The 72,089-nt window shown below is 36.9% G+C and overlaps 4 protein-coding genes, 1 long non-coding RNA gene and 1 pseudogene across 5 annotated transcripts; all 6 read left to right on the plus strand.

Annotated features, from left to right (window-relative positions):
• The first annotated feature begins 11,667 nt into the window (after nt 1–11,667).
• LOC121405986 (histamine H2 receptor-like) lies at nt 11,668–14,714 on the plus strand. The gene has a single exon (XM_041596982.1). The coding sequence runs from the start codon at nt 12,127–12,129 to the stop codon at nt 13,414–13,416; it is 1,290 nt and encodes a 429-aa protein (XP_041452916.1). The 5' UTR covers nt 11,668–12,126; the 3' UTR covers nt 13,417–14,714.
• A 137-nt stretch (nt 14,715–14,851) lies between these two features.
• Nucleotides 14,852–17,013, plus strand: LOC121406134 (muscarinic acetylcholine receptor M3-like). Its single transcript, XM_041597154.1, has one exon. The coding sequence runs from the start codon at nt 15,493–15,495 to the stop codon at nt 16,801–16,803; it is 1,311 nt and encodes a 436-aa protein (XP_041453088.1). The 5' UTR covers nt 14,852–15,492; the 3' UTR covers nt 16,804–17,013.
• A 4,299-nt stretch (nt 17,014–21,312) lies between these two features.
• On the plus strand, nt 21,313–23,247 carry LOC121406039 (muscarinic acetylcholine receptor M5-like). The gene has a single exon (XM_041597045.1). The coding sequence runs from the start codon at nt 21,893–21,895 to the stop codon at nt 23,195–23,197; it is 1,305 nt and encodes a 434-aa protein (XP_041452979.1). The 5' UTR covers nt 21,313–21,892; the 3' UTR covers nt 23,198–23,247.
• Nucleotides 23,248–26,581: 3,334 nt separating this feature from the next.
• LOC121405683 lies at nt 26,582–39,516 on the plus strand (annotated as a pseudogene).
• Nucleotides 39,517–43,538: 4,022 nt separating this feature from the next.
• LOC121406178 lies at nt 43,539–44,683 on the plus strand. Its single transcript, XR_005968761.1, has 2 exons — nt 43,539–43,620; nt 44,343–44,683. It is a non-coding gene; the product is annotated as an uncharacterized LOC121406178 (long non-coding RNA).
• Nucleotides 44,684–65,906: 21,223 nt separating this feature from the next.
• On the plus strand, nt 65,907–70,831 carry LOC121406015 (muscarinic acetylcholine receptor M3-like). Its single transcript, XM_041597015.1, has 2 exons — nt 65,907–66,165; nt 68,090–70,831. Exon 2 carries the CDS (start codon nt 68,603–68,605, stop codon nt 69,914–69,916), a length of 1,314 nt encoding a protein of 437 aa, XP_041452949.1. The 5' UTR covers nt 65,907–66,165; nt 68,090–68,602; the 3' UTR covers nt 69,917–70,831.
• Nucleotides 70,832–72,089: the final 1,258 nt, after the last annotated feature.

A 72,089-nucleotide genomic window follows, 5' to 3' on the forward strand; every position in this document is an offset into this window, starting at 1 on the left:
CAAAATTTCCCATGAAGTAACTACGAACTGGTCTATTCGCTATATCGCGAAATGATTCTTCATCTCATTTCATGAAGGAAAGCACGATCCCGCGAATGCAATACTTGTTTTAAAGACCAGCGACTTTAAAGAATCATGAACACTGTGCTTTGATCGTAGTTATGGACGAATGAGTTGACGATTCAACATCACCATCATCGCAATCTGTGATAAACACCTGTTTTGCCAACGTTGGACTTCAACCTTTTAAGCTCTTGTAGAGTAGTCGTGTTTGTACTCCGTCTTAGTAAAGATATCATTTACCATCAATATTATTGGTCGGTGTATGGTACGTGCAAATCATCCACGCATTTATCCTATCATTGCCGGAATGATTATTCCGTAACCAAGTTACATTTTGATGATTTGAGCTTCATGGGATTGACCATCATATATAGATTACAGGGCTAAATTGCATTCCGCATTACCCAATGCACAGTTGGAGTAGCTAATCTTCTGCCAGAATAACAATGTCTGCAATGTTTTTAGCATTGAAAATATTGTCAGATCTATTTCCATTCATCAGAATATATTGGGATCATCATTTCTTATCATTTTTTTCTTGAGGTAAGTCATTTATACTTAAGGGTATAACAGTTAGCGGTCGGGAGGTCAGAATAAAATTTCATGAAATATATATATATATTTATATATATATGTGTAAAGCTTTACATGTCCAACAGCTTTTTGGCAACTCTTTTTATCTTAATATTGTAAAGAAATGTTCTCTTCATCCATTTCTTCACTATATTTATATATATATATATATATACATACAGTGCGTATCAAAAAACGGGACAGTTTTGAGTCTAAAACAAATGTATATTTTGATGTTAATAAATGATCTGAGATAATATCTTTGAAATGCCATTTAAACAAATAAATTTTGTTCATGCTTGAGCGAACATACGTTTTTGCCTGGAGTTCAAAAGAGGCTTGCGCCATAATAGCGAAAATTAAACATTTGATGATCAGACTTTTGGCTAAACAGCAGACTTCCTCTTCATCTTTTCATTATCTTTGCCATAATTTTTAAATTTATGCTGTCAAATCTCGTTTACAAGCTTATTAGTTTACCTATTTTTTTTTCATTTAAACTTCTTTTACCTTTGAATTTTCCTTCATAAAGAACAACAACACTTTTTGTCAACCCGAGTAAGAAGATTTGCATTATTAATCGGCATAATTTGTAATTATTCAAATCCCGTTATTATGTAAAACATTATGTAAAGGATAATACTTCAGAGCACCCATTGACACCAAAATATAGAGATCATAATTTGAAACAAAAAATTTTATAGACTTTTCAAATCTGTCCCGTTTTTTATACGCACTGTATGTAAATATATATACATGTAATTTATATATATATATATAAATATATATTATATATATATATATATATATTATATACATGTATATATATGTTCATACATTCATACCATGGTTAGTTCCGTCCACTACTGTCGGTTTCACGCTTTCGGCGATCTTCGGGCAGACTGATGGTTTGACGGCTTGGTTGAGTCTGCATGCTGCGATGGGTCGTCACACCTGGCCGGTGTCTGTGGGTATCACAGGCCTAATTCATTCCCCATAGACTCATGTGTTAAATTGGCACTTTAAAAAAATCATAAAAAATAAGGATGAAATTCGGGGGTCGAATGTTTACTATTAGTGGATAGTATGTATATCTGGCAATCCGTATCTGATCAGAAAAGGGTCCCTCGACCGGCTCATTTTAAAAATAAATTGGCGTGTTTGAAGACATCTTCGGGGGGAGCAGATTCATCACCTCGAACAGCAAAATAGCCCTAATCCTTCCGCCAGTCAAAATATAGTCCAAAATTGGTGATATTTCTTCCCAATTTGGGAAAAGGAAGTTCAGTAATTACCAAAAATAGAATCAGTGTTAGATGGACAATCATAATATGCATACACTTTGTCAATCAGCCATATCAAAATAAAAAAAAATAGCGATGGGTTGGCTCGAATGAATATCTATGGCCTGCCACTAGCATGACTAGTGATTAGGCCCGTGTAACCTGTATTGTTTGGCACATGAAGGTTTCTTTTTAATTTACCTTCCTGGCTTTTCTTTAACATCTGTACACTCACTTTATCACAAAGAAATGCATGAAATATACAGATGTGTTATGTAATGACCAATTTTAATGTTACTCCTAATGTCTAGTGCCCTATGGATTTACACACATCCTACATGCCTATACGTAGCTCAACAATGGATGCAATGTAGGGCCTAAATCCTATAATGCAAATTGTAGATATGAATAGTGTGCATATCTGGATTCAAGATCTGCCCACAATATAAATACCAGATTCACATGAGTTAAATTAGATAACAATAAAAAGAAATGAGAATCAACATACAAGCATACTGTACATTCACATCTTCCTATGACAAGGGCCCAAGCCAGGGTGTAAGAGAGGGAGACAGGGAGAGAGGGAGGGGGGTTAGATGGCTTGTATTCTAAATGGATGGGGGCTAGTCTGGCTAGAAGTCAGTTAAAGTTGAACAAGATAGCAGTAGCACTCATTCTCTGCCCCCACCCCCACCATATTAACCATGCTTTTCTCTACCCCCCCCCCCCTCTTGAATCCACCACTCTTCAGCCAAATTCTAAAGTTTTCTCTTCTAATTCATTTCCCCATGAACCAATTTCACAAGTGCAATTGATGCAAGGCCTATCTAATGTGTACTATATCTTGTGATGGGTGCTATACACGATTTACAGCAGCGCTCGTCGGTATACGAAAACACACGACAACATGCAACCCAGAGACAAACACACGCACAGCCTAGCCTAGGTACACAAACACAGAGTTACTAATCACAATTTGTTACCTGTTATACCCCCTATGTAGCCTTGTATATAGCCATGAAGTTCAGTTTTTGGACCTCTTGATGATTGAAACATGTATACTAGTGAAAGCAATCTGCTACTGAAGAGTTAGGGCAGGTATTTCATCCACTAGGGAATTCCCTATGTAATAGGCTATGGTCATGGTTACAGGTATCACAGGCCTAATTCATTCCCCATAGACTCATGTGTTAAATTGGCACTTTAAAAAAATCATAAAAAATAAGGATGAAATTCGGGGGTCGAATGTTTACTACCAGTGGATAGGATATATATCTGGCAATCCATATCTGATCAGAAAAGGGTCCCTCGACCGGCTCATTTTAAAAATAAATTGGCGTGTTTGAAGACATCTTCGGGGGGAGCAGATTCATCACCTCAAACAGCAAAATAGCCCTAATCCTTCCGCCAGTCAAAATATAGTCCAAAATTGGTGATATTTCTTCCCAATTTGGGAAAAGGAAGTTCAGTAATTACCAAAAATAGAATCAGTGTTAGATGGACAATCATATGCATACACTTTGTCAATCAGCCATATCAAAAAAAAAAATAGCAATGGGTTGGCTCGAATGACTATCTATGGCCTGCCACTAGCGATTAGGCCGTGTAACCTGTGGCGGCAGTTTGATATTATTTCTGATTTTTGTTGAGGCACTTTTTTTCTATTGGTGATAATGACCTTTTTCTCTTCTAGCAGAGATTGCATATATATATATATAGATACTACGTTATATTTCTGTAGCATTTGAATCGTAATATGTATTTACATTCCCAGCACATCTCTATTTGATTTATGTTATGGGAGCGGCATGTGGGGCACATGCCTCCGGGTATTGAATTTCACTTTTGCGCCCCTGGCCCACTCGCCGCTCCCAAGTTTCTTCCCATGTTTGTAAAATTGTATTTTATTTGTATTTTATTTTATTTGTTCAAATTGGTAAAACAAAAAAATAACTTAATAAGTAAATAACAATAATAATAGTTATTTATCATCTACATAATCATGTTTAGTGTCATTCTGTTTTAAATCTATGAACCTACATTAGGAGATTTTCGCGATTACTACTAAAATACGCGCATGGCTAGAAAGGGGTCTGTGTGTTATTGTTCCTCTAATTTTGTAAACATGGTATCGTAAACAACTTGCATGAATACATGGAAATTATATGTCTGACATGTCTGAGAAATAGGCAATCGCATTCACCACCCCCCTCCAAAAAAAATCACAACTCTCCTCTCTGCTAAAATAATCATATCTTCAAACATCTCTTCATCAACACTCTTTGAATAATTATAACGTAGGCGTATAGTCATCTCTCACGGCGACATTTGCTTTGACATAGGTAGTCCAATTTCTACTCGGTTTATATTAAGGCGCAATTTCTATTTGTAACAACATGGTATGTACACTGCTCTAAGTATGGCTATTATCTGCCTGAGATTATGAATTAGAAACAGGTATAGACTCATCTGTCTCTTTCCCTTCAATAAATGTAGATTTTATTTTCATTTATTTATTTTATTTATTTCCCTTTTCTTCTATATTTTGCTCCATCGTGTATTCTCGTCCTTTATTAATATTTTTCGTTATATCCTCATTCCCTTTTTTATTTGTTCTCTTCTATTTTTTAGATTGACGTGTGTTTTCTTCATATTTTCTTCTTTGTCATCATAATCTTCTTCTAGTACTATTTTTCCTTCGCATTGTTTCTGTAATTTTGCCAATTATTATTATTAGTATATAGTAAAAGCCTTGATATCATTATTAGTATTATTATTGTAGTTATTATCATTCTTAATATTTCATTATTCTACCAATAATTTTGTTGTTCTACCTAGGGACTCTGCTAACCATCTAGTATTGTTACATGTTTTAATTTTCATCCTTTCTCTCATAATTATGATTTCATTTGTTCAAAACCATCTTTATAAACTTTCTATTCCACAATTCATTATGAAAAGATAATGTCTTATTTTAAAATCGACATTGAGTGCCCCTCAATATCATACCATTGTTATCATTTCCTACATTTAGATTAACACAATGGTCGTAAATACCAAAATGTGTTTAACGAGACATAACATAAACCAGCTACACGTTTTATCATTAAGCATTTCCTAAAGGGGTGGTCTCAGATATGATTAATAATTTATAATTGTTTTACGTTTTATAACATTAATACAACATTATACGTAGCATTTTCTTAAGACGTGTTTCAAAAAATTAATTTATAAACATGACTAATTTTTTAAAGGATTTTATTTGAATATCTGTCAAAACGTAAATAAAAGTTGAAAACTATTTTCTTTACAACGGCTAATAGTTTATTTTACACAAAAATATGCCTTGATAGTACCAAGACCATCTATTTCCTCATTTTATAGTAATGCAAATTTGTAAAGTTCCAAAAACCAGTATTCATATTCAATTTACCTGTCAAGTGGTACCAGTATTTTGGAAAAAAAAATCTGTATTAATAAATGCTTTGTTTGATGTAAAGATTGCTTTGAATTAAAAAATATCCTAATGAGTCATGGGATATAAAAACAAAAATGAGTGTGGTTAACTTTATCTTAAACTGTTCACAATTTGTAATTTATAGGAATAAGATATCTTGGAAAAGACAAACATATGACCGATGATCTTTATTTTATTTAAAAAACAAATCGAGTTTATTTCTAAAAACTGTTATCAGAAGAGACTTGATTTAAAACAGGTCTCAAGGGTTCCTTTAATCTTTTAGTTCATGTTTAGTGTTCACTTATATATATTTTTGTATGTGACTTTTGTATAGAACGATTGTAAATGAATAAAGTCCCAGTTATGAGGATTAAAGAAGAACAGTACAATAATATTTTCATAACTTATACGTCACATTTTAATGGTTTTATTTCAAATTGGGCATTCGATAAATAGGAGAATGTTTGACAAATATATAGTACTGAGAACCCTTTTTTTAAAAGACCCATTTAAAAAACTAGCATTTGGCATCCGTCATAATGTCATTAATTTGTAAATTCATATTCATTTTATCGGTACACGCCTTTAGGCACATAATTATAACAGGATTGTCCACATAATTTATTTTTTTATTAGAAACATTTTTTTTCAGCAAATGCATTTTGATGTCTAAATCTCGGTAGCATCATAATTTCTCGAGTCTTTTCATAAACCGCCTTACTCAATACCTCTCTCTTTGTCTCTTGTTCATGCCCTGTTTTCTATATTTAGGTGCATATTCTAAGAGGCAAGCGGAAAAAAAGAGTTAAATATCAATTTCAAGGTAACAATTGATTGCCCTCTCTTCATTACCGCTGCAAGAAAAGATAATACTGAAGGATTTGAGTATCGACTAAATTCTTTGGGATTGTACAGAATAGGGTTGATGGCGGAAGGACGGTCGACAGTGAATATCTATTCAATTGTGATATTTTTCTTTGAATTTTTCTCTTGAGCTGGAAATTTTAGAATTGATCAGAGTTAGGTCACGTGATTAAGTAGCTTGAAAATTAATCTAACTTATGTGCGTGTATATAGCATGGTGTTTTTGTTTGCCAATGACTTTGTGCTTATATGTTTGTGAGGGTTTTGTGTGTGTGTGTGTGAGGGTGTGTTTCCAGTAATTACATGCGCGAATATCATTTTTCAAACATTTTTATAACTGATTTCATTGTTTCTCCTTTAAGTTATATATGATTTATGCTGGTATTAAGTTAGTGAAAAATGTCCAAATATGAAATGTAAAATATTATGCGTTTTGAAATGTTAATTTGAAATGTTATTATTTTTTGTTCATGGAATCAGAATAAAACAATATGAAAAAAAAAAAAAAAAAATCATGCACAATGTTAAAGGTATGTGCATAGCGTATTTGACGTGATGATGAAGTTGATGACTTATGGGCGATTCCATACGTGTCGTACGGGACATTTTGACAACAATTTCTAGTTTCCTAGCTGAATGCTTGAGCGATAAAATATTCTTTTTGTCAATGATGTAAGCTTTTGTGCGCAGTCATGTGATAAACTACTAACCAAAAAAAATGATTATGGTAAATTATTGGTGAAAATATTGTGTGTCGTAGGGGACGCAGAAATGTCCCTTACGACACGCAACAGTTTAAGCTCTAATCTATGGACAACATATTTTTGTTGGTTGTCAGTTTTTGCATGTCTACCTATCGGTACTTCAATATTACCACAATGCATATTTAAGTTCTTTGTTCGTTTGGACAGAAGGTTGAATAATATTGTGAAAATGACTGATTTTCTAGCATGGAATCGCCCTTATCTGAGTGTGAGGGTTTGTGTATGGGTGTGTTTTTCGTGGGGAGTGTGTGTATGAGTTTCCCTTTCCCTCTTGCCCCCCCCCCCCTTCTATCCCATCTTTGTTGCCCCCTCTTTCCTCGTGTCCTTTTCATTTTTTTATAAATAATTTGTTTATTGTAATAATAATTGCAATAATAATCTCTATTAAGTCTATGAACAACATATTTTTGTTGGTTGTCAGTTTTTGTCAGTTTGTGCATGTCTATATTGCAATAATAATACTTATTACCTATGTCTGTATCATTCTAAGGGTCGAAATTTGTTTGCAGTCAAACTAGTAATGCACTGTATAAAGTAATACTATACTCAGTGGCCCGTATTCTGATAGCAGGTTTAACTTAAACATGTTAAACCCAGGTTTAAAGTTGTGGTTTAAGTATGGATAGCAAACTGTTACATAAATCACTAACAGAAGATTATGTCATACTTCAGCTCATTTGGCTCTCAAATCATTCATAATTGTCTAAGAAGTATAAATAGATGATTGTCTTCACCATCGATGAATTAGGAAAGAGCACAGTAAGCATAAGAAACATACAACTTAATAAAATTTTTGATACTCTTGGCTGCCCATATTTAACATGTTTAATACCTTGGTCACATATGATCTACGGCAGCCGTACGGCGAGTCGACAACAGCCGTTTTATTAATTTCAATTCAAACCACCTTATGTAGTTGGTACAAAAAAAGTTGAAAGGACTGTTTTCGACTCGCCGTACGGCCGCTGTAGAGCAAATGTGACCATGGTATAAACCACCACTTTAAACCTGGGTTTAAGTTAAACCTGCCATCAGAATACGGGCCACTGAGTTTAAAAAGTGTATTTCATCCTCAATTTACATTAGTCAAAGGAATGAAATAGATATCTGAACCTTTATTACACGAATAATCACTGTAATGCCACAATCCTGACTACTGGCAATTTTATAACACATCTTTACATTCCGTTTGTGGGGGTGGGGATGGAGGGGGAGGGGTGCCTTATACCAGTCATTGTCTCTTTATACCGGATGTCTATCTGTTCCAAGACGTCACTAATTTGTAGAAGTCATTAGACAGAAAGAGACTGTTAAGAGATAAGAAGAAGGTATCAGTAAAATGGAAGATTAAGCAGTGGGGCTTAAATTAAAAAAAAAACAGATCTGTAACATGATATGGGAGTGTAAACGAGTTTTAAATTGGTATGGCTTTATCCAGTGTAATTACATGTACATGCCCGAATGTGCACGCACAATGTTCAGGGTAAATGCATAGATGAAGATGATCGTGATTGGTGATGGTAATATCATTCATAATAGAAATGATTAGTATTTTCATATTGCTATTTTTGGTATTATCCTTATCAAAACCGTTATGTTCATCGTCATCATAATTGTCGTCGTCATCATCATCATCCATCTGTGTTGTTTCTATATGTTTGTTTTTAATGGTTTTAATTGTATATTTTTGTTTCGTTGAATTGATACTCTTGAACCCTTGGTGGGCTATATTAATTCACGATTTACAATAAACATTCATGGGTGTGGGTGCGAATATGTGCGTTTCCTTTTTTTATCATCGTTGAATGTCACGAAATGTGGATCATAAACAGAAATAAGGCATTCCTTCAATATGATATTAATCAAAATCTCAGACATGTCAGCATGGTCAATATCTGACACGTAACTGACACTCTCCATATTAATTATAAGCATAACTTCCCATAGTCCCTTTCAGACCTAGGAAGAACGGGTGGTAATTATACTGACTGCACCAGGTGAAAACAATGCACACTTTCGATTATCCTCCTAGGTAGCCAGAAAAAATGAAAGGAAAAAATATTACCCTTTCCTAAAATATTACCTAATCAATTCCTGCCTAGAGATATTAATATCATGATTTTTATTACTTGCAGTAAGAAGCAGTTATAGCCATAGTAGTGGAAGTAAAGTAGCGCAAAAAGCGCTTCGTGTGAACAGGGTTATAGAGCTAGGCATATCTGCGGTGCATAGTAACCAGTAAGGACATGGGTAAACATAAACGTTTCAGAAGCAAAAATAATAATCCAAAGGCAAGTTTTGAACGTTTGTCAAACAATAAAGACGCCATTAACTGACATGATGGTCACATGGGTAGATGGGACATCACCTGAATTACCTGTCATCCTTGTTAGTTTTGATGATTTACTTCTAGAAAGTAGGTGATGTTATCAGTCAGTGGCGGATGCGCGATTTAGAACTGGTAGAGGGGCTCATGAAGAAATAAACGTAAAATGTAAAAGGTCATCACTCTCTTTTTCTACTACCCCCCCCTCCAGGAAATAATAATAACAAATATAATAATAATAAAAATAAACAAATAAATTAATAAAATAAATAATTTAATAATTAGATCGATAAATACACTTTTAAAAAATAAAAACATATAGAAATACAAAAATAAAAGCATGTGTTTGTGAGTGTGTACGAGTGTGTGTGTGTGAGAGAGAGAGGTGTGGGTGTGTATTCATTCACACTTCCGAAAATATGGAAATATGGCATACGATGGAGCAATATATTTTGTGTACTCAGATGTGGCCTATCAAACCGCTTATCGTTGTAGCAGAAGAGGAACTAATAGTAGTAGAAGTATAAGCAGTAGAATTAGTGGAACAAGTAGCTGGAAGCAGCGGCAGTAGTAGTAGTAGTAGTAGTAGTAGTAGTAGTTGTTGTTGTTGTTGTTGTTGTTGTCACTCTAAAGATTATTGGGTAAAACTGCTCCATGAGGGTAATTATGTGTCCAACCAACATTGGGCATTTCTTTTGGGCACTTTTATTTATCCAGTATGATGAAAATTTTGCCAATTCTAACGTAATTGCTGCTTATTTTTTAATCTTACTGGACAATATGCTTCCCGCATTGGGTAAAATACTGCCCCAAATTGGTTGGACACATGATTACCCTCGTGGTGGATAAAATTTTACCAAATATTTTTTACAGTGAAGTAGTAATAGTGACAGAAGTGGTAGTCGTGGTAGAGGTAATTGTAGAGTAGCTGCAGTAGTAGTTTTAGTAGTAGTTAGTAGTAGTAGTAAATACTACTACAGTATTAGTAGTAGCAGTAGTTATTAGCAGTATTAGTAATAGTAGTAGTACTACTATTAGTAGTAGTAATAGTAGTAGCAGTATAGTACGGTAGAAGTAGTAGTAGTAGTGGTAGTAGTAGTAGTAGTAGAAGTAGAAGTAGAAGTAGTAGTTGTTGTTGTAGTAGTAGTAGTAGGAGTTAGTGGTAATAGTAGAAGTAGTAGTAGCAGTATTAGTAATAGTAGAAGTAGTCGTAGTATAGCAGCAGTAGTATCAGTAGTAGTATATAGTAGTAGCAGAATTAGTTGTAGGAGTAGTAGCAGTAGTAGAAGAATGCATACGGTAAGTGTAGACAAAAATGGCATCGGAGGCCCCTCGTACCGGATCGCTGCTTCACATGAAGAGGCTGCACTAGCGTTAAACAAAGAGTATGCATACTTGTTTACACACAGGAATGATACCAGTGCCTGCTAATATTGTGTTATCGTAGAAATGCGATTATCAGAAATTAGTAATCATAGTAGGTATACCATTTTTCTTACAACTGAAAGTACGGTTTGTGCCATAGCGGCAAAGCGGATACCACTACCGTTTCCTTTTTAAGAAGAAAGGAGGTGTGATGATATCGAATTACGAAGAAATAGTACTATAATGAGAGAAATAAATTTGTGAATTCTAAAGTATAATAAATTCCCCTCCCCCCCCCCTCAGTACCCATATCAACTCTAAGATGATCTAAATGGCGTCAGCTCAATGTGTTTAAGTTGTGCGCCCCCCCCCCCCCCCCCACATCAAACAATATATAGTGTTTCTCGTTGTTTGTATTACTATTAGGTTGATTACGATTGGTCGTAGAGGTGGTAATATTATTTTACATTGTATCACGAATTGATATTTATTATTAAAATGCCAACTCGTTTCTTCCTTCCGCCCATGTCCAGGCAATTAAAAAGTGTTTAAAGCGTGGTCGGCGGTAATTTCATCGGCGATTTCCCTCAAAGTGAACGTGTTTACAATACTCATGTAGGATTAGAGGATTTGCTTACCCAACGTGCTAATTTTTGGTTTCTGATGATACAGTAATGAAATCTAAATATTACCATGGCAGTAATTTCACTTACAAAACCGCTCTCGCAGCGGGCCCCATATCATTATATTTTGTTATTACCAATCTACGGGCGCCACGCTAGAAAACGACCAGACCATTTTGATAAATGTTTAGAATGATCCAGCCTGTATTTGATCCTACTGACCTCTATGGCATGAGGCCGGCGATTACCTTTTATTATTATTAAGCATTTCCCGCCATATCAAACGTACCTGAAGAACGAATTTGGGAAAAACAAAAATCTCTAATGGTTTTGCTTAATATTTTACAGATGCAACAAACCAGGTTCTATGGAAATCTTGGATGTCTATCATGAAAGTCTGCTTTGATTGACAGTGCCGATAATTGAGGAAATTTCAAGGTTTGTCAAATAGAAACAAATTGGTGGATTCAGAACAAATACGTATAAGTAACCAGTCTTTATATGGAACTCCCTCGTCGATGTTTGACTATTAAGTGATACCTGAGCTGTTACCACAATTTGGAGACCCAATTTCAAACCGGACTCGTCATAAGACAGAATACGTCAGGGAGTGTATACTGACTTTGGTATCGACTGAAACCCTGCAGATCGGCGGAACGTTAAAAGCGTGCATGCTCTGGTCTGGTATATCATGTATATTGTTTCATACCGGACAAAAACAAATAAGTTAGTGAGAACTAACGGGATAAACAAGTCCAGTGTAGATTATTTAGTCTTAAATCCCTGATTTGATAGCTTAATCGAAATGGAAAACACTTATCAAAACACCACCAGCTGTTGCGAAGATCAAGATTTGTATGATATAAGTGAACATCCCATGCATTCGATTGCGTGGCTAGCCACTGTCCCTTTGACTCTTTCGATAATAATCGCAGTCACTATAGTGGGGAACGCGATGGTGATTGCAGCTTACTTTCGGGACAAACGCATCAGGAATAATGTTGCGAACCTTCTCATCTTAAACCTTGCAATAACAGACTTTGTCGTCGGTGCTTTCATCATTTCCATTGACACTGCCTGGATCATCAAGGACGTCTGGACCTATGGAGAGGTGTTCTGCAAAATCTGGCTAGACGTTGATTTCGTAGTCACCATGATGTCTTTGCTCACCATGGTACTAATCAGCTGGGACCGTTACTGTCTCCTGACGATGGGGATGCGGTACAAAACATTCCAGACTAAAAAGCGTATTTGCGTGATTCTTACCATTTCTTGGACAGTTGTTACTCTGATATACACATTCCTTGCTTTCGGATGGAGTCCCATTACCGGTGAATATAACGTAGATTATTCACAAAACTGTGAAATGGAGTTTACATACAACGTGGCTGCAACGCTCGTCATCAACATTTTCGAATTCTTCATTCCGTTTACTATTTTAATTATCCTTAACATTGCTGTGTATAGTAACATAAAACGGAGATCTAATGGTACCGTCGGTCAAAGCCCTTCAATACATGCGTCGGCTAGGTCACCAAAGAGAAGCTTTGGGCCTGGATCTCCAAAGAGGGTAAACTACCATCCTCCAGACGGTCCATCTGGCCCAGTAGCAGTCTCACCTAGACGCGGTGGTGATGCTGTTGAAGCAAATGCAACTAGCGAGTCTACTGACAACCGCGCAGATGGAGAAAACTCCCTCACAAGACAACTGTCAAATGAAAGAGACTCTACTTCAAAGAAAGAAGGTCGAACATTCGCTAGGCATCGAAAAGCAGCATTCGTGTTAGCCATCCTTATCGGCTGTTTCTTGCTCTGTTGGTTACCCTACCAAGTAACAAGCGTAATGTATGCAGTCTGTGATACCGATTGCGTCTCCACTCGTTTGTGGGAGGTCACGAATTTACTTCTTTGGTGTAACTCAACCATTAATCCCTTCATCTATGCTGCTACTAATGTCCACTTTCGTCGAAACTTTAGGAAGTTTTTGTTGCTTGATCGTTGGGCTTGTGACTTTAAAAATTGTAAATTGAAATGTCAAAATGCCAATCAGATTCAGGTTGCCACAGGAAGCCTTAATGACAGCACAGTTACCTAATATCTGCAAAGCGACCGTCTTCGATCTAGAGAGTTTCCTTGGAAACATGTCGGAAGACCCAGACACGAAACCTTTGTCAATACAATAATCAGACTACTGCACATCTTGCGCCTGTGACCATATAATGCATGTGATAAGTATAAAAATAAAACAAAAATAAATGAGTTGGTACCAATGGTTCTTATAACGTGTATTAAGGGACAGGTTAACCGTGATATGACTTTGAAGAAAACGGTAGGAGCTGAAAGATCTTACTTATCAGCTGTGTATGTGATGTAATATAACAGTGAATCCCAAACAAGAAATCGTACCTGAGAACTGCTTCAGAAGGGTGAAATATGAATTTCTCTCTTTCTCTTGAAAAGAAAAAACATTTCAGAGGCGCCAGCTCCCCAATATTTCACACGTTATTCGAAAAGTTGCTCGAAAAGAAGGGTTTTTTTTAGATGTGAAGGTCTGAATGTTGTCACATGTCATCCCATACAATAAATATTCGTTGTATTGATTTCCTCAGGAGATTAAAGCTTGGTCCAATTGTACTAACGGATGCAGAGAGGATGTAAAACAGAAAATAATCTTGCCATCAATTGGAAAATGTTATGTATCCGTTATGTACCCTTTGCTTATGTGTTTCATACGCTCTATATCCATCGAACATCCGTCCACTGTAATGTCATTGTTCGATCATTTTGCAGTTTTGTCCAGTGTCTAGAGCAGATAAAAACGGATGGAGCCACCTCGAACTTTTGCTTGTCCGCTGTATCCGTTATGAATGCGTTTTGTGTCCGTTGGCCAGTGGGACGAGACCTTTAAAGGCCTGTCCGGTCCCGCTGCACTTACGACGTACGACGTAAATCCGCAACACTACGAGAAACAAACGCCCCATCTCCGTTATCATCCGTTAAACGGAAGCGGAACAACGGAAAGAGGGATGAAAGAAAGGTACATGGAACGTCTATATATTGCTAGTAGCGCGGAAATAGAGAGAATGTTAAAGCGTATGCATCTCGTATAAAGTATTCAAACCTCCCCTGTAATGCATTTGGAGGAGCCATCCACTTTCGTCACCTTTCATACGCTAGGCATTCGATAAACATCCCCGCTAAATTATACCAACGTCGGTATATTTTCCGTTATGTTTTCGACAATTCTTCGCTAATTTTGCCCATTTTTTGAGCGGAGGGAAACGGATGAAGCGTCCCCTACCATAAATAGTAGAGGACACGATATTAAATTTCCCCCTACTATTTTTGGTCTGTTATGATGGAGAAAAATACATCATTCACAATCGAAATAATACATTATTTTGGACTAAATGACCTTACATTTTGGGTGAAAACCTTACTTTCTTGTCAATTTTATTCGGGTTAAAATGACCTTACATTTTGGGTGCTAACCTTTTTTTTTCTTTTTTTTTCGGGGGGGGGGGCTCGCAAAAAATTCCAGCCCCTGGTCCCCCCATCCTTTGGCACAGATTTCTTGTCGCCCATTCTCCTTCAATGTATGTACATGCATATATGATATTCCTACCACCCCCCATCCCTGTGCGAATGACGTATCTGAAGAACGAATTTAGAAATTAAAAATTGCTAATGGTTTTGTTTAATATTTTACAGATGAAACGACCCAGGTTCTATGGAAATGTTGAATATCTGTTATGAAAGTCTGCTTTGATTGACAGAGCCGATAATTGAGGAAATTTCAGGGTTTGTCAAATGGAAACAAATTGACATGTTACCTTGTTTCAGAACAAATACGTATATAATCAGCCAGTCTTCATATGAAACTCTTTCGTCGATGTTTGAGAGTCAAGTGATACCTGAGCCATTACCACAATTTGGAGACCAAATTTCAAACCGGAATCGTCATAAGACAGAATACGTCATCGAGTGTATACTGACTTTGATATCGACTGAAACCCTGCAGATCGGCAGAACATTGAAAGCGTGCATGTCCTGGCCTGTCATAGTGTTCCATACCGGACAAAAACAAATAAGCTAGTGAGAACTAAAGGGATAAAGTAAGTCCAGTATCGATTATTTAATCTTAAATCCCTGATTTGATAGCTTAATCGAGATGGAAAACACGTGTGATATTCATCAAAACACCTCCAGCTGTTGCAAAGACCAAGATTTGTATGATATAAGTGAACATCCCATGCATTCGATTGCGTGGCTAGCCACTGTCCCTTTGACTCTTTCGATAATAATCGCAGTCACTATAGTGGGGAACGCGATGGTGATTGCAGCTTACTTTCGGGACAAACGCATCAGGAATAATGTAGCGAACATCCTCATCCTAAACCTTGCAATAACAGACTTTGTCGTCGGTGCTTTCATCATTTCCATTAACACTGCCTGGATCATCAAGGACGTCTGGACCTATGGAGAAGTGTTCTGCAAAATCTGGATAGACGTTGATTTCGTAGTCACCATGATGTCTACGCTCACCATGGTTCTTATCAGCTGGGACCGTTACTGTCTCCTGACGATGGGGATGCGGTACAAAACATTCCAGACTAAAAAGCGCATATGCGTGATCCTTGCCATTTCTTGGACAATTCATATTCTGATATACACATTCCTTGCTTTCGGATGGAGTCCTATAACCGGTGAATATAACGTAGATTATTCACAAAACTGTGAAATGGAGTTCACATACAACGTGGCTGCAACGATCGTCATCAACATTTCCGGATTCTTCATTCCATTTGTTATCTTAATTATACTTAACATTGCTGTGTACAGTAACATAAAACGGAGGTCTAGGGGTACCGTCGGTCAAAACCCTTCAAGTTCAATAAATACGTCGGCTAGGTCACCAAAGAAAATCTTTGGACCTAGATCTCCAGGGAGGGTAAACTACCGCCATCCCGACGGTCCATCTGTACCAGTAGCAGTCTCACCTAGCCGCGGTGATAATGGTGTTGCAGCAAAGGTAACCACCGAGTCTACTGACAATCGCGCTTGTTTTAGTGGAGAAAAACCCCTCACAAGAGAACTGTCAATTGAAAGAACCTCGACTTCAAAGAAAGAAGGTCGAACATTCGCTAGGCATCGAAAAGCAGCATTCGTGTTAGCCATCCTTATCGGCTGTTTCTTGCTCTGTTGGTTACCCTACCAAGTAACAAGCGTAATGTATGCAGTCTGTGATACCGATTGCGTATCCACTCGTTTGTGGGAGGTCACGAATTTACTTCTTTGGTGTAACTCAACCATTAATCCCTTTATCTATGCTGCTACTAATGTCCACTTTCGTCGGAACTTTAGGACGTTTTTGTTGCTTGATCGTTGGGCTTGTGACTTTAAAAATTGTGAATTGAAATGTCAAAATGCCAATCAGATTCAGGTTGCCACTGAAAGCCTTAATGGCAGCACGGTTACCTAATATCTGCAAAACGGCCGTCTTCGATCTAGAGAGTTTCCTTGGAAACATGTCGGAAGCTAGGCCCAGACACAAAACTTTTGTCACTACAGTTATCAGACTACTGCACATCTTGCGCCTGTGACCCTATAAGGCATGTGGTAAATAAATATTTTAAAAATAATGCATTGGCACCAATGGTTCGTATAACGTGTATCAAGGCACAGGTTAACAGTGATATATGACTTTGAAAAAAATGGTAGCAGCTGAAAGATCCCACTTATCACCTGTGATGTGTTATAATAATGAATGCAGTGGCGGACCGTGACCCCGAGGAGACAAAGCATTTTTTTTTTTGGGGGGGGCACGGCATTGTTCACAAACAAAATCAGTGTCCCCCCAATGCTTTGTCTCCTCCGGGTCACGGTCCGCTACTGAATGAATGAATCCCAGACAAGAAATCGTACCTGAGAACTGCTTCAAAAGGGTGAAATTTAAATTGACCGCTATCTGTTGAAAAAAATCATTTCAGAGGTGTCAGCTCCCCGATATTTCACACATTATTCCAAAAGTTGCTCGAAAAGAAGGGTCTTCATCATGTTCATTGCAGATGTGAAAGTCTCAATGTTGTCACATGTCATCCCATACAATAACATTCGCTGTATTGATTTCCTCAGGAGATCAAAGCTTGGTCCAACTCCACTAACGGATGCAGAGAGGATGTAAAAAAGAATATAGTCTTGCCATCCATTGGAAAACGTTATGTATCCGTTATGCACCCTTTGCTTATGTGTTTCATACGCTCTATATCCATCGACCATCCGTCCACTGTGATGTCATTGTTCGACCATTTTGCAGGGTTTTTTCCAACATCTAGAGCGGATAAAAACGGATGGAAGCACTGTGAAATTTTGCTTGTCCGCTGTATCCGTTATGTATACGTTTTGTGCCCATCGGCCAGTTACTTACGGATGCAAATCGGATGTAAAGCGTAAACAAATCTTGCCATCCATTGGAATACGCTATGTATCCGTTATGTACTTATTGTTTACGTGTTACATGCGCTCTACCCATCGAGCATCCATCCACTGTGACTTCATCCGCATACAAAGTTTTGAGCTGGACAAAACTTTTAGAACGGATGAACTTTCGCCGTGTACGACGTAACTCCGCAACATTCATGACATCACCAGAAACAAACGTCCCATCTCCGTTATCATCCGTTAAATGTCCGCTGTTTCCTCTCTGTATCTTCTTGGAATCCTTGAAGCTCATATTCGTTGCAGCGGAACAACGGAAAGAGGGAGTAAAGATAAGGTAAATGGAACGTCTTTATATCGTTAGTAGCGCCGAAATAGAGAGGATGTTAAAGCGTATGCATCTCGTATAAAGTATTCAAACCTCCCCGGTAACGCATTCGTAGGAGCCACCGACTTTCATCTCCTTTCATAACATCCTCGCTAAATTATACCAACGTCTGTTATTTTCCGTTATGTTTTCGGCAAATTTTCGCTTATATTGTCCATTTCTGGAGCGGATGGAAACGGATGAAGCCCCCCCCCCCCCTCCCCGAAAGTCTGCTCGTCCGCTTTGTCTTTTATAGATACGGTCTGCATTCATCGAAGAGTCCTTTAGTAAATAATGATTTTCAGTATATCCATGTAGATATCTTTAAAGTGTCTGCAGGTATACATGTATCAGTGCATGTATGCATTTTTTTCTCCTTTGTGTATGTTTTTTTGTCAATAAGAACAATAACTAGATTTTAATTCGTCATGTGGACGAATTAGGTGGTCTGTCCTTATTCTTGCCATCATGATCATTATCACCATGTTCATGCAGGTCAATATGATCTTCATGATGACTACGGAATGTTCATTATGGATGGAATACTTACGAAAGACGGAGATGATATAGCACTGTGAAAAAGGTCGGTTTAATATATGGCAATACATGTGATATGAAAAAAAAGTAATTATAATCTGTTTTATCTTGCTAAATTTTAACTTTTATACCTTTGAATTGGCATAAAGGATCATGCACGAGGTGGTAAAAAGAAAAAAAAAATCATCTTGTTCGCCCCAGGACTCGAACCTGCGCCCCCGAGTACGCAAGTCAAGTGCGTTATCCATTCAGCCACGATATTCCCCATAGAGATTACACTAAGAAAATTTGAGAATTACAAATCCAATTTTGCAAGCGAAAAACGGGCATGATCCCGGCATCTGATAAAAAATGAAGGCAACACTTCTGACTAAAAATCTCAGCTACAACATATAAAGAAAGCTCATGTATAACTCACAAGGAAAAAATGGAGATATAGCACACGAAATAAAGGAATGTAGAATCTAGTTTTGAGAAAAAGTCATGTCCCGTAGAGATAACACGCAAAATGAGGAAAAATGACATGCCTCTTTTCGTCGCTGTTTTACGCCATGATGCGTTTCTCAAAATGAAAATTTATGTTAACTGTGGAGAAAGAGTACATTCTAAACTAAATTACAGTGAAATATGGGCGAAAAATGATCAATATTTACGGAGTTATAATAAAATTTGCATATTTGATGACGTTATTTTTGAAAAAAATGACATTTTCAGCTATTTGATTTTCAGCCTTTTGATTACGTCATAATCAAATTGAGGGATAATGTTGACATGAAATGAAATCTACAACTTATCGATATATGAAAAAAAAATTGGGGATCAACCGACTATTTAAAGAGCTACAATGTACAGTGAATTTTCAATAGGCATGTTTTTGCCCATACATGGCCTATAGTGAGAACTCGCGCGCACACTGCTGCAAACTTTAACGGGTGTTAATTTCCTCATTAATGGTAGTAGGTTGATCAAGGTATCAAATTGCTCAAAATTATATCATCAATGCTTTGATATAAAATATAACGGTTTTTCTGCGTTGCATTAAGGCGTTACGCGCGGAAATTAACGCGCGCGCATACGTGTGTGCGCGCAAATTTTTGAAATGCTTAAAATTACCTGAAACGTACTCTACTTTGGTCAAAAAGTGAACTGAGCATTTTAGAATTTTGACGCTCGCGTACGCGTGCGTCGTGACCTTCTGGTGACCTTTGTTGACATGAATCGTCCCTTCATCTGAAGTTGATGTGATGTTAATATTGTTAATTTTGGATAATTGATAATGGAGATATGATTGATTATGTGATTTTACAAAATGGCGTCTAGATGACGTCATTATGGTCTGATGACCTTGAAAAGCTTATTTTGGCGTTTCCATGACAGATGCTATTGATGACATGAAATTCAATAAACTTGACACTGTCAAATTCGAGATATCTTGGCGACAAACATGTTGCCATTAAAAAGAAAGAAAATTCTGACGAAATTAAGAGGTGATCTGTCACAGACAGACCACCTAATAAATTCAACATGAATTAATGTTCAGTATTATTTTTCCCAATATAACGTTTGTAATGTTAACGTGCGCCTTTAATCAACAATAAAATGTCATATTGTACCCATGGGAGCCACTTCAGTTCAAAAAACTGTTCTCCCGGCGGGGCCTATTAACATGATTACCCGGCAAAGATCGAAATTCCACTACTCAAACGTGGAAAATGAATGATCGCTCTCTGAAATTGATCCGCCATCAAGGTCCTCGAATATGGAATTCTTTGAATGTCAATGTTACATCATGTAGCTACTTAAGTTGTTTTAAACGAAAATGTACGTCAAGCTTGCTATCTTATAGTCATTAATTTGTTTTCACATGGGCGGAATTCCCAGGAAGGACAGGGGACGTGTTGCCCTACCAAAAATAGTAGAGGGACACAATATCAAATGTTCCCCCTACTATTGATGGTCTGTTATGATGGAGAAAAATACATCATTCACAATCGAAATAATATATTTTGCTCTAAATTTACCTTACATTTTGGGTGAAAACTTTAGCTTTTTTTTCGGGGGGGGGGGGGTTGCTTGTAAATTTTATTAGGGTTAAAATGACCTTACATTTTGAGTACTACCCTTTTTTGCTTCTTCCTTTTTTTGGTCAAATTTTCCAGCCCTGGTCCCCTACCCTTTGGCACAGATTTCCGCCCATGTTCCTTCAATGCATATTTGATATTCTTAACCCCCCCCGCCCCGGTCCCTGTGTGATTGATTTTGTGATGTGAATTCATTTTCTTATTTGTTATTATCAATCCCCGGGCGCCAAGCTAGAAAACGACCAGACCATTTGAATAAATGTTTGGAATGATTTAGTCAATTTGTTCTTTTATTCATGGGCGAAAAATCCCAGGGGGGGGCGACGTGTCCCTCTACCTAAAATAGTAGGGACACAATAGGCCTATCCCTTGTCCCCATACTATTTTCGGTCTTTTATGATGGACAGAATGAAATTGAAATAAAACATGTATTTTGGACGAGATAACCTTACTTGTTGGGTGATAACCTTTTTTTTTTCTTCGTTTTTTTTGCTTTCAAAAGTATTTTGGTCGAAATGACCTTACATTTGGGGTGATAACCTTTTTTTTTGCTTGTCAAACTTTCCAGCCCCTGGTCCCCCTACCTTTGGAGACAGATTTCCGCCCTTGCTTTTATCATCAAGCATTTCCCGCCATCCGACATATCGCGTGCCTGAAGAACGAATTAAGAAATGTAAAAATTACTAATGGTAGTGTTTAATATTTCATAGATGCAACGAACCATTTTTGATGAAAATTTTGAATATCCATGAAGAAAGTCTGCTTTGATTGACAGTGCCGATAATTGAGGAAATTTTACAGTTTGTCAAAAGGAAACAAATTGGTGGGTTCAGAACAAATACGTATAAGCAACCAGTCTTCTCTCTCGTCGATGTTTGATAGTTAAGTGACACCTGAGCCATTACCACAATTTGGAGACCCACTTTCAAACCGGACTCGTCAAAAGACAGAATACGTCTACTGACTTCATGACTTTGATATCGACTGAAACCCTGCAGATCGACAGAACGTTGAAAGCGTGCATGTCCCGGCCTGGCATTCTGTTCAATACCGGACAAAAACAAATAAGCTATTGAGCTGTAACGGGATAAAGTAAATCCAGTATCGATTATTAAATCTTAAATCCCTGATTAGAAAGCTTAATCGAAATGGAAAACACGAGTGATATTCATCACAATACCTCGAGCTGTTGCGTAGATCAAGATTTGTATGATATAAGTGAACACTCCATAAGTTCGATTGCGTGGCTAGCCACTGTCCCTTTGACTCTTTCGATAATAATCGCAGTCACTGTACTGGGAAACGCGATGGTGATTGCAGCTTACTTTCGGGACAAACGCATCAGGAATAATGTAGCGAACCTCCTCATCTTAAACCTTGCAATAACAGACTTTGTCGTCGGTGCTTTCATCATTTCCATTGACACTGCGTGGATCATCAAAGACGTCTGGACCTATGGAGAAGTGTTCTGCAAAATCTGGCTAGACGTTGATTTCGTAGTCACCATGATGTCTTTGCTCACCATGGTGCTAATCAGCTGGGACCGTTACTGTCTCCTGACGATGGGGATGCGGTACAAGACATTCCAGACGAAAAAGCGTATTTGCGTGATCCTTGCCATTTCTTGGACAACTGTAAGCCTGATATACACATTCCTTGCTTTCGCATGGAGTCCCATTACTGGTGAATTTAACGTAGATTACTCTCAAAACTGTGAAATGGAATTTGTATACAACCTGGCCGCAACGATCGTCATCAACATTTGCGGATTCTTCATTTCATTTACTATCTTAATTATCCTTATTATTGCTGTGTACAGTAACATAAAACGAAGGTCTAGGGGTACCGTCGGTCAAAGCCCTTCAAGTTCAATAAATACGTCGGCTAGGTCCCAAAATAAAAGCTTTGGGCCTAGATCTCCAAGGAGAGTAAACTACCGCCATCCCGACGGTCCTTCTGGCCAAGTCGCAGATTCACCTACCCGCGGTGGTGATGCTGCTGCAGCAAATGTAACTACAGAGACTTCTGACAACCCTGCAGATGGAGAAAAACCCCTCACAAGAGAACTGTCAAATGAAAGAGCCTCTTCTTCAAAGAAAGAAGGTCGAACATTCGCCAGGCATCGAAAAGCAGCCTTCGTGTTAGCCATCCTTATCGGCTGTTTCCTGCTCTGTTGGTTACCTTACCAAGTAACAAGCGTAATGTATGCAGTCTGTGATACCGATTGCGTCTCCACTCGTTTGTGGGAGGTCACGAATTTACTTCTTTGGTGTAACTCAACCATTAATCCCTTTATCTATGCTTCTACTAATGTCCACTTTCGTCGGAACTTTAGGAAGTTTCTGTTGCTTGATCGTTGGGCTTGTGACTTTAAAAATTGTAAGATAAAATGTCAAAATGCAAATGAGATTCAGGTTGCCACTGGAAGCCTTAATGGCAGCACGGTTACCTAATATCTGCAAAACGACCGTCTTCGATCTAGAGAGTTTCCTTGGAAACATGTCGGAAGCTAGCTAGACCCAGACACAAAACTTTTGTCACTACAGTTATCAGACTACTGCACATCTTGCGCCTGTGACCCTATAATGCATGGGGTAAATTAATATTAAAACAATAATAATGAATGCGTTGGCACCAATGGTTCTTATAACGTGTATTAAGGCACAGGTTAACAGTGATATGACTTTGAAAAAAAAATGGTAGCAGCTGAAAGATCTTACTTATCACCTGTCTTTGATTTAGATTTTCCTTGGAAACATGTCGGAACTCAGAAGGCCCAGACACGACTTTTTTTTCAATACAATCAGACTACTGGCGACTACTGCACATTGCGCCTATGACCCTGTCATGCCTGTGGTGGATATAAAATTCTAAAAAATTAATGCTTTGGCACCAATGGCTCTTATCCTGCACTCCTCTTTCCCCATTTCTATGAGTAATGTGACACAGGTAAACAATGACTGGACTTAAAAAAAAAATTAAAGCAGCTTAAAGATCCCACCTATTACCTGTGTCCGTGATATGTTAAACAATGAAGCTCCGAAAAAGAAATCGTACCCGAAAAGTGCTTCAAAAGGGTAAAATATAAATTGACCGGAAACACAATCTTTATTTCATGATGATGGTGGTGAGAACAACATTTTTGTACAGCGCCATTTACCTGTAAAAAACGGCATTCAGAGGCGCCAGCTTCCCAATATGCCACACGTTATTCCAAAAGCTGCTGGAAAAGAAGGGTCTTTATTTCAGATTTGAAGGTCTCAATGTCGTCACATGTCATCCCATACAATAACATTCGTTGAATTGATTTCCACAGGGGGGGGGGTTCGATTTATGTTTTCGATTTGTTCCCCAATTTTGTGAGCGAAATTCTGCCGTCTTTCCCTACCGCTCCACGACCGCTCCAACAACGCTCGGGCGGTGTGACCATGCCTTTACATACGCTCTACCCATCGAGCATCAATCCACTGTGCTCTCAGCCTCTTTATGAATCATTTAAGCTCATATTCACAGCAGCGGAATAATGTGTGATTGACTTTGTGGTGTGATTTTTTTCTTCTTTTTCCTCTTCTGTTTGTTGAGGTTCCATTTTCTTTTGTTCACACAGGTCAACTATTTTTCTTACTTCGGTAGCGTTTTATCGCACAAGCGTTGCCCTTTAATTCCCCCTTTTCCACATCTACTTTGTAAATCAATGCTTAATGGAATGCATCTGTCATCTACTGTATTTAAATATGCTTATTTCTAATTATTTGAATTGCATTTATAATGATCTCATGTGTTGTGAATTTGTAAATTCTGAATGTGTTGGAAATAAAGACACTGAATTGCATTGAAATTATTGTCCCGGCTTTAGCACGGCTACCGTGATCGGGCCGCTCGAGCATTCGAGGAATATTTTTTTACCGGGTGCACATTCACTTCACCTGGGTTGAGTGCAGCACAATGTGGGTAATATATTACCCTTATCTACGCATAGGGGAATAAAATAAGATAAGCATTCTGCGTTAGATATTGATGTGTGATTTCCACCGGGTGGTAGAAAAAAATGTACTCTTTTACAACAATATTGGTCAATTTAATCAGATATATTGTCATCAATAAAATAAATATTACGTGTCCGGAATGTGTTATTTCTCCTACATGTCTTGTATAATGTGTAACAGTTACGCTTTGATATTCAAGAGATATCCAAAGGCTTGATATCATCAACACTCTAAAAAAATTACCCAATATTGGGTAAAATGGGAATAATGTTTGTTGGGTGAAAAGACACCAAATATTTTATAATTTTTGTTGCAATGTTGCGTTGAAATTTACCCTTCAAACATGCATTTTACCCAATATTATGAATATTTGGGGAAAAATTACCCAGTATGCCTAAACATGCATGTTGCCTTTCTACCCAATATTGGGTAATTTTTCAATTTCTTTTTAGATTGAATCGACTGGTACAAACTGTCATGAATAAATTTCGTCGACTGTCAACGAAACCACAATCGGAAAAGAGCTGAAATACAATTCATTGTAAATTCTATTTTCAATGACATTTATGTGAGAGGTGATAGTGATAGTGTAAAACAATTTTGTATTCCCCTAATTCAAAAGTTATTTCAAAGTTGAAAATCATTTTGCAATGATTTTCTGCAAATCTTTTAGGATAACGGCTTCATAGGAAACAGATTCATTGCAGTGCACTGTCTGAGGGGGGGGGGGGGTGCCAGGTCTCCTATTTTATCTGGTATCACTTAGATAATTCATCATTCAGGCATAAGTGAGCAAAGGCGATTTGAAGAAAAGATACCAAAAATCACTTGCTGGGCGGTCTCTTACAGATTCAAGACAAATATCACATGTTTAAAATAATTGAATACTGCTCTTTCATTTGATAACTCAGTCACAGAAAAAAAGGTCAAGAAATAAGAAAGTTCTGTTTATTTCAAATATTAAAGGCTTTTATTCCAATATTTTTGTATAAAATGAAGAGGTTGTTCAGGTTAGCTGTCCGTTTTGTTGACGATCGGTCATGGCAAAGTTAGTCACGTTAGGAAATCCAAGGAAACACGTTTGTTTATTACATGTTGGAAATACAAGCATTAGTTCAAAGAAATAGAATTTTGTTTTTCATGACTATTTTGTGTGAGTAAGGTCTCAAATTAAAGAGCAGATATTGAACTTTGTAGACATGATGATTATCTGTGGAAACTCAGATACAGCCCGCCAAGAAACTTTTTGTATTTCTTTTTGTCAATTTGTTCTTACTTATGCATGAATTAGGAATTTAAGTTACATGTATACAAAATAAAAGATGAGACAATAGGCTTTACAATAAAGGACATTCGTCAATTATTTTTTGTGATTGATTTATGATTAACCATTGAAAATCCTCGGCTTCGTTTTTTTAGGAACCACTGTATTACGATTCTGTTCATAAGTCTTATCGGATAGGCCTATGCAATGATTTTTAAATGGTTTATTATTTTTTAATGCAAGCTACTCCAAGATACCAACAATTTACTCTTTTATTTTGTCGAAACGTGCCACATATTCTTTTTTACCTGTGAAGTGCTACAAAACCAAATTTACCAAACTTGTGGCTTTTTTACGCTCCAGTATTTTTTATTTACATAGTATGCCGTCTCATTCTCTTCTTTTCTATTTTTGGGGACACGTGACCTTGCCCACCCCTCCAGTAACGCTCGCTGTACAAATACGCTTTTATGTGTCGTAACTTAATAAAGCATGACAAGTCACAATACATTCAAGGCAATCGCATTAATTTTCTCACGCTAAAAAAATCCTCAAAATTGATGTGCATAATTGATTTTATACAAATTCATTTATAGATAAAGTCGATTACGTTAGGGGAAACTCCCTTATATGTCCGGAACTATAATGGTTATGGAGCTAACATCGTCTTCTGAAATTACATCAAACGAACTTGTTGAATTACTACCAGATCAATGGAAGACCGGTGGCATGTCGCGGAGTCGAATCTAACTGAAAATTTGACAAAATTAATATGACTCCAACGCTGGACGAACATAAGGCATTTCCACAGACCATTTGAGTGCTCCTTAAAAGTAAGTATATCATCAGAAATTTATCTTGTTAATTATTCACTCACCGACTCTGACACCAACAGTTCCATGAAAGGATTCAGAGACTATTTTCATCAAATGTTCACCAGGATAGCCAAAAAAGGGTCGTCGGAAGAAACGATAGCTATCAATATTTACCGATTTCCAATTTATTTGGAAAAGAAAATAATACGAATAGTTACACATAGCCAATATATTACTATGCCTCTCTTTCGTAAAATGAAAACTCTGAGAATGCCTGGTTATAATACTTATCAAGTTGCAAAGTTTATGAACTTATGTTATAAAACATCCAACCAGGTACTCTGTTACAATATTTTCAATTGAATTAAATGTTCATGAATTTCAAACCGGGTATTGAGATATTTCACATTCCCTTAGCAATTGGTGGGTTTCCAAAATTTGGAATTCTATACCGTTAGAGATAGAACTAAATCTATCATGACTTTTTCAAACGGAATATGAAATTTTATTTACTTCGAAACTATTCACAGCAGTGTTGTAGTCAAGGCTCAAACCTCCAAGGCCAAGGCTAAGGCCAAGGCTTTATTACCCAAGGCGAAGGCTTCAATACCCAAGGCTGAGGCCAAGGCATGGAAACCCAAGGCCAAGGCATTTCAAACTTATGATATACAGAACAATGAGCTAACAATGCTTATAGGCCGCCGCTGCTAGACATCACACATGGCAAAAATGTATGTGAGCGAGCGGACTGAGCGAATAAAGAATTTCACCCTTGTACATTTAAAAAAAAAAATGTCATGATAAATTTAGACATAATATATTATATATATATTTTTTTGGGGGAGTGGTTCAGAGCCAAAAAGGCACTTACTTGTATTTACCAAAATGGGAATTTTTGGTGCTAACAGATACATGTATTTTCAAAATGAGATTATCAACTGCGTGAAGTAGTTGTTTGTTTTGTAGAAATCAAGTTGAGCAAAGCCTTTTTAAATTTATTTCTTATTGATAAGATAGATATTTTGATTTAGGTTTTACTTCTCAGCGAGAAAGTGTAGCGAGCAAGCAGTTTTGAAAAGAAAATCAATTCTGAAGTTGTAAAACTCGATTTTTGGTCAATTATGGGTTTAATGACTGTTAAATCACTGTTACGTGATGTTCCCGGTACGAACCACGATCTCAAACTTCTGGACATGTGTAATAAGACATGAAAATTAAATATTCTGAGCTGTTTTTGTAATCATGAAAAAGATGTGTACATTTAATTAAAGAAATAATGCTAGATAATGTACAGATCAGAAAAGGAAGCATTTGAGGACTGCATTTTTAATAGGATACATAACTCACCAATCAAAGTAATGCGAGCGCAAAGTGCGAGCTAAAAAACATTGTGATATTCCAACCTGAAAACTGAACATTCTAAGCATTTTTTGTGTGTAAACAGGAAAAAAATTACTACAATAATTGATTCGAGTGCAGAAAGCGAGCCAAAAATTTGTGATATTCCAACCAGAAAACACCATTCTACATTTTTGTAATCATGAACAGGTTTACATGTAGTACTGTACTAAACAATAACTGATGTAAGCATGATTCAAAATTTGTGATTTTCAAACATGTCAAACCTAAAATGTATCATTTTTACTATTAAAGAAGGTATTTCTTTTTGAAAAAGGGCAAAATCATTCCGAAAAAAGAAGTCATTTTTTACTATGGAAAAAGAGGCATTTTTCCTACAGGATTTTTTTGTGGGGAGGGGGGACAAGAGAGCACAGAGCACAAGCTGAAATTTTCAAATGCTGACTTGAAAATGTGTCATTTTTAGGATTCTTTCCAGTTTTCATGTTTTTTTCTGCTTACAACCACTTTCAAATTTCAATTCTCATTTCTTGTATCTTCTACACCTATTTTACCTAAAAAAACAGAGTAAAGAATACTTACAAAATAAAGTTTTATTCAAAAGGATACAAAATAAATGGGGCGCACCCCATACCCTTAGTTGGGGGGGGGTAAATCTTGATTATATCCTGAAACATTTAATTATTAATAATTATTAATAATATTAATAATTATTCATTATATATCATTATTTTAATTAATCATTATTTCTTGAACCCATATTGACACAAACACAAATACGTTATTTCATTGATTTTTTTCCCTTTGTTTTGTCAATCTGAGACACCAGACCCAAAACAAAATGTATACAATTTAGAAAAGATGTACTGCCTATCATCATTAACTAATTCTGCAGTATGATCTGCCTAACCAGCCACCCCCATCTTTCTTGCGCCCTTATATGTTTCTCCTTACAATTTAGAAAAGATATACTGCCTATCATTAACTAATTTTGCAGTTTTTTCTGCCCAACCAGCCACGCCCATCTTTCTCACCCCCTTACATATTTCTCTCCCTTATCCTCTCTCTCTCTCTCTTCCAATTCCTCTTTCTCGTCTGTTTAAAAATATATCAGACCCCCCCAAAAAAAAAATGAGAGAGAGAGAGAGAGGAAGAAGTTCCACCACCAAGAATAAACTTAAAATAAGGGGATAAAGGAAAGGAAAATGTGGAGTAAATTTGATATTAATTTCTAAACATACTGTCACAGTTTTTCAAAAAAAGCTTTTCTTATAGCAAAAGGGTGACAATTTTTTTTCGCTCGCTCGCTTCAATCGCTTTCAAATTTTTTGGCAGAAATTTTGTTCTATATGCCATGCTTGGCCCCTCTAAATTTTTGGCTCATCATGCCATTGACATAGCCAATTTGGATATTACAAACTTAAAGTCTGTGAACAAGTTTTCCAAATCTTTTCAGAATATAATTAAGACTTAAATCATTCTTGTTGGCTAAAGAAAATAATACAAGGAAAATCCTAATGGAATAGAAATCAACCTTGTTGTTGTTATAAATCATTCCTTAGAGTTAGCTATGTTTAAAGTATGAAAGTTGTTGTCAAAATTGCAGTCAGATCTGTCAGAATTATTCCTTTCATCAAAGCACTATAATCTTGATCATAATCATTATTACTGTCATTATTATCATTATCAATATTGTCCTTATCATCATTAGTCATGATTATAACACATTACCAATTAATAGTTATTTTTCATTACTGCTGTTTTCTTTGTTACAATGTGATGATAATTCTTAATAAGATGATTTAATAACAATTACAATCGATGACACAGCTATTACACTTACTGCTGTTGCTACTGTTACTGGTGACTGGTAGTTTTGACCATTAGTGTCATTACAGAACAATTGAAAAATGTATAATTACTTATATAAAACAAATGAAAGTACAAAATACAAAATGCCTTGAAAAAGCCTTGAAAATGCCTTGAAAATGCCTTGAAATTTCAAGGCTCAAAATCCTCAAGGCCAAGGCCAAGGCACTCTCAAGGCCAAGGCTTGAATGTTCAAGGCCAAGGCTTTGAAAAAATAGGCCTTAAGGCGCCTTAAGGCCAAGGCCGAGCATCAAGGCACTACAACACTGATTCACAGGTGCATTTACTCTAATCATTAACAATATATGTAGTATGTATGAAGGTGTGTGTGTGTTTTCAGTCACACTTCCGGAAATAGCGCATACGATGGAGCATATTATTTGCACTCAGATATGGCCCATCAAACTGGTTTTTGTAGTAGCAGAAGAACTAATAGTAGTAGACGTATTAGCAGTAGAATTAGTAGAAGTAGTAGATCGAAGCAGCAACAGCAGTATTAGTAGTAGTAGTAGTAGCAGCAGAAGTAGTAGTAGTAGTAGAAGTAGTAGAAGTAGTAGTAGTAGTAATAGTAGTAGAAGTAGTAGTAGTAGTAGTAGTAGTAGTAGTAGTAGTAGTAGTAGTAGTATATAGTCACGATAGTAGTAGCAGAATTAGTAGTAGGAGTAGTAGCAGTAGTAGAAGTAGGCATGGTAAGTGCCGAAAAAAAGGCATCGGAGGTCCCTCGTACCGAATCGCTGCTTCACATGAAGAGGCTGCACTATCGTTAATCAAAGAGTATGCATACTTGTTTCATTACACACAGGAATGATACCAGTGCCTGCCAATATTGTGTTATCGTAGAAATGCGATCATCAGAAATTATTATCATAGAAGGTTTACCTTTTTTATTGCAACTTAAAACATGATTTGCGCTATAGCGGAGAAGGGGATACCTGTACCGTTCCCTTTCAGTAAAGTTTTGTTTTAAGAGAGAGAGAAAGCAGAAATTAGGTATGATGATGGCGAATGACAAAGATATAGTATTATAATGAGAGAAATGAGTTCGTGAACTAGTACCCCCTCAGTACCTATATCAACTCATAGATGATCTAAATTAGTCCAGTCAATATATGGTTTGACCCACCACTAATTGCAACACGAGAATTTCTAGTGCAATGCATTGTAGTAAGGTCCTCTTAACACCATACTAAAAGTCCCAAGAAATCCAAGTAGTAGAAATTTATCAAATTTGCATATTATGCAAATTATCCTTTGTTACAGGGGAAATTTTCATATTTCATCCAAAAAATGGAAATTACTATCTATTTAAAATGATTTGAGTGTTTAAATTGATAGCTTGAAGGTCAGAGATTAAATTCGACATAATTAGGAATTGTTTGTCTAGATGAAACTTGCATAATTTGCATAATATTATGCAAATTAGTAGTTATAATTCTGAAAAAAGGCATAATCCATATCTTTTTGGGGAAAAAAGATATCTGAACCAAAGTAATTTGAATGAAAATTATGATGGAACATTATAAATCTGTTGTAGATTGAATCACGTGACCACATTTATCTAATTTGCATAATATGCACATAAGCATCCGTCATTTTGGAAAATGTAAGTAATATGAGATTTTCCACTTAAGCATTTGTGTTAGACTCTCGTGAAAGAGAAAGCAATAGGATGGGATTACTAAGAAAGCATGACAGATACTTGCATATTCAGCTTTTATGTCTGAAAAATAATTTGCATATAATGCAAATAACTATTATTGTTGCTGATCATTATAATATGGAAATGGAAGTCAGAACAAATGGTTCCAATGTCACTGTAAAAAACAGGAAAAAAATGATGTGTAAAAGGGTCATCTTTTTCTTCTGAAAACCTTTTAGTTATTAATTTGTTCCAAGAAATATATTGTTTAGAAATATGACATTATTGCAACAGAATATGATAAATTACTACCATTGTTAAGTGGAAAATCAGGACCGGAAGTGTTAATATCCATAAACAAAACAAAATTTGTCCTGAATTTTCGAGCTAGACCTTATTAGTCCTGTTGTGTTCACTTGAAGGATATTATCAGCCCAAACCATTCAGTAGCCAGAGGTAGCATTGCTGTTTTTAGAGAGAAAAACTTGGGAGCAATATGGAAACTTTCACAGGTTCATGCACATCCACATCTTCTGTAGCAGGTCATCAATGGAAACCTACAAAACAATGAAAGTACACATTTTGAAATAATTGTATTCGTATTTGTAATGATGATATCTCTTTCATATTTTGAGACATGAAATATGAGATGCTGTAAAATGCATGATAGTTTTCCAGAGTTAGGAGGAAATTTTATTTTATTTTATTTAAAAGTCAACATTAATGTGGTTGTTTATCTACTCTCGGATGAAGTGTTATGGTAACTATAACGAGTATAGCAAACTTACTCAGAAGATTACTCACATACATCATCTTCTATCTCAAGCCGAGAGGAATTACCACAGCTTTCACCTTTACACACCCCGCACATCCATGAATATGGTATGGGGATTCTTTTGCATGAGCATCGGCTTGTGCTACATCCAGTCTTACAGTTGCACCTGAATATCTTGGTCAACTTATCTGGAGCAGCAGGGAGATGTGTCTGTACTGGAAGCATTTGGCCATTCTTAATCTCCCATCCCCATTCTTCAGGTTTCAGATTTCTCGTGGTTTCCTTCCAAGTCTGTACCTGATAATACACCTTCAATGTATGATATTCTGTTGCGGCAGATGTTGGGGGTAATGTCTTCGGTTCAACAAAGGTGCTACTTTTTGTCACCTTTTCACAGAATCTTCTGTACCGCAATTCATTTATGCTGTCACCCTTCTTGCCTTTATAGAGGTAAACAAGACTTCTTTCGCCAGCACTGACGATGTCTTCCTTTGAGGCATCCTCGCTGGTGAACAGGTCAGCAAGCTGCTGGAAATCACCATTCTTCTGGACTTCTTTCAAGGCAACCGGTTTGCCTATTCCAAACACTCTTGATGTTGTGTCACACCCAAGCAGCGCATGGACAAAGAGCAGCCGGGAACATAGTGGCATTCCCAAGATCTCCCTTGTTTTCCTTATGTTCCATATCTTCTGCTTCCTTGTATTAGCCTTCATTTCGGGTTTCAAGTACAACTCTTTCTCAATGGCACTTCCATAAAAGCACAAGAAGATTAACAGATCAGTATCATCACCAATGAGGACAGTGTTTGCGACCTTGCTTGACTCTATTGTTGTCTTGGCAATCAAAATGTCAGCGTCGCCCCTGGCGTGAATTGCTGTACAGTCTGCCTTCTCAAGGTAAGAGCTTAGCATTCTGAGAAAGCGTTGCTTGTTTGACTTGTTACAGACAAACTCCTGTTTCTTCAACCTCAGTGAAGTTTCTCCTGTGAACACAACATCTGGTCCTTTGGAACTACTCGTGCGTCTGCAGTGTGTAGCATCTTTGATTGCCTTCCCATACAGACGTGTGACATACGTAACATACATATTGCATATGCTATCAAAGGTTTGACCCCTGGACCAAGGTAGACGGTGCAAGAGTGCACCACCATCAAGCACATAGCGTAGATTATCATATGTTGGCTCTGACTGATTATGCTTCACAATATCCCACAGAGCATCACCAAGCGTTGCTTTGTTTGCCTCTCTTGGCAGACCATCATTGTCGAATAATGATGTTGGGTGACTGCAAAGCTCATACTTGAACAGAGCTGCGGAATCTTCCTGCTCATCCCGGGGTAGCAATGATGCTCAGTCTTTGGAAGAGTAATTCTGGATCCACGTGAACTTTGTCTCCATTGACATCAACAGTTCTGGTCTGGAAAGTAACCACCTGGTGTTTCCTTTGGAATGAGTACTTACATCTTTTCCTACCATTGACTGAATGACGGCCTGGCCTACATCTCTTGCTTGGTCGACATTCACTTTCTTGTGTGCTGTTACCCCACTCACTATATTATGGAGAGATGGGTCAGGTCCAAATGGGTCCCATTGCTTGAATGATTCAATGAGCTTGTGGGTATCATTCAAGTCTGTTCTAGAGCTTGAAGAATCTTTATGCTGCTCGCTGGTGATGTAGTTGATGCCAGCGAGCTCTTGCATTGCCAAGTTTATCTCAGCACACGATGGCATGCTCAATATCCATGTTAACCTTTGAGCTTCCGCCATGCCCTTGCCTCTTGTGAGACCTCCACTTGTCTTAATACTTCGCATGAGCACTTGCTCGATCACAAGATCTGTTGACAAGCCTGCCCAGTAACGATCGCTCCTCCTCACAACATGGAAACCACTCATGAAGGCATGATAAACATCTGCGTGCGTCTCACTAAGATGGGACATCTTTTGTAGATACAGATATGCTGATTTGACATACATGTTGTGCCCAGCTGCTGCAAAGTATGGCAACATGCCCTGTATTGCTGAAAGATGGAGCATCCAGTTGCCAGTTCGTTCTGCTTTGATGAACCTCTTCAAGATGACAACCAACTCCAAATATTGTAACCATAGCTTAGCGGTCCTTCGGTCACTTATTCTATCACGCTCCTCTTTAGTTTTAACAGCAACTCTTGAGAGCACACCCAGAGAGGATAAGTCAGTACTAACATCGCTATCTATCATCAGGCGATCGAATATTTTTCCATTATCTATTTCCATCTCCTCTGGTAGCTCTGATGTTTGCAAGCTTTCAGAACATCCAGTATCTTGTTCTTCGACATCATGGTGATTTGTAGGTATCTGAACATTGTATGCATTTGCTACAAGTATCGTGTTAAGGGCTGCATCAACCAAGCTTCTGCTTCTTAGCAGCACTACTTGGTGAGCATCTAGAAGAATAATGTTGTGGAAGCTGCTTTCCTGTTCTAAAGTTGACACTACAGCTTTGATGATACACTGCATCTACTGCTACGAGATCATGAACAGATGCTATGCGACTAGCAACTGATGTAGACCATTCATCTTTCCTTTTAGCACATGAAATTAGTACACTTTCTTGAAATGATGTACTTGTGACAAGATGCACATCCATCTATCCAGGTTTATTTTCACAAGCGGCTGGTTTGCCGCAAAACAAGCAATCCTCACCAAAACTAAATGTTGGACTCTCTGAACGAAGAACACACCGTGGAGAGGTGTCCTCTCCTACCTCTTTTCCCTGTGCTCTTAAAACGGTATTTGGTTGGGTAAATATCCGTCGGCATTCGGTGTGCACTCGCTGCCCTTTCTGAGTTCTTATAGTACTTTTTTGTTGCTCACTGGCCCTGTTGATACTCTCACTTCCCTTTTCTCTCAAGATTACAGTTTCTTGGCCATTGTCACAACTCTCTTTGCAGAAAACACATTCAGCCATAGTTATCTGTAATTCAAGGAAGGAGAGCAGAAGCAAAATTAGAAGCGGCATAAGACCAAGTTAATTGACATCAACTGGAAATTTTTGGCATAAAAAAGCATTATCAAAAAATCTATCACTATTTTTATATTTCCCTTTTATATAATTTTTGTTCCTCTGATATTCTATTGATCTGATCCCGGCCATTACAATTTTTACATATAACAATTCATATTTCTTTACAATCAATTACAATTAATCTTTAATAAATTAGAAAGCAAAAGAGAGATTTCTGAGTTTTCATTAAACATAGGATTGCCAGGCATAGCAAAATATTCAATAGCAATTTGGTTCTTAAATCCTGATAGAGAATTGCTATCTGGGCCATTGCTATTATAATAATCCACCAACTCATGATTTATAGAAAGCTCAAATTTCAGATTTTACAGTGACAGAAAGTGATACTGGTAAACACGTGTCAAGCAAAAAGGTTACACTTTCACTTACCAAAACAGCAAAGCTTTCAGTTCAGATGAAATGTGCATAGGTTTCTGAGTTGACTAGTCTGAATACCATACATGTGTGCTGTCAGAACTTTTAGGCCTCATAAAATTTTATAAAATACACTGCATTAATGTCATGTATACATGTACATGAGAGAGTGGATGAGACAACCATGTTATATAGCCACAGAACTGTAGAGACAGTACTGCCTTTAATTTGGTACTCACAAAGAAGAACAAAAACACATTCAATTGATTATGCAATGAGTCATGGGTGTTGCAACATCAGTGGATTATCCTTTGTTAGGTATTTTAAGCTTCTAAGGCAGAACCTAAAAAATATCAAACACTATCCAAAACTTGTTGGTCTTAAGTATTCTTTCTCAAAAAAGCAATTTTAAATGTTTTTATTTGAAATCACATTTTCTTCAATATGAGAAATCTGCTAAAAGAGTCATTGTAAAAAGGGAAGTTTTCCATTCGGTATTTGAACTTCTGATTGAAATGGAAAATATGCTGTATGTATTTGTCACATTTTTCTCAAGAGAATTATTTTTCAATTTATCATGTTTAAAATCTTCTGATCATACTGACAAAAATGATTGAAAAGTGTGCCCATATGTAAATATTATCATTTAACTATTTTGTGTACAATATTGAAGACAAAAAATTGCATAATGTGCAAAATTAGCAAAGTTTATCCAGAAAAAGTCTATATACTTGTGTTCATCATACTCTCTGACCTTCAAAGCATAGGTATGAACACTTAAATCATGTAAAACGGTTAAGTATTTCCATTTCTGTGAGGAAAATTGATAAATTCACATACAACAAAGGATTATTTGCATAATATGTAAATTAGATAAATTTCCACTTCTTGGATTTCTTGGGACTTTTTATATGGTGTTTTGGGGACCTTACTAAAATGCATTGCGGTGAAATATCACTTGTTGCAATTAGTGGTGGGTTACCCCCTCATTTTTACTAGATTGACTGGACTAAATGGCGTCAGCTCAATGTGCTTAATTTGTAACACCCCCCCCCCCCCCCCAATTAAACGAATTTATGGTGTTTCTCCGGCGATTTCAGGCCATAGAATTTCTCATATCAACGCAATCGTTGTTTGTATTACTATTAGGTTGATTAAGATTGGTCGTAGAGCGGTCGTAGCGGTAATATTATTTGACATTTTATCACGAATGGAAATTTGTTCATAAAAAGTCAACTCGTTTCTTGCTTCCGCCCATGTCCCGGCAATCAATTTAAAGGTGTTTAAAGCGTGGTCGGTAGTAATTACATCGATGATTACCCTCAAAGTGAACGTGTTTTAGATAATCATGTAGGATTAGCTTAATTTACGTGCTATTTTTTTTATTTATGATGATACATTAATGAAATCTGAATATTACCATGACAGTAATTTCATTTACAAAACCGCTCTGGTAGCGGGATCTACATCATGATAATTTGTTATTACCAATCTCCTGGCGCAAAGCTTGCTAGGAAACGACCAGACCATTTCGATAAATGTTTCGAATGAACCAGCCTCTATTTGATCCAACCGACCTCCCGTTAATGAGGTCGGCGATTACCTTTTATCATTAAGCATTTCCCCCATATCAAATGTACCTGAAGGACGAATTAAAAAAATAAAAATTGTTATGTGTTTTGTTTAATATTTTACAGATGCAACGAACCAAGTTCTATGGAAATCCTGGATATCTATCACGAAAGTCTGCTTTGATTGACAGAACCGATAATTGAGGAAATTTCACGGTTTGTCAAATGGAAACAAATTGACATGTTACCTTGTTTCAGAACAAATACGTATATAATCAGCCAGTCTTCATACATGTCATATGAAACTCTTTCGTCGATGTTTGAGAGTTAAGTGATACCTGAGCCATTAACCACAATTTGGAGACCAAATTTCTTACCGGACTCGTCATGAGACAGGATACTGATTTTGATATCGACTGAATTAAGCCATGTAGATCTGCAGAACGTTGAAGGCGTGCGTGTCCTGGCCTGGCATGGTGTTCCATACCGGACAAAAACAGATAAGCTATTGAGCTGTAAAGGGATAAAAATAAGTCCAATATCGATTGTTTAATCTTAAATCCCTGATTTGATAGCTTAATCGAAATGGAAAACACGAGAGATATTCATCAAAACACCTCGAGCTGTTGTGAAGATCAAGATTTGTATGATATTCCCATGCATTCGATTGCGTGGCTAGCCACTGTCCCTTTGACTCTTTCGATAATAATCGCAGTCACTATAGTGGGGAACGCGATGGTGATTGCAGCTTACTTTCTGGACAGACGCATCAGGAATAATGTAGCGAACCTCCTCATCTTAAACCTTGCAATAACAGACTTTGTCGTCGGTGCTTTCATCATTTCCATTGACACTGCCTGGATCATCAAGGACGTCTGGACCTATGGAGAATTGTTCTGCAAAATCTGGATAAACGTTGATTTCGTAGTCACCATGATGTCTACGCTCACCATGGTTCTTATCAGCTGGGACCGTTACTGTTTCCTGACGATGGGGTTGCGGTACAAAACATTCCAGACTAAAAAGCGTATTTGCGTGATCCTTGCCATTTCTTGGACAATTGTTATCCTGATATACACATTCCTTGCTTTTGCATGGAGTCCCATTACCGGGTGAATATAACGTAGATTATTCTCAAAACTGTGAAATGGAGTTTACATACAACCTGGTCGCAACGATCATCAACAACATTTTCGGATTCTTCATTCCATTTGCTATCTTAATTATCCTTAACATTACTGTGTACAGAAACATATATCGGAGGTCTAGGGGTACCGTCGGTCGAAGCCCTTCAAGGTCAATAAATACGTCGTCTAGGTCACCAAAGAAAAACTTTGGGCCTAGATCCCCAAGGGGGGTAAACTACCGTCATCCCGACGGTCCTTCTGGCCCAGTAGCAGTCTCACCTAGACGCGGTGGTGATGCTGCTGCAGCAAATGTAACTACCGAGTTTACTGACAACCGCGCAGGTGGAGAAAACCCCGTCACAAGAGAACTATCAAATGATAGAACCTCTTCTTCAAAGAAAGAAGGTCGAACATTTGCCAGGCATCGAAAAGCAGCCTTCGTGTTAGCCATCCTTATCGGATGTTACCTGCTCTGCTGGTTACCCTACCAAGTAACAAGCGTAATGTATGCAGTCTGTGATACCGATTGCGTCTCCATTCGTTCGTGGGAGGTCACGAATTTACTTCTTTTGTGTAACTCAACCATCAATCCCTTTATCTATGCTGCTATTAATGTCCACTTTCGTCGGAACTTTAGGAAGTTTTTGTTGCTTGATCGTTGGGCTTTCGACTTTAAAAATTGTAAAATGAAATGTCAAAATGCAAATCAGATTGGTTGTCACCGGAAGCCTTAATGTCAGCACGGTTACCATGGTTACCTAATGTCTGCAAACGATCGTCTTCCATCTAGAGAGTTTCCTTGCAAACATGTCGGAAGGCCCAGACAAGAAACTTTTGTAAATACAATCAGACTACTGCTGACTACTGCACATCTTGCGCCTATGATCTCCAGGGGGGTGGGGCACTCGACCAAAAAAGTAGTGGGTATGTGCCGCGGGCGAGACAAAAAAACGGGGACCTTGGAGCGGGCTTGTTGTAAAAAGGAGGGTCCTCGGAACGGGCTTCAGAACGAAAAATTTGTGTGGAAACGGGGGTCCTTGCACGGGTCGCCTGCGTATTCATCCCTATGGAAGGCGCATACGTGCATGCAGGTAGCCCGGCGGCACGGGCGCCGGGTGCGCTCGCGGAGAGGCGATGGTCGGACAGCGCTTTGCCAAAATTGCGGCTCATTGTAGCGCAGATCAATACGGCCAGAACGGCGTCACGGAAAATATGCGAAGCTTTGGAGCGGATTTTTTTTTCTTCTTTTTCCTCGATAAGAAGAAAATACTGTGCTTTTTTCTTTTTCTCAATTAGACAAAAATACTATGCCTTGGAACGGAAATTTGAGTGTAAAAATGGGGGTCCCCTCCGCGGCACATACCCACTATGCATTATATACTGAATGCCCCCCCCCCCACGCTGTTTCAGAGTGAAAATAAGCTTAGCGCCCCCTCGCGGCCCAAGTGCGCATATGCATTTAACGTTGTTGTGCTGCAATCTCATACAGGGGCGATGAAAAAATCTTTGGCGAATGTGTGGCATCTGGCGCTGACACGACCAACTCTCTCTGTCTGTCCCCAACAGTTTATTTATTTCGCAAGAATTCCGTGGAGAAACATTTTTTTCCATGTTTGAAGTCGTAAGTATGGCAATGGGATTATACGTTTTCTGTTTTTTTCCATTTTGTGATGTTGTTTGCGTTTGCATAATCCAATGTTAACTCGCAAATCTGACCTAATTATGGAACTTTATAAGGTCCAAAATGTAAAAAGTCCGGTTTGTCAGCATTTCGTATTTATTTTAGTTTTGTTTTCATTGCACTTAAGATTCATCTGGCGCATTTTTTCGTGGACCCAACATTAGAATTTACTTTAGGTTCATTTTTCGATACAGCACATTCTGTTTGTACAGGATGTGGGCGCCGCTATATACCTCGGGTGAAGCCGGGCAGGGCCGGGTCGCGGGCCGCCTGGCTGTGTGGTCAGACACCGCTCATGTACACAGCAGCTCAGCTGCGCTTCGTGAGCTGAGGCAGAGCTAACCCAGGGAACTCCCGTCCGCGTACCGGGCGGGAGCCCAGGAGCTTACCGTGTAATTGACCATACTCAATGGTCTACAAGGGTAGATTATGGTCAAAATATCTAGCAAGATAAATTATGAAAACAGAAATTATGCACTTACCACGATTAGGCCTATATGGATGATGGTCTAACGAGTGGCAGTTTTTCAGACATCTGGGCACAGACTGGAACCTCAAAAAAACGAAAAGTTGCCCCCGTCTCGATCGGCCATTTTTGTTATGAATTGCCACGCGTTAGACCTTCATCCATATACCGTAATCGTGGTAAGTGCATAATTTCTGTTTTTCATAATTTATCTTGCTAGATATTTTGACCATAATCTACCCTTGTCCCGTGAGTATGGGTCAATACATGAGCTCCTGGCGTCGGACCGCTCTGCGGGCCGGCGCTCCCTGGGTTAAGGCAGAGCTAGCTGAGCCAGACTGCCTGAGTGAGACTGAGAGTGCATTTGCTGTACATGTAATGATTTGGCTGCGCCTAATGCTGCTGAGTGCTAACTTTGACTCGTAAAAAAGGGTATTTCACAGTCTTGGTCTAGACTCTTATTTTCACAATCATGACAACACTTGCAATATTTTTGGCCATTTGTTTTTTTTTTGCATACAAATTTACAGTCAGTGTTAGCCATATCTGTGATACTGCGGCTATATTGACTACACCGCACTAGTAGTGACTAGATTCAAGGCCAGCAGTGCTACTGCTAGTTAGCCTGGAGGACTCGGTGATCATATTTTTTTATGATTTTGATATTGCCATTTGATCAAATGACAATATTATCAAAATCATAAAAAATATCACTGAGTCCTCTCGGCTAAGTGGTAGTACTAGTAGGCCCTATAGATTCTAGATTTTTTAATTGATTTTTTTAGGGTGGGTTAGATTCTGCTTGAGGTCTGAGGTTTTTCCCAGATACATGAGGGGGTATTGCATTAAAAATTTTGTACTGCATAGAGTCTATACGGCGGGTCTGGGGATTGGTTTGAAATAAAGGATTTTGTGTTTTTTTATTTCTTTATTTTTTTAATTGATTTTTTTAGGGTTAGATTCTGCTTGAGGTTTTTTCAGATACATGGGGGGGGGGTATTGCGTTAAAAATATGCTGTACTTCATAGAGTCTATACGGTGGGTCCGGGGAATTGGGTCTGAAATGAAGGATTTATGTTTTTTTATTTCTTTTTTTTCTCAATTTTTTAGTTTCAATGAATCAATAACACACATTGCTACATTTATTCACAAGAAACTATACACACATAGGTCAGGTAGGCCCTAAATTTTAATTTTCTATTGTATCAGACCAAAATATACATTTATTATTATAGTTCATACATGATAGTTTATCTCTGCGCACGCGCTTCTTTTTTGGCATTTCTTGTTTACTAAATTTCATCATAAGATGACTTTCATTTTTCAAAGATCCTTTTATCTTTAATATAACATGTCTTCTGTGTGCACGTTTTGTACAGGGAAGATTAGCATAAATTCTGTTCGTCTTTTTTATCATCATGATAGTTGTTCTCTGGTGAAACATGTATTCAAAGAATTTCTTCTTTTGTTGATTTGAGTGTTGATACGTCATATTTAACTAATGTCACCAACATAATCTGAAAAATCTAATTTCACACATGAAAATGACATTATTACCAATATATTTATAGGTCTTTTTATTTTATGTATCCTTTCAACTAGTTCCCCTAGTCTCAAAAATTGAAGGAAAAAATATGTATGTTTCATCAGAGGTTAAATCTAAATCATACCTATATTACATCAGATAAAATAAACATCTAAAACAACTGCCAGCTATTTTACTTTTTATATAAAAAATTAAAAAATTATATCACACAATTTTCAGTAATAATCTACACATCTGTGACGTTACAAAATAGAATAATTTGAAATTTATGTCTCCAATAACCTGACTTCTACATTTAATCCTCTTCATTTGTCAGTTGCTTGGTGATGGAATGAGTCATTTTCTGAAGCAATGAGATGGAAGGAACCTTCATAGCATCCAACAAACAAGGATTTCTATGAGGCATTGTGTTTTTCCACATTGCAGACCTCTGTATCACCAACTTAAATGAGCCTCCACCTGTCCACCATGATCTCCCCCAAACTTAATCCACACCTCTTCTTCAGGAATTGCCCCATCGTGAGTTGTGAGAAATCCATTCCTGTGGAAAGATGATGGAACATGAACATACGGTAGTTTTTGATGATTTCTACCAATTAATAGCTTTAGCTATGAAAAAAAAGGCTGGCCTCCCTCAACATTTTTAAAGATATTTCTATTACTCTTTTTCGTTTGAGTCTTCTGGTGATGCAAAATTTGAGGCCACACTGGTGACAATCAGCACAGTTTAAAAAAAATAATACAATTATGCAAGTGCATATCACATCAAAATTTGCTCAAAAACTTGTTTTAGTACAAATCCAATGCTTTATTCTGTCTCCAGGAAAGATTTATGATTGTATATATTATTCTCACTTTTGATGAATTTAATCATGAATCTGGTGGCAGATTATAATATCTATTGTCATTTAAAGGTGCAAATGAAATGATCATGAAAATCCTTTTTGGCAATGTCCTTGAGATGAATTTATTGATTTCACATTCTTTATGATCATTAAAACTATTCAAAATAAAGCAATATTCTGGTGCTAACTTTTCTTTCTGTTTCTGTTGTCTAACCACCTCCAGTCTGTGACTCTGCTATGGACCTAGTGAATCACTGTTGACTGTCCATGGTTCAAGTGAGGATTGGCAAACCTGGTCATTTCTTGATTACCTACAGAATGCAATTGCAACATATGCAAAATCTTATGCAGGAATGGGGCTATAGCAGTGATGGGACACTACATTTGACTGTGAAGATCAGACGATGCAATTCCCGTTGGTCAGCCCCCCCCCCCCCCACCCCAAGGAGCCATGCACTGCCAGAGATCTTGAGCCAGGTCTTCAGTGGTTATCCATTGATAATAAGAACAGTGAGGTCAGTATGACATTAATTCGCAGTGAAAATTACCTATTCATCTGTCTGTACTGTGGACCAATTAAGGTGCCCATCATTCATCATGGCCAATGTCTTTGCTGCATCTTGTTATGTAAATCTCTTTGAATGACTATTAAACAAGAAGAAGCTTTCTTCACATGTATAAGCTCTAAAGCATATATACATAACAATTTTGATTTAATATTTTGATGGCCATTCATTAGAAGACACCCCCCCCCCCCCGCAATTCAAATTTGGTGCTTTTAAATTCATCTGCCACTATACAGGTTGAAAGAAAATGCCCCCACTCACTTGCATGTACACACTGGTTCATGGCTCCCAAAATTTTCACCACAAAGAAAAGGGGATAAGAAAAGGAAAGTAAAAGGGTGAAACATATTACTTTCTGAATATTGTGTCAATTTCTATCACAGTTACTATTATTTTAAATGTAAAAATTAGTCAATATGGAAGAAAATGCTTGAAGATGAGAAATCAAAGTGATTTGGATATCATAAGGAAGGGGATATATACTTTTTTTCCAACTATAAGTAGATCAACATCTATACTTGTAAACCATTCTTTAAAAAATTATGTTTTATCTATATTTCAAAGAAATAAACAAGTAGTATGTTGCATTTGTACAGGTGATGAGCTTTGAATTAAGATAATTCTCTCATTTAATTCACAGTGCTAAGAATTTGCGTTACTTACTGTTCCAGGTATCTTGTTGATTTCGACGTGACCATCTTCCTAACGCTTCTTCCAAACAATGAACTGGAGGCTCTTTCCACGAATGAATGTTTAGCTGCTTCAAGTGTGATTCCAGCTTTTTCAAGAGCTTCTTGTTGTTCTACTTCTACTGCCTTTATTGTAGTTAACATGTCCTGTGAATGTTTTTAGGAGCCCAGTTTTGCTACAAACACAGTAAACCTCAAGTTCACATATAGTTAAAAAACGGTCTACTTGTAACATTATCTAGGAAAAAGTTCTACAAATTGGACATGGTGAAACTTTTCATTCATTATGTTTTCAGTATTTACTGAGGTACTCACTACAAAAGGAAGTTGGGGTCAAAAGGTCAAGTTTTTGTTCAACTTGGTCACATTCCTTTATTTCTGCATCAATTATGTTCACACTACATCTGATCCTTGGGTAATACATGTACTTTCATTAGGATAATGGGTCAAAGGCCTAATGTTAATAATCAACTGCCTAATGTTAATAATCAACTGAAAATTACTTAGTCAGAAAAGTGGTTTTTATTGGATTCCCTATCTTTTGCTTATAATTATTTTTTTTTCAAATTTAGTATTTCTCCATCAAATCTGACAAATTCATTATTTTTTTATCAATAATTATTAAACGATGTCAGTAATAAGAGTTTTGAGAAACATGTGCAAGTATATGTACCAATATCCATGTGCAGAATATTTGCTGCAAGGTTAAATGCTACAGTGAAATTTTAAAGTCCGCAACCATAGGATACGGGAAAAGAGTTCTTGCAGCCTTTGATGTACTTATAAAGATCAAGATAGAATTCACCCAAAACATCTATTAGGTGTTAGTAGCTGAAAATATCGTAGATTAGTTCAGAACTATTCATCTGGAAGAAGAGACAAGTCAAAGCATTTTAAACAATTTCAAAACTTACCTGCGCTATATTTGTTTTTAATTGATATGCAGTTAGAATTGATCAAATTCTGATTGCAAGCTGACAAATTTATTTAAAAGGAGGGTATTAACATGAATGTATTTCAATACAAATAAGACATCTCTGGCAGTCTTGCCTGCATTATTATGCAATTCAATATGGTCAGAAGTTCGGTATGGAAATGGGTGGATAATGGAAAAAGTATTTGTCGAGTTAAATGCCAATAATTGAATAATATTAAATTCAATTATCAATAAAAAAAAGACTTCTGGAATGTCTCTCTACAGTTATTATTCATGACATGTCTAATTATACTACACTAGTAGGAAAATGTCATAATAATCTAATATTCAAATTGAAAAAAAAATTTAGTTCCAATAATTTAGATATATTTCACTTCAAACTTTAATTCAAAGACTACAGGCATCACTTTTTATACGCCCGTCTTGAATGAATGAGGAAATCAACTCTTTTTAATATCCATATATTTTTATTGATCTTTTACAAACGTTTACGTATTTTATTTTTTATTATTTTTAATTTACTATTTCCTCATTATCTTATGTACATGTATATAAATTTTCTTTGCCAAAGTATTCTTGCCTATACACATATTTCTCATGTCAGTTTTTACAAAGGTTACTGTTTTTTAATGTTTGAAATATGTAATGAGTCTTTTTATTGTTTTTACTTTGTATACATGAACAATTCAGCCATTTGGCTGCGACTCATGTTTCTAATAAACCTTGAATTGAATTGAATTGTATGTTAAATAGTAGGTTAAAAACAACTGAAAATATGTATTATAATAGCAATGTATTATATTGTATCATATGAATTATGACTATGGTTTACATTTCTAGTCACTTAAAATGCAGAGAACAACGAGATTCAGATTATTTTACAAATTCAATAATTTTGAGAATATAAAGGAATGAGCTACATGTGCATGTCATATCCAATCTAATCAATTACCAGTAGTCACTTATCTGATTTGTAATTTATATTTATTGTATTTTTAAGTCTTGTATCATTGCATAAAAAAATTTATCCACGGGGTACTGAATTTGCCAGGCATGTGAAGGTGAAAGTATTTTTTTCAGTGTTTTTTTTAATTGTTATGTACACTGTAATTGATATGCATACAACAATGATAGATAACCAATTTTTATGGCTGTGTGAGTGGTAGATCACATGAAATTTGCAAATATATTGTTTTAAAATGACTGATTTTTTCATATTCATATTAATTCTTTTTTTGGGAGGGGGTAGATAATGCAGACCTGACAAGTGACCATTGTTTTCATTTAGGAGTTCAATCCCTTCTCCTTTCATCCATATTTCATAGCTTTTATAAAGTTACGAGGGTTTCATTAACCCAACAGACATGTAGAGATTGAACTTTAGCTCCTACCTCAGTTGTTATACATGCTTATTAAAATAATATTTTATTGGAAGGTTTCTTTCAAGTAAAATTATTGTCTTGATGTTTATTTATATATATATCTGTGCATGTAATGTCACTGGAGGGCAAATTTTCAAATGTGGTTCAATAAATAGTTGAATGTGAATGAAACTCTATCCGTATCTAAACTTCCTAAAATATGTAGTAATTCACTGCAATTTTATTGTAAATTTTGAATGAAATTCGTTTATATAATCTTACTCTTTTTATAAGCAAGGGATGACCTGCCATGACTACTTGAGACATCTAACATTCTGCTGTATAATCAAGGATAAAGGCACAAGGGTGAGGCACATGTACTTGTATGCTGCCTGGCATGCAATATTTTGAGAATGACTCCTTGATTAGGCAGCCTTATCCAAATGAAAGGCCATTGTCATTAATACGCCACCCCTTCCTCAATTTTGCCTTCTCCAGTGCCCCAATTGCATAAAAGTTAGTATTATGGTAACCTTGTTATCAAATGGTAACTACCATGTTAACACTAATCAAAGCCAATCAAGATCAAGGACTCCATACAAGTTGTATTTGCATGGTAAATCATAATTGTAACTTTTTTATGCAATGGGGCCGATGTATATTAAATCCTTGATCACTGACAACAAACAATTAATGAAACGGGACAAAGGCAGTATTGATGAACTGAAAAACCAGAGTCAAAGGCAGGGTTGGAAGGGATGTCCCCCCCCCCCCTCCTCATTTTGAAAAAAAATCTCAATTGAACATACTGCTAATATAACTATAGGCCTATAGCCAGTTTTAGGAAATTGCATAGAAAATTGTCATCTGCACCCACTCAATTTTCAGTTTTGCTCTTTGCACCCTCTTGATTTTAAAAATACTGGACCTTCCTCTGAGGTATTGTGGGGTTGGATTGGCTTGGGTATTTATGACGGTGGGGGGGGGGGTAATATTTCACCTCCACAATAAGAAAAAACATAGTTTCCATTTAAAAAATTTAACAAGTAAAGTTATTTAAAAAAAAATCAGTGACAATGATACTAGTCAACACCAGGGGCTGTGAGGGGGGGGGTGGCTGTGAGGGCTTTCTAAAACCATGTACAAAAACATAAAAATTACCATATAAATATGATTATTGCATGGTCAGCCCCCATTTTCAAAACTTCCACGGCACCTAACACCACTTTCCAGAAGGGGCGGGGGGGGGGGACTGCCTTATCCTCAAAAGTAAGATGGCCCCGTGGCCGGCCCCTGTCTCTGGATCTGGTTCGGTATTAACAAGTCAGTGGCATACACAGGGGTGGGGGTTACAGGGTTAAACCCCCTTCAATTTTTTTAACCCTCCCACCCCCACCACAATTAAAAAAAACCACTATTTTTTATATTCAAGTTTTTATTGAAGTAAATCATAACAATCACAATATTTACAAATGATTAGCATGATGGAAAAGCATAAAATCATGAAACATTACAAATAAAAAAGGCAGATTTAAGATTAAAATGATCTATAAGTTTTCAAGAGGGAAGCGCCGAGATAGAAAAAAAAGACCGCCCTTACTAAATTTTTTGAAAGACCCCTTTTTATTCAATTATTTATTTATTCATTTATTTCTTTTTTATTTTTATTTTTTTTGGGGGGGTTAGGGACGACCAAAAATTGAAGGCTAAGACCTGTTTTTTTTTTGGGGGGGGTCATCAACATTTCATTCAGCTTGACCCATCCCTCTTAAATATTCCTACTTAGGCTACTATAACAAGTTATTTATTTTTTTCATTTTTTTAATGAGAAAGAGTTTGCCTATTTTTTTAGAGGACCGCCAACTTAAGCAATTCATGCCATTGAAAAAATAGGCCAATGTACTCTCATGGCTTATATGATGACAGCTAGTTAGAAGAAATAATTTTTTTCCATGATCAATCATGATCCGGGTACATGTACTTGGTATCGTCGATCGTCGATCTCCCATTCTAAAATAGGCTCTCCCCAGATCAAGTCTAAAAAGGATCACAAAATGCTGTCAGACGAACGTGAATCGTTTTAGTTGCAACATTTCTCTCAAATTTTAATTATGAGAAGAGTAATGGAATAATTCAAGTAGAATTTTCCTCTAAAACAAATACATTTGTTCAAGTGGTCTCGCTGTGTTTGGTCCGGTCTTGGACCTAACGTTAGATCTAGACCCATTTCCGCATTCAAAGTGTGATCGATGACGTCCAGATAGTTTTGTTTACAAATAAATCGTAAATCGTTAGCGGTGAAGGATCGATTGCCAATTGGTATTTATAAATTTCAATGATTCAAATCTATATATAAAGTAAATTCAACATATCGTCATAATTTTTCTGACAAAACTTAAAAAAAAATATCTAAAACTTCTAACAAACTTATTTTATTTGAATTTGTTACTTTATTCATGAAATATACACCTTCCAAATCTTATAATGAAACAATGATCGTGTTATAAGTTCCCAGAAGAAACTTGGCAACGTCAAAGACCGTATAAGGTATTTGACGTGCATTAGTCGTACTGGTAAGCAAAAGTAGAAGTAAAAGACAACTAATGATGGGTTATTGATGCCGATCGGATATATTAATTAAGCAAGACATTATATCTTTGAGACGTTGAGAACACCAAATCGGAGTAGTGTTTTTCAAGATATTATATGCCTGAAATGGTCGCTCTCTGCGAGTCCCAGGGGCCAGGCTCATTCGCGATTGCACTGAAAATGTCACTAATAAGAGTGGAACTTTCAGGATTTATGTGAATATCATCAAAATGAAAAGGATTTTAGAAATTTGGAAATGTGATTTCTCGTGAAATTTTGGAGATACCATATGACGATGGAAAGGAATAACCTTAAAAGGTAAGGCAAACCTCCAAAAATGTAGCTTTTTAACACATGTTGAATTGAAATCTTACAGTTGATCGTCGAGTAGTGTAAAAGTTGAAATAGCATATCAGCTGGCTGGGCAGCGCGCGAGGATTTCGTGCGCGCGTACTTGAAAGGGCTTATTTGTACATAGCCTATGGAGTGAAACAGCCGTGCCCCCCCCCCGGGCTATGACCCTGTCATTCATGTGATGGATATAAAAATTCAACAAAATAAATTCGTTGGCACCAATGGCTCTTAAAACGTGTATAAAAGTACAGGTTAACAGTGATTTGACTTTGGAAAAAAATGAAAGCAGCTGAAAGATCCCACTTATCACCTGTTTACGTGATGTGTTATAACAAGGAATCCCAAACAAGAAATCGTACCCAAGAAGTGCTTCTAAAGGGTGAAATATAAATTGACCGGAAACACGATCTTTATTTCATGATGATGATGATGAGAACATTATTTGTATAGCGCCATTTATCTGAAAAAAAAACGACATTCAGAGGCGCCAGCTTCCCAATACGTCACACGTTATTCCAAAATTTGCAGCAAAAGAAGGGTCTTTTTCAGATTTGAAGGTCTCAATGATGGTCGTATTGCACTTGCGGATGCAAACCGGATGTAAAGCGTAAAAAATCTGCCAATCCGTTGGAAAACGCTATGCATCCGTTGTGTACTCATTGCAAACGTGTTACATACGATCGAGCATCCATCCACTGTGATTCCATCCGCGTACAAAGTTTTGAGCTGAATAAAAGTTTTAGAACGGATGAACTTTCCGCCGTGTACGACGTAAATCCGTAACAATCCGAGAAACAAACGTCCGATCTCCGTTTTCCGTTAAAAGTCCGCTGTTCCTCTCTGCATCTTTTGGGAATCCTTGAAGCCTCGGCTTGAAGCTCATATTCACTGCAGCGGAACAACGGAAAGGAGGAAAGATAAGGTACATGGAATGTCTAGATATCATTAGTAGCGCGGAAATAGAGAGGATATTAAAGCGTATACATCTCGTGTAGAGTATTCATACCTCCACGGTAACGCCTATGGAGGAGCTATCTATTTTCCTCACCTTTTATCTGATATAGGCATCCGATAGACATCCTTTTAACATACCCGCTAAATTCTCCCAACGTCCGTTATTTTCCGCTATGTTTTCGGCAAATTTTCGCTAATTTTATCCATTTCTAGAGGATGGAAACGGATGAAGCCCGCCCTTAATTCCCCCGTCCCGAACGTTTGCTCGTCCGCTGTGTCCTGTGTTTCAGTATATCCATGGAAATGTCATACCTTTAAAGTGTCTACACGTATACATGTATGCATTTTTTCTCCTTTGTATATGTTTTTTTTTGTCAATAAAAACAATAATAAATTCAGCACGAATTAAAGTTCGGTCCTATTTTTTTCCAATATGACGTTTGTAATGTTAACATGCGCCTTTAATCAATAATAATAATAATGTCATTTATACCCATGGTAACCACTTCACTTCCGAAAACTGTTCTCCCAGCGGGCCCTGCTTAACATGATTACCCGGCAAAGATAGAAATTCCGCTACCCCAAAGTAGAAAATGATGGCTTTCAGAAATTGATCAGTCATCAAGGACCTCGAATTTGGAATTCTTTGAATTTCAATGTCACACCATGTAGCTACTTACACTGTATTAAAGAAAAGTTTACATGTAAGTCAAGCTTGCCATCCACTTATAGTCATTAATTTGGTTTCCTACAATGTATACTTATGCTAATATTTGATATTCTTATACCCCCCATGTGTTATTGACTGGTGTTTTTTTTTTTCTTTTTTTCCCTTCTGTTTGATGAGGTTCTTTGTCTTTTGATCACACCGGACACCTATTTTTCTAACTAGGGTAGCGTTTTAACCCACAAGCGTTGCCCTTACTTCCCCCTTTTCCACATCTACTCTGTACACCAATGATTAATGGAATGTATTTGTCATGTACTGTATTTAAATATGTTTATTTCTAATTATTTTAATTACATTTATATGATCTCATGTGTTGTGAATTTGTAAATTCCGAACGTGTTGGAAATGAAGACATTAAATTGCATTGAAATTATTGCCCCGGCTTTAAGCACGGCTACCGTGATCGGGCCGGTCGAGCATTCGAGGAATTTCCTCTTATACGGGTACCCATTCACTTCACCTGGGTTGAGTGCAGCACAATGTGGGCAATAAATTAACGTTATATAATCATAGGCGGAATATAATAAGATTACGCATTCCGCGCTAGATATTGATATGTGGTTTCCACCGGGTGATAGAAAAAAATGTACTCTTTACAACAATATTGGTCAATTTAATCAGATATATTGTCATCAATAAAATAAATATTACGTGTCCGGAATGTGTAATTTCTCCTACATGTCTTGTATAATGTGTAACAGTTACGATTTGATACTCAAGAGATATCCAAAGGCTTCATCAAACCTCTTAAATAAAATTTACCCAATATTGGGTAAAATGGAAACATGCATGTTTGTTGGGTAAAAAAATACCAAATATATTACCCTTCAAACATGCATTTTACCCAATATTATGAATATAGTTAGGGGGAAAAAAATACCCAGTATGCCTAAACATGCATGTTCCCTTTCTACCCAATATTGGAAAAAATTTTAATTTCTGTTTAGATTAAATCGACTTGAGCAAACTGCCATAGATAAATTTCGTCTAATGTAAACGAAGCCATAACCGGAAAAGAGCTGAAATACAATTCATTGCAAATTCTATTTTCAATTACATGTATGTGAGAGGCGGTAGTAATAATGTCAATTAAACAGTTTAACATTCCCCTAATTCAAAAGTTATTTCAAAGTTGAAAATCGTTTTGCAATTATTTTCTGCAAATCTTTTAGTATAACGTCTTCATGGGAAATAGATTAATTGCAGTGCACTTACTAGGGGATCTTCAGGTTTTGTAGCTAAATTTATAAGTTCCAATATGGATTACATGAAAAAACAGCAGCTTATCACACATATTGGAGAGGGTTTTTTCTTAAATTAGATGTTGTATCTCCTTTCTCGAAATTAATAATAGTTTAACATTCCTTTCAACTAAATAAGTAGGAACTATATCAATCAGGATTTAGCTCTAGAACTGTGATCAAAGCAGAATAAGATTTTTGTATTTTTCTTGATTTCACTTGTGTTGAATTTAGTACTATATATTTTCGTAATTATACAAGATATGTAAGTGGGCTAAAATTCAAAGCTACAACTGTATAATCTTTGTTAACAAGGAATTAAAAATTTAAAAATATATTTAATCGGAACTTAACTATACATCCAGGATATTGGAACGTTAGATAATCTTTCAACCCTTACCAGCATGAGTGGGTAGGTGAACGTGTTTAATACGATATGCAAACATCTTATTGCTAGTTTGACACTTTGAATCATCTCTCACTGACAAAAGGTGGCGACGTTATATTTAAAGAATTATGTGGGTTGAGTTACAGATGATTCGAAAACACAATTTTAGGACAACGCGCTCCGAAAATCAAAGAGGGCGCTTAAAAAACCGCATTTACAATCATGTATAACCCTGCAGAAATGGAGGTACAGTATGAATACCAACATTCACACTTTTTGCGAGTCTTATATCTGCAGTGTCGGGAAAGGCAGGGTAAGTTGACAATATAGAAGCAAGTTGAGCCATTCGCCCAAGGCCAATAATAAATGAGTTAGACATTGTGGTGGTGTCATGTATTGATGACATAGTCCATAACCCCACCACATTGCTTTCAACTTTGAAACAAAAAGTAATAATGTACAGGGAAAATAAAAATTTCAGCCAAAATGTATAAACGATAAAAGGGTGTGAAATAGATAAGTGCTTTTTACACACACACGTCTTCAAATACAGACATAAGAACAGCATTGTTAGTCCAGGTATGGATCTTCATTCTTGTCATAGTATTTTACATGATGGATGCATAAGAAATGTGTTGATGTAAAATTATCGCATTAAGTTCGGACTGGGGTAATTTGATCCAGCCAACATGGGGCAAGTTGAGCCACGGTAATTCTTATGGTAATGTATATAATGAAAAACATATCCTTAAAAGCTATCGAGAGAATTAGCAAGTGAAACACTTTAAATAAAAATACGACATCATGGTTTCTTCCCCGTACTTATTGTACATAGATTTTGTGGCTCAACTTTCCCAGAAGGTGGCTCAACTTACCCCACAACTGGGACAAGTTGAGCCATTTGACATCTCTTTCTTTCAAAGGTGACAATGACTTTCAGTGTGGGGGTAGAAAGTTATACATAGGTTTAAGATATTTCAGAAGAATTGAATTTGAAGGCAAGGTACTTATTTCTACAAGATTAATCATATCAATTCTAACACGCAAAAGGCAAAATGTGTCACAACTTACCCCGCCTTCCCTGACGCCTTCAAGATATAGAAAATGTATTATTGAATACATGCCATGCATGTTCATCAAAAAGAAGTCTTTGTCAAAAATTTGTGAATGAAAACAGCAGTTTCTTCTGTGACTCGACCTGGAAAACCGACACTTGAATCATGTGTTATTTTTTTTCCTCAGCTCCGAAACGTAGCACCACTGCTGTAATTGGTTCACCAGTTTTCAGCAAAGACCGCCCAGCTCAGTGTCGATTGTTAATTGACAGTAATTTAAATACATTTCTGTGTTCTTGAATGCGTCACCGTTGCAGGTGCCAGAACTTTTTTGTCTATTTTATAGTCGACCTTTCACTATTGGTATGTTTTCGCACAACGACGCGAGCGGCCTCTACGACGCAAGTTGATTTAGGAAGAGACTTTTGACCCTGTCGTAAAAGCTGTTGAATAACCATTTCGCAAGCCCTGCAACGCAAGCTGTGTGACATGTAAAAACTAGTCTTTCTTTCACATACGACCGCTCAAGCCAGCAGCCCGGAACTGCACCGGACTGGATATGTCCTCAGAAGCGATCATGATGCATTATGGCATAGATACGAAAGTGATTCTTCAAACAAATTGAGTACATTTCAACGGAGAAACAAATGATTAAGGCTCGTATCGATATTACATCTAACGTGGATTATTGGTGGGTACCTGGCAAATAAATTCGTGGGTCCCAGTCACCCGCCCAGCTAAACCGTATCGCATGCGCTGATCGACACATTTGAAATCCGTCTGACTCCGATCGTCGTGTACGGACTTTTCGCATTTACTACGGATACACTCACTACACGCACCAATTCCTTTGAAAATGCAAGTTAAATGACAATGGAGAGTTGTGAGGCTCTTTTGTCGAAAGTTTTGGGACCTGAACAGCATCGGAATCTCTTGACTCTGGAAAACGACATATTTGCAATTGTTCGTTCGGTGCAAATTTCCGATGATCTGTTGTACCTGTCCATCAACTTTCGACAAAAGCCTCTAAGCTCTCCATTGTGATTTTAATTGCATTTTCAAAGGAATTGATGCTTTGTAGAGAGGCCGGGTCTCCGTAGTAAATGCGAAAACTCTGTAAAATCATATTTGTGCCACAGAGCAATTGAAGGCAGCCATGAATGGCGCGGCCACAAAAATTTGTGCCCAAGCCCCAGATCGACAAAATCTATTTTAGCTTTTTCGAATGGCATGTAATCCATCGGTTCGGAATCGATTTCGTTCGCGTGGGTGGTGAGATTTTAGCAGCTGGAGGACTCCGATGTGGAACGTTAAGCTGCGTTGCGGCCACTAGCGTGCACAGGTGGCCTATGGAGGGGGGCAGACTGCCCCCCCCCCCCTGACAAGTCACAACCCATGCAAGGGACGTATTCCCCCCCCCCTGACGAGTCACAACTGATCACTGACGAGCCACCATTGGCCCCCTCCTGTTGAAGTTGAAGACTTTTCTTGTCATTCTTTTTCTGGTACGGGATCCTTTATTTGTGGACGATTGGCGGAAGCAGAGTGTCGACATGGTGTAACTTGTTTCGCCACTGCGACTGACGCCAGGGTAATAAATAGTGCGCCATGAATCATAATTATTTAGTTACTTGATTGGTTGAGGATGAACTTCTCCGAGGATCGTATCATGTTCGTATTGAAAATAAAACTGGACGATAAGGGGCATTGATTAGGCGGAGTGGGCATAAATCGCAAGTACAAATTTGATATTGCCGACCATGGCGGCAAAATGAACGATCTTACACCGATTTTCATCTTGCTGATCCTACATGTACCCCTCCCCTTCCCTTAATTATGGCACTGCTGTATTCTATTTTGAAGCAGAGATCAATACATTCAATTCGAGCAATTCAATCCAGTTAAATGAAAGAATATTTTCTAGCAATGAATTTAGGTATTTTTTATATCTATAAAGACCAATAAAAAGCCTGTTATCGTACATAACATAATTCAATTAAACAAACATTTAACAAGACGAAATATTGAGCAATGCTAAACTAATGAAACTAACTCGTTACAAAAAAATCTTCCTAAAACAAGTGAACGACCAAAACGTTCTTATTATTACTTTAAGTATTATCATTATCATCATCATCATCATCATTACTATTATGATTATTATTTAGACCGAAACTTGTGTAAATTGTTTAACTTAATAATCAAATAATGTAGTAATTTTTCATTAGCCTAACACTAATGCAGATTATACTCGTGTAAATTGGTCTTTAGAAAGCATAATCTATCAGAAATACGTAAGAGCATTACTTTTTTTTCTTTATATTGCAACTTGCAGTCGAAATTTTTAATTAAAACAATATTAGGTATGATGGCAACCATTTAATTAGAAACCAATGTAAACAAATTTGTAAATTAGATGGTCATCCGGGAATCTGTGCCATGAGTCTGGTAGGGAGATAGGGTTCCCATGCACCCGAATGATATATTTTTTTAAACTACATTTTTGTAATCCGTAAGATGTCTAGTAAATGAATTTTGATGTTCCCAAAACGAAATATTGTCCCATGGGGTTCAAATTCAAGATGGCGTCCAAAATGGCCGCCATATTCATGGGATTTGGATTTTCGTACATAGATTCCGCCACAAACATGCATTTGCCACAAAATTAGTGTCATATAAAAGATAAATAAATTTTCTACAAGTTGATACTATTCATGGGTGATGAAAAGGTAATTTGGCTGAGATTTTAATAAGAAAAGTGCAATTTTGAGATTTTTTTCCAAAAAATTGAAAATTTGTGAAATACATAATTTGCCATAAATCTAAAGAAAATAGCGGAATCGCGTCGAAAATTTCTAGAGAACTTTCCTAATATACAATTATTAAGTGGACGAAATTCCAAATTAATATCATTTTTAGTCACAAACTTACAATGTCTCAAACTCGAAAATTCAATTTTCAGAAATTTAGCTTTTTTACTGCATGTCGGAGACTTGGATATACTAATGTATATTGTCACATTTTCAACCCAGAAAATGGAAATAGGCCTTAATAAAATGAGAAATTATGTATTATTTTGTTGGTAGAATTTACTACAATCCCTTTATTCTTCGATTTAAAGTCGGTTGATATAGTTTTTAAAAGAATTAAGACTTTTTGCCAAAATTTGTATGTTTTTGGTAAAAGAAATTGCACGTGCACTGTTATTGATCAGATTTATTATGAGTATAAGTAATAAATGCACAATCTCAACATTCGATATGAAAGAGGATGTATCAACGAGAATATTGACAGGCCTCATGCCAATATAAGTATCTTCATTTGCTTCAGATAGAAGGAAAATAAACTGAATGTATTAAGCGATTTTGCGCTAAAGTGAGGCCAAAAAGCAACCTCAGTGTGGCAGTCACACCCATGAAAACGATTGCAAAGTGATGAATGGTATGTCATTCAAATAATACAATAGCTTGGATCAGCCTCTCGCATCGATTGTGTTAGTATGACTAACACACCGTAATGTACAGTATGTATTGTGCATGGTAATAGAAATGTATCTGATTCAGAAGAATGCAAAGACAAAAAAGGTGTTTCTGTTACATTATAAAGAAATTTATTTAATGAAGTCTCTTGGAAACAGTAATAAGATACATTAGCACTGCAGGTAATAGAGATGAAGTTCTGACACATCAATACACAACTCAAAAGAACATGTCAAAGCTACCCCACCTTATCTGTATTTTTAATCTATGGCCTGTATTCCAAAATCAGGTTTATTTTCCAACAAGTTCTAACTCTTTTCTAAATTTATGAAGAGCCAAAATTTGAAAATTCTGTTTATTTTATATCTCGTATGTTTACAACTCTGTACCTTTTGCTTTCATAACGAAGGAAAAAACCCTCAATTATCATTCTCAGACAACTATAAACCATTTGGGGGTCAATATTAATTGAATCGGCTCTCCACAGTGAAAGTCATTGGGGGTAATTCTGTCGTCAATCAAAAAGTGATCATAGTCGAAAATCATAACATAGTTCAGGTAACCGAAGATCTGACATATCTGATGATCGTTTACCAAAACAAAAGAAATCACGATCAAAATCAAAAGGTCGAAAGAACTAACCAATCAGCGAAATGGACACAGCACACGATACTATCACAGATCATGATCATTATCAGTTGGAAAGCAGTCTATCTAACTTTACATAATTTGACACAATACACACCAATAGGCCACACACAGTTGTAAGTTTAGAAGGTACAGTAGCATTTGCTACCATTGACATATGTCCACAGAGTCGGTCAACATAAGCTCTACCTAAGAGTTGACTCAAGTGCAAGTACTAACACTATCATAGTACGTACGCCAAGAAAATATAAAGTTCAAAGTGCGAATCATTAGTGAAACAAACATCAGTAAAACTTGAAGCTTATGGTGAGATTCCAATCAAATTTAAAGGTACACTTGACATAAAATGTTATAGTCCAAAATGGTCAACACAGACATTCTATGTACCAGGTTGTTAGGTTACACTGACCTTGGAATTATCAAAATTCACTCAATGTACAATTATGACCCTACACCTTACCCTAAACCTAAACAAACACTTATCAAAAGTGATAAGGATCTCGAACAAGCATTTCCAGAGCACTTCGATGCTATTGGTAGTTTCAAAGGAAAAGCGATGCTTCGTGTCAAGGACATCGCTAAACCTATCATAGACGCACCACGCAAGTGCAGCACACTAATTGAAGGACAAGATCAAGATCAACGTGGAGGAACACGACAAGAATCTGTACTTGTTCATGGAGACAGCAAAGCAAGAAGGCTTAGTGTTCAACAGCTCCAAGTGCACAATCAAGAAAGAAGCTATCAACTTCTTTGGCTCAAAGTGCACTAAATCAGATATCTACCCAGATCCTAGCAAAGTAGAAGCCAACACATTACCCAAGTACTATTACCCAAGGACAAAGAGGATGTTCAGAAATGCCTAATATTGTTCAAATACCTAGCAGCATATATTCTTAATTTGTGGGAAAAGTCGGCACCACTTCGATAACTTCTCCACAAGGAAGTACCGTTCATCTGGGACGAAGATCATGAACATTCCTTGAACAGCCTGAAATGTTCAGAATCATCAGGTGCATGCCTACAGTTCTATGACCCAGAGAAAGAGAGAACTGTCAAGATAGATGCATCAATGAAAGATCTAGGAGCATGCCTGCTTCAGGAAGGTCACCTGCTGCATTTGCATCCAAAGTCTTTCCACTGCACAGTCCAGCTACTCAAACATAGAGGGAAATCTTAGTCCTAATGTTTGGTATCAAACGCTTCTATAATACCTGTTCGGGAAGGAATTCACAGTCATAATCAATCACAGACCACTGGAAATTATATGAAAAAAAAACTATTACAAGTGCACCGCCGCATCTACAGGGATCGCTTATCAAAGTCCAAGGAAACAGGAGTCAAGTCAAGTACCGACCTGGAAACTACATGATTCTTTCCGATACGTTGAGTCGACTTCCTAGTCCCAAGGAAGCATGCGATGTACCGTTAGGTGTCAAAGTTAAATCCATCTGCTCTGAGGAAAAAGATTCGCATATGCGATCGACTTTTTACTCTTCGGACAACTCAAGAGGACATAACTTCAGAGAGAAACGGCTAATAAAGTACCAGACAGATTGCTCGTGAGACAGTGTTCTTGTCAAACATCAACAAGGACATCGACCAGTTGATAAAGCAGTGTGAAACATTCTAGAAACATCAGGCAAGGCAGCAGAAGAAAAGAAGTGGAATATCAAGCACATTACTTCTTCTCCACACTATCCAAGATCAAACGGATTAGCTCAGAGGATGGTTCGTACCGTCAAGAATCTGTTGACAAAATGTCCTCAGACTGGCCAAGACAGTCAACTAGCAATGATGAAACTGAGAGCAACACCAGTCGAAAGTAACTTGAGATCACCAGCAGAAATGTTATTTGGTAGACCCATCATAACCACATTATCAAGTCACTATTTCTCGAGAGATTCTACTGCCACTGATTTTCTCTTGAATAGGCAAGACAAGGTGAAGGAAGTGAATTATCGACATGCAAGTTCTGATCTACTACCTCTGCATTTAGGACAGCCAGTGAGAGTTATACACCCAAGATAACATATTTGGATACTAGCTAAAGCATCCAAAGTCCGTGAGGAACCCAGGTCTTACGAAGTATCAAAGCCAAAACGGAGGAATCTTGAGAAGGAACATATCCCCGGGGGCCACTTACATTGACGAGTGGATACCATGCGTGACCAAAAAACACGTAAAAGGATGTCTTTTTCAAGATAGGGCACGTTACGTACGTAACGTGATAAGGGTGTCAAAAACACAAAAATATTGAAAAAAGGGTATCTATTTCGCTCAGAAAAATATACGTGTTTAGGGTAAAAAATGCGGGGATAATAAAACAAAATCAAAATGTTTTATAAAGGATGTCCTTTTTGCCCCAACACTACGTGTTTAGAGTCCGATTTCCGCGAGGCGTGGAAGTTGGGGGCCACACTAAACCAAAATAATGGTGTCTAAAAAAGGTAAAACCGACGACCGACGGGTGCGTGACATAACAATAAAATATCTCTGTACTTGTTTAGGGGTTCATTTCAGGGAATACTTGCTAAGTTTATCGTTTTATTTCCAATACTTGTTAAGGGGTGCATTTTCAGGATATGGAAAATACATCGCTCTTCTTGTTTAGGGGCTCAGTTCTGGGAATACTTGCCAATAGTATTTGTTTCCAATACTTGTCAAGGGTAGGGTTTCACACGCCAATACTTGTTAAGGGGTGCATTTTCAGAATATGGAAAATACGTGTTTAGGGTGCTTTTCAAGACCCCGTGATCGCGCATGATTTTCACTCGTTAATGGAAGTGCCCCCCCCCCCCCCGGAACAGATCACACGTGAGGGAAATTCCATCCACCATCCCCACTCCAAAGCAGGGCTCGAAATTAGCGGTTGCCCGGATTACGTTGGCAACCGAACTGCCATCATGGTTGCCCAGAGGGCAACCAAGAAAATTCTGTTGTTTTTTCTCAAAGACAATAAAATACCCCAGAATTTTGCAGCAAGCAAAATTGCTTTTCCAGTCCAAAGCTTACAACTTCTGGATCAGGAATATATCTTTCAAGATCACATTGGCACAAAGTTTTAGCTCAAAAAGATCGCCCAAATCTAGCACATGAGCCTGCCAGTAACTTCTAAGATTGACTGCCTGTCTGTCAAAGTTTGGCTTAGTCCTCCCTAAGAAATATAAAGCTTACATTTTGACATGACAAGTTGTAAAATTTAATTTACAGCAGGCCTTTTCCGTGGTACTGATTCGTCAACACATTTTCTACTTTCGAAAAAATTAATTAGATTAATAACACAACCAAACACATCTCAATGTACCAAAAGGATCCTCCCCTTCTTTACATTGGTCAACAGAAAGAGGCTTTTGTCATTTTTGGCACTTTGATGTATCAGAATTGTTTAATCTAATTCGTAAAGAATAAAGATAACCCACTCAATTAATTTATCATACTCAGAATACCCTCAAAACGTTTGTAATTTGTTTTCCTATGATGCCGCATTGAAAAGTTCGTCAAGGTGGCGGCCAAGGGACAATATTCAAGTTTTCAGAACATCAAAATAAATTCATTCAGTATACGACTCCATGATTGAAAAGGTGTAGGTTAGAAAAACCTATCAATATGGTGAAAAGGGTGGTAAAGATAATGACAATATTGTACATTTGAAACTGTAAAATGCAGTAAAAAACAACAACTAAATTTCTTAATAACTGTATATGAGGAAAGTTTTCTAGAAAGTTTCAAGGCAATTCCTTTAATTTCCTTAGATATATGGTAAATCAAGTATTTTGCAAATTTTCATTTTTGGGGGAAACATTTTCAAAAATGCATTTTTCTTAAGATCTCAGCCGAATCACGTTTTCATCACCTATGAATAATATCAACTTGTAGAAAATTTATTCATCTTTTATATGACACTATTTTTTTGTTCGAAGATAAACCTGATTTAGGAATACAGGCCATAGATTCAAAATACAGATAAAGTGGGGGTAGCTTTGACATATTCCTTTGAGTTGTGTATTGATGTGTCAGAACTTCATCTCTATTACCTGCAGTGCAAGTGTAACTTATAACTGTTTCCAAGAGACTTCATTAAATAAATTTCTTTATAATGTAACAGAAACACCTTTTTTTGTCTTTGCATCCTTCTGAATCAGATACATTTCTATTACCATGCACTGTACATTACGGTGTGTTAGTCATACCAACACAATTGATGCGAGAGGCTGATCCTAGCTATTGTATTATTTGAATGACATACCATTCATCACTTTGCAATCGTTTTCATGGGTGTGACTGCCACACTAAGGTTGCTTTTTGGCCTCACTTTAGCGCAAAATCGCTTAATACATTCAGCATATTTTCCTTCTATCTGAAGCAAATGAAGATACTTATGGTGGCATGAAGCCTGCCAATGTGGTCGTTGATACATCCTATTTCATATCGAATGTTGAGATTGTGCATGTATTACTTATATTCATAATAAATCTGATCATTAATAGTGCATGTGCATTTATTTTTACCAAGAACATACAAATTTTGGCAAAAGTCCTAATTCTTAAAAAAAAACTATATCAACCGACTTTAAATCGAAGAATGAAGGGATTGTAGTAAATTCTACCAACAAAATAATACATAATTTCTCATTTTATTAAGGCATATTTCCATTTTCTGGGTTGAAAATGTGACAATATACATTAGTATATCCAAGTCTCCGATATGCAGTAAAAAAAGCTAAATTTCTGAAAATTGAATTTTCGAGTTTGAGACATTGTAAGTTTGTGACTAAAAATGATATTGATTTGGAATTTCGTCCACTTAATAATTGTATATTAGGAAAGTTCTCTAAAAATTTTCGACACGATTCCGCTATTTTCTTTAGATTTATGGCAAATTATGTATTTCACAAATTTTCAATTTTTTGGAAAAAAATCTCAAAATTGCACTTTTCTTATTGAAATCTCAGCCAAATTACCTTTTCATCACTCATGAATAGTATCAACTTGTAGAAAATTTATTTATCTTTCATATGACACTAATTTTGTGGCAAATGCATGTTTGTGGCGGAATCTATGTACGAAAATCCAAATCCCATGAATATGGCGGCCATTTTGGACGCCATCTTGAATTTGAACCCCATGGGACAATATTTCGTTTTGGGAACATCAAAATTCATGCACTAGACATCTTCCGGATTACAAAAATGTAGGTTAAAAAAATATATCATTCGGGTGCATGGGAACCCTATCTCTCTCCCCTACTACATGATTACCAAAAATTGCTTCGTTCCTTACAATGGGTACCTCGCTCAAATTCTAATTAAAACGCTGGGTCATTACATAGGCCTAGTTTAGTTTGTAATAGGTTTGGGGCTCTTCTTCAGAATGACAATAATACTTGACCGATTTCATATCTCTGGGGACTCTTTGTAAAACTCTTCCGATACACGATTGACGAACAAGAGCTTTGCCCACTACTCTGCTTGCTCAATTTGAGTGGTCACTTTTGCCTTGAAAGCTGATCTCAGATGTATTGAATTGATGTCATTCTTCATATCCATGGATTATAAAAAGCAATAATACTATCATCTCCCTCACACGTCATATCCTTAGAATCAAGGTGACTCCGGTGATCCACATCAAGTAAAGTTCGACAGAAGAGCTACACTATATACGCTGAAAATGATCAAACATTTACATTTAATCGGTTTATCGCAAAATAACGAAAACAATATCATATTCTGTTGGTCAGTGAATATTGGAAACGTGTCATGTATGCATTTTGACAGTTGTAATGCCGTGTGAAGGATGGCAAGATGAAAAGCATACAACAAAACGCCTGGGAGACATGTTTTCCATTAAGACGAAATTCAAGGATTGCCAAGAGAGTTGATCGAGACTTTAGCATTTCTCTAAACTTCTGACCTAAGAATTATTTACTTTAAAATTTAGAGAAAAACTATGAATACGAAATAGAAAATATTGGAAACTATATAAATTACTACAGACACCGCATTAATGGAGTATGCCGTATTTTACGTTCTTGGGAGGAGTTTCGTCTTAATAACTTCTAATAAATTCTTATGTATCACTTATTCATTGATAATCACAAGATACGTGATAAAATATGAATTATTTCCACCCTTTCCCAAGTGAATGAGGGGAAATAAGCCAATCCGAAAGTAGGTCAATATTTCTGAGGGTTTTTTTTTACAGTTATTAAAAGTCATGGTACAATTATACGATCCTTCAATAAATAAGTTGTCTGAATTTGGACCGGTGTATCGTACTCTTTTAACAAACACCCGAACAAATAATCGACGAAACAATAGGTATTTAATAACGAGGTTTTTCATTAAGCAAGTGCAGTCACATGATTAATAGGCAATGAAATGAACATTTAGTCGAAGCAAGGACTCAATAATTTCCTGTTTCTTTTTATCAAGGTTTTATTGGATGTTCACGTTAAGCAAAATATATTCGACAATATACAAACGCTCATAAGTCCGGATCGTTATTTTGATTCGTCGCATAAAACGGATTACTCTTTAATCCCAAAAAAAGGACAGAGAGAAAAAAACCAAGACGAATAAAATGTGTGAAAGATCTTTATTGGATACTGGAGAAAGGTTATTATATATGAATTAAAATGATAAATAATTAACACTAATCACGGCTATTATATGTAACCCACGTTTGCATTAGCCCCCCCCCCCCCATCCCCCACAAACACACACGCACTGACTCGTTTGTGTTGAGAGAGTAAATATCTTAGATGTCACCAGTTACATGAGTTATCAGTCTGAGCACTCTAAAAAAAAATTATTCTCTCCGAATTTCTACGTAATAAATGAGTTGACAAACACATACCCGTTAACATGGTTAATATCCATAATTTTCCGGGCGCAAACAAAATGAATTGAACATTGCTTAATTCTGGCATTTGGCATTATAATTTAGATACCTACCTAAGACCCTTTACACTGTATCTTATCAAATTAAAAATTCTTCTTAATTGCGATTTGCACAGAGAATAGTCATTTGATAAATGCAACAACGAGCATGCATCCCTCCCATAGAGAACAAAGTTTTCTGAGTCGGTTATGGTTGGAATTCAGTGGATACAGTAAATTTCATTCCAGGTCGAATTTCCGTCACTATTAATGCAAAATGAGATGAAAGATTACTCTTAAAATAAAGCCCTACGTGGAGATGTTCGAAATCTAAGAAAAAAAAACTCGATGAACTTTAAAACTCTAATAATGAATCAAATCTGAATAACAAAAATAATAAAGGAATAAAGAACTTTGCATCAGTTTCTTAGTTTTGGTCCTGTTCTCGCGTTAAGATAATAGGCCTTGTGGCAATATGAGGTTAATCGGATTAGAGTGGATTCTATCCATATTGCTCCATTCTTTCTTTGTTGTACGCAACGTAATAAAATGATATTAATGAAACCGATGCTATGAAATAAGCTTTTAATGGGCTCAAGCTTTTATTCAACTTGACATTTGGTCTCAACGTAGATGGATACCTTGCCCTTAGCTATAGTTAAACAAAAACCCACCTTGATGTGGTATAGAACACCTTGAGAATGAATCATATAGCTTTTGAATAGATTCAAAGTAGTTGATTGAAGTTGAAATCCAGATATGAAGAAAATCCAAGAGTTGGATATAGCACAAGATGGCTTTGGAATTGATTGGTCAGCCGAAGGTTCCTTTCATCCATACAAACCCCTCCCATATTGCTATCAATAATTTTCGCGCGCAAAGCGGTATCTTCATGAGCAATATTAACCTAGTGCGCTTGACATGACGCTGACAAAACTCGTGGGCATCAGGTTGACACCAAAGCTCGGATGCGAACTGGGAATGGGTGTTTCAACAGAATAGGAGGAGTTGGAAATTTCGCTTATGACAGATATTTTTTTTCACTCAGACTCTTCAAACCTGTCCAAGGAAATAGAATTTCCTGTTTAAGTTGCTCGTTTTTGTTTTAATTCTTCATTGAATACTACGAACTGTCGTAGCTGTATAAATATAACCCCGGTGTCTCCAGAAGCTACACATGCTGGCAGAGGTAAGTTAGGGTGTTTAGAACATATGGTCATATTTCAAATCTTTCACCCTGTCTTGGACCCTCTTCTCCCTATAGAACATACAAATAAACTCCTTAAAAAGAAGTTTGGAAATCTGACTTTTGATCAAAAATCCCTCCTTGGTTTTAGTAAATATGAATGTGTAATAGAGCATTTATTTCTCTTTAAAAATGGTACCCGACATGATATGATTACGGTTCACATGGAGGTGCAGTGCCTTGAAATATGGGGCAAGGTCAAAATTCAAAAGTTGCAAAATAACACAATATTGAAAGTCACTGTTTTTCCATGGTGATGAGTGAGTTTCTCAGCGTTTTTTCTTTTTACTTTGATCGATAATTCCTCAGCGGTTTTAGTAAATATCAATGTGTAATTAATATCAATGAATAGATCAATTGATTCTCTTTAAATTTATACCCTTACAGGATATGATTATGGTTCACATGGAGGTGCAGTGCCTTGAAATGTGGGGCAAGGTCAAAATACAAAAGTTGCAAAATGACAGAATATTGAAAGTCACTGTTTTTTCCATGGTGATGAGTGAGTTTCTCAGCGTTTTTTCATTTTACTTTGATCGATAATTCCTCAGCGGTTTTAGTAAATATCAATGTGTAATTAATATCTATGAATAGGTCATTTAATTTTCTTTAAATTTATACTCTACAGGATATGATTATGGTCCACATGGAGGTGCAGTGCCTTGAAATGTGGGACAAGGTCAAAATTCAAAAAGTTGCAAATGGACAAAATATTGAAAGTCACTGTTCTTTTTTCAGTGGTGATGAGAGACTTTCTCAGCGGTTTCTTTTAAATGTTTTCATGCACCTTAACATCACCATTAACATGAAATCAAACACACATCGGCACAAGCAAAAACATAACAAACAAACAAACATGCATGGGTATTTCAAACCACGACTCAAACCATGTTATCTCACAGTATCACCACTACAGAAGCAGGGGGCTTGATTTGAATGGATTTTCATATCTATTGAGACAGACAAAATAATCATGTTCTGTATTGACCCATCATGACTATTTCTGCTCGTTTTTGCAGCTTTTCAATTCAAACATCATTCAACACATTTGAATAATGCTCCTTTTCCCGATGGCATGATCATAACAAGCGGGGTATCATTTTAAAGAGAATTAAATGATTTTTGCGCGCGCTATTTAAATCCGAACAATTAATACATTCTTCATATTAACTCTAAAAAGCGTAAAAATAACGTTTCCTTTAAAAATACGACTGCTCTGTTCTCGGTGAAATTAAACAACCTCGGTTTTTCCAATTATATATGTATGTCTTACGCAATATAATTTTTATTGAATAATTATATTATTGATTGCGTTTGAAACTGCATTTGACATTGCTGCTAAGATATTGCTGCCGTTTGGGGGACGGTCGGGTCTATTCTTGCTCATGATTAATATCGATTTTCTTATTGATAGCCTAAGTGAATCTTGAAGATTTGTTTGAAATTAGCATTTCTTCAAGCTAGATTTAATCAAAGAGATGACATACGCTCCAAGCCGCGGTGTGCTGAATAGTGCTTCAACGAACTCTCATACTGCACATAAGGAACAGAACATACGATGGAGCCTTCGCATCGACATGAAGGAAGCACTCGCTTTGTTCAGAGTGCAGTTAAAAGAGTGTGTCAAATGGCGCTATTATCATGATTATACAGGAATTTTTTTCCACCGTGCGCCATTCTCATAGAGAGAAATAGTAATAATAATAATGATAAACTGTGAATAAAAAAAAACATAGGGGGCAGAGCTGCGTGAACCCTATGCTGAAAATATATGTCAAAATAAAATGTTTCCGTTGTTTGTTTTTTGTTACACATACTCATGGCAATTGTACTATTCTTTCTTTACCCCCCCCCCCCGACCCTAAAGTTAATCTAGAGACGTCTAGAAGACTTCGTACCTGCATGAGATCTAATGACAACAATCGCAATTACGAACTTGGATTTGGAGACCAATGCATCGAAACTACTTCACTTATTTGTGTAGTGCTTGAATCATAAATTAACATTAGGAATAACTTGAATTTCGACAATGCAAAGATATTGCAAAAAAATATATGTATAGCTGCTATACTCACGTTGAACCACTTATGTACTTTCGGAAAACTCTCCAGTGCATGTATTCGTATGGTTAGCTAAGTATGATGGTAATTGGTACGGAAATATCGACCGCAAGATTTGCCTTCTATCAAGATAATGACTCGATGTAATTACAATGAATAACAAATGAAATGCCTTTGAATTGTAGAATTTGTTTTGTTGCGTAATGACTGGGTGCCTGGGCGTGAACTTACCACGCTAAATATATGCTTAGCAAGCTGGAATTAACCATTTAGATGCCAATTTGAAAGATTGTCCAGAGAAGTACGCACCTAAACCAACCATGGTTTTTAGTAGTTCAAGTGGCTTGGGAGTAGCGGGAAACGGGAGTGCCATCTCCGAATCTGTGGACAGTTACCCCTCTGATTACAACTACAGCCTTTCTTCGGACCACACTTTCGATTACTCATCAAACTATTTCTCTTCGTACACCTACGAGTATCCATTCTCTTCAACGTGGCTTGCCATTGTTCCAATGATTGTTTCCATCATGAGTGTCGTGACGTTCCTTGGAAACCTCTTTGTCATCCTTGCTTACATCCGGGACAAACGCATCCGGGCGAGCGTGGCAAACCTCTTCATCCTCAACCTCGCAATGACTGATATCATAGTAGGAGCGCTGGTCTGGACGATCAACCTATCATGGCTCATAAAGGACTCCTGGATACTTGGCGAGATCTTCTGCAAGCTTTGGTTGGTGTTGGACTACTCGGTGGTTCTCATATCCGTCTGGACAATGGTCCTGATAAGCTGGGATCGCTACTGTCTTCTGACAATGGGCATGAGGTACCAGACTTTCCAGACCAAGAAGAGAATTGGTGTCATACTTGGCTGCGTTTGGGCAGCTACATTCATATGGTACTTCATCCTTGCTTTTGCATGGGATTCTATCGCAGGAGAAAACAAGATAGATTATACTGACAACTGTGAGATGGGATTTGCGCTTAGTTTCTTGGGGACAATGCTCCAGAACGTGATCTCATTCTTTATACCGTTATCAGTTCTGATATTTTTCAATCTGGCGGTGTATGCTAACATCAAACGTAGATCGAGGGGTGTCGTAGGGCAGAGTCCTCCGTCAAACAAATCAAACCAAGCAACACAATCTACCGTGCTCAGTCAAGAAGGAACTGGCTCATCGGAAGGTCAAGGAAACCATCCACTCACGGATATGAAAGCCGCCGAGTGCTCAGAGCCAGGCCCATCAACTGCTAGCTTTCGTACAACTATCCAACATATCCAGCTCCCAGAGTACAAACCAGTCAGTGGTCGAATCGCAGTTGAGCCGAATACAGAAGAAAGAAGTTTTGCAAAGCATCGCAGAGCGGCAATCGTCCTGAGCATTCTCGTGGGTTGTTTTTTGATCTGTTGGTTACCTAGCCAAGTGTCTACTTTCATGTACGCAATCTGTGGAACCGGCTGCGTCACCGATTTAACATGGGAAGTCACAAGTTCATTTGTTTGGAGTAACTCGACTATAAATCCCTTTATATATGCAGCTACGAATAAGCTCTTTCGTCGTAATTTCGTGCACAGTTTATGCCTTGATCGATGGATCTGTGACTTGAAACGGTGCAAAGTCAAACGCAAACGTTAATACGTTCAGCAGTATGACTTTGAAGAAAGAGGTGAAAACACTTCAAGCAAAATACTGAACAATTTCCCGATTAACCAATTTTCATTCTTGGTTAAAGTAACTGGTAAGAAGTTAACGTTTCTAATTAGATAAATACATGCCAACTCCAATATTAGTTAAATAATTATTAGATTTTTATGCTAGATGATACCCGAAATCTAATTCCCTTTATTGACAGAACCTGTATAAAAGTATCTTTTTAAGCACTGAAAATGCTCGATTTGGTGTTGTTTTGGGGACGGGGTACCTGTTGCAAAGAGGAATAACTAAATGAAAAAAAAGATGTAGGTAATGGGAAAAATGCATTATTGTAGCTTTATTTACCCCATCTGTATATGTACAAGTATGTGTAATATACTGTTTATTTCTCAATTTTTAGATTATCGTTTATTTGTGAAGTTGATGTGGGCAATTTTAGTAATAGAATGCATTCTTGTTGGCCGTTAGCTTTGTTTAATTTGTACATCTATTAGCTGACCACCCCCCCCCCCCCTTCTCTCTTTCTCTCTCACTCTCTTTATATTTCTTAAAATTTAGCTATAGCTATGCTATAAGATGATGATAAATTACTGTGATAGATATATTTTGTTATTTTATTGTAATATTAAACGTAGCCATCAATAGCTTGCATTTCAAAATTATTGGTTTTGTAAATAATTCGATTTTGTTAGAAGAACAATACAAAATAATCAGCTTTTACCTCCAACATGTCCAACGAAAGTTGTATCAAGGATTTTTTTTTTTTTGGGGGGGGGTTGCATAAATTTTGTTTTAAATATACAATGTTTCTGTCCGTGTTGTTTGATTTTATCTGGTCTATTTAAATTGCGAATCGTATCGCATATTGATATTTAAAGATTAAATGCAAAAAAATATTTAGAAATGTTTTAAACGTATTCGATTTCAGTCAAATCGGTCACCATGAAAATAACAGTCTAATCGGGATAATAATGATAATAACGTTTTATTTACCCAGGTTAGCCACTTCAATCACAAGACTGCTCCTCCAGCGGGCCTTGCATAACATAATATGTTATTATTACCCTTCTCCAGTCTAAATGCTGAGCGCCAAGCAAGAAGGCAGAAGGTCTCATTTTTATAAGTCTTTGGTATGACTCAGCCGGGGATCGAACCCACGACCTCCCGTTCATGAGGCGGACGCTCTACCACTGAGCCAACATGCCTGGGATGATATCTTAATGTGAGAGATTAAAGGCATTTTGTAGTTCTTAAACGATAAATCAATATGAAAAGGATATTTTTCATATTGTTTCGTGCAATAAAACAAACGAATCTATATCCCACGAAAGGAAAAACACCCCATACGTCGAGAAAAATTGGTTCATAATCATATTGGTCGTTATGGCTTCCTGAGTACCTGTGGCTGTTGACCAGGGTTTTTTATTATTATTTTCATAGTCCACAAAAATTTTGCTCTTAGCATGTTTGGTAATTGGTAGTCTATTCGTGGTACGTTTGAGTATTGCAATTTGTACATTTGAATATATAGTGCGTATCCAAAAAAAGTTTACACTTTGAAAAAGTCCTGGGAATTAAAAAATACACAACACGTGGGTAAATTTTTCACATACAATCTTGGGTTTGGGTCTCATCTATCCAATGAAAGTAAAAGTTTTGTCAGAATGTTACACTTGAGTGAGCACTGTCCATTTCTGTAAAGCTCGCAGAAAAATGATTGCGCAGAAATGCTTGTTTTTATGCTGTGTCAAGTCGAAAGGACGAAATCAAACTGACACTACAAAAGATTTATCATACATTTCCCTTGGACTTTTAGTCAATTGGAATAAAACGGATACATTCAAGTATTTTGTGACAATTTTGCCACCCAAATTTTGAAATTTCAACACTCAATAAGCACAACCTTTACCCTATTTGTGCCATTTGGATCTGATTACATAACTGAATCTGAACAAAAGTTTATATCACACATCTCCAGCATTTTTTCACTAAGGATTTATCATTGAAAGTTGGTTTACATTTCATTTTTTCATTTAATACTTGTTTCTCCACACTTTTCCCAAGCTTAGCAATGATTAACAAAATGAAAATCAAGCTTAAGCCATTTCATGTAAATCACAGCTCAGTGTAAAGCAAATATCGTCACGATGGCCTC

This window comes from Lytechinus variegatus, chromosome 19 (genome assembly GCF_018143015.1).
Source record: "Lytechinus variegatus isolate NC3 chromosome 19, Lvar_3.0, whole genome shotgun sequence".
Taxonomy (NCBI): Eukaryota; Metazoa; Echinodermata; class Echinoidea; order Temnopleuroida; family Toxopneustidae; genus Lytechinus; species Lytechinus variegatus.

Excerpts from the sequence above, each read along its gene's own strand:
- LOC121405986 (XM_041596982.1), top strand. The coding sequence starts at position 12,127 with ATGGAAAACACTTATCAAAACACCACCAGCTGTTGCGAAGATCAAGAT.
- LOC121406039 (XM_041597045.1), top strand. The coding sequence starts at position 21,893 with ATGGAAAACACGAGTGATATTCATCACAATACCTCGAGCTGTTGCGTA.
- LOC121406134 (XM_041597154.1), top strand. The coding sequence starts at position 15,493 with ATGGAAAACACGTGTGATATTCATCAAAACACCTCCAGCTGTTGCAAA.
- LOC121406015 (XM_041597015.1), top strand. The coding sequence starts at position 68,603 with ATGGTTTTTAGTAGTTCAAGTGGCTTGGGAGTAGCGGGAAACGGGAGT.